Source organism: Streptopelia decaocto (genome assembly GCF_964273445.1).
Source record: "Streptopelia decaocto genome assembly, chromosome: 7".
Taxonomy (NCBI): Eukaryota; Metazoa; Chordata; class Aves; order Columbiformes; family Columbidae; genus Streptopelia; species Streptopelia decaocto.
This window is the reverse complement of record NC_138661.1, coordinates 65,630,607-65,702,155: the sequence shown is the minus strand read 5'-3', so window position 1 is coordinate 65,702,155 and position 71,549 is coordinate 65,630,607. Positions and strand designations below refer to the sequence as shown.

Sequence of the window (71,549 nt, the reverse complement as noted above, 5' to 3'; positions counted from 1 at the left end):
ACCTTCCCTTTCTCTCCTGCCTTTTCTACTCTTTCTCCTTCCTTGAGATCTCATGTTAGATTTTATTCTTGAGACCTTATTAATCACATTAAGCCTGAAGAGCTTTAATCAAGCACATACCTGGACCTGTTTGCTGCGGCTGGTGATGTAAACTCTGCCAACACGGGACCGACTCGTGTCTATATCTGACCCTGTGACTCAGGTTCGTTCCTGCAGACGTTAATATGTATGGACTATCTCTATGCTCCTGTCAGGGTGGGTTTATTTTCATAGAATCATGGAATGGTTGCGTTGGAAGGGACCTTTAGAGGTCATCTGGTCCAACCACCCTGCCATGAGCAGGGACATCTTCACCAGCTCAGGTTACTCAGAGCTCTATCCAGCCTGGCCTGGGATGTCTCCAGGGATGGGGCATCCACCACCTCTCTGGGCAACATGGACCAGTGTTTTACCACCCTCAGCATAAAAAATTTATTCCTTATATCTAGTCCGAATCTACCCTCTTTTAGTTTAAAACCCTTTCTTACTGCTCTTGTTGATATCTACCCTGCTTTTCATCTTCTGCATTAAGTTCAACTCCCTAGAACAGAACTTCTCACTTGCCTCCATTTCATTTTTACCCACATACCTCCATTCCATCAGTCCTTTGCAGTTTCTCTCCTGAATGTCTAAAGGTAGCAGAGGTAATTAAACCAGCTTTCAGCAAGTGACAGTGGTGAAGAGTTCAACACATGCGTCTGTCTGAAGAGCAAGGTGTGTTAACCACAAACCGTAATGGAAGCAGAATTAGACCATCAAGTGTCTGTTTACCAGCCAGAAGAGCATAAAAAACAGGTCCTTTGTGCTCCCTGATACGTTATCAGATGTGATTCACCGGATCATATCTGTTTTGGCAATCAAAGCGTGGGCAATTCAGCACGGGGTTTTTTAGCGTGCTTAGCATGGTCAGGGAAAAGCACTTACATATTTATAGAACTACCTAAGTTATAAATAGAACCATAACATTCTTATAACATGCAAAGAAGTTATGCCTTGATGGAATAACCAAAGCCAAATGTGTTTTAGGCAGAAAGATGTCTATATAGATGGCCATCTCTACACAGAGCTTCATGTTAAATTGTGATCGTGTTTCAAAGAATTTGAATACAGAAACGTGGCTGAAGTCAGATCTGGAAGCCTAAGAAATTACATAGTGAGATGAACTGAAAGTCTTTGACCTCAAAGTTCAGAAACTTAGAGTCTTCCACAAATCTTCATTCTAGTAATAAAAGTAACATCCAAGATAGTAACTTGCTTTAAATTAATTCTTGTTATTTAGTTTGCTTATTTAAATATATATACATATATCCAAAATTTAAATTACAGAATAGGTATGCTAGTCATAAAATAACATTTTATTTCATGCCTTGGCAAATAACTGCTAAAGTTATTTTTTTTAGGAGTAATGATTAGTAAATAGCAAAAAATGTGACTTCATGGAATGAGGGACTTCATATTGTTCCTCAGGCTATACCAGACTAGAGCTTGTTCAGTAGATGTTATAATTTTGAAATACATCTTAGACTAAAATATGGAATAAAAGAGTAAATACAACCACAAAGGTTAATGTGCTGAAAGTCTACCAAAATAATTCCTGAGTTTAAGAATGGAGACATTGCACTTCAGTTGGGGCCTTTTACAATTTTTATCATCAAATACATCTTGCAGTTGCAATGTTCACACCAGAAATCTGACTGTAATTACCATGTTTCTAAACAAAATCCTCCTATGCATATCTGGGTATCTTAGTAGAATAATTAGTGCATATCATTAGTGCTTTTTTGGACCCTTTAAGCCTCAGCTCACTGGTAGTCGCAGGTACCCAGCAAAATGCAGAACAGAGGAACAGATGACTTAAAATATTGTGTGAATAAAGGCTGAAAAATCAACGAACACCTCTTTGGGCTTTAGCTGTTGGGAAAAGGATTTCCTGATGGTTTCTGCTTGCAAGTCACATGAGTGTGAGTTAGTGACTTTGCTAAATGAGGGGATGCACGTTCTTGGAATCATATTCTACATTAACAGTTTAAAGCTCAATGTTTAAAGAATGTTTTTGCTCTTCTGCAGAACGGTCCCAGAAAACAAATAAGGCTACCAGTGCAGTCATCGAATGACCCATGCTGAGTTATAGATTAATAGTCACCAAAATATTCTGCTGTAATCACCTTGTTGTGACTCTTACAGAAAAGTGAACAGATGCAGAAACAAGGAATATATCTGCATTTAATAAAAGCTGTATCTATTCACGTGGGTACCATAGCTGCAGGTTGAAAATTATCATATTCACTTCTGCTGGCAGAAATCTGAGGTTTCTTTCCATTTGAGTTTTGGAAGATGATGCAGTATAAATCTGCATTTGTTCTTTGTTTACATTCTCCAAAGGTTAATTAAGAAAAATATGGAGGCAAATACGTATCTGCTTGCTAATTTGTTCTGATTCTATTCACAGGAGTGTCAAACAAAAAATTCTATTCATAGGAGAATCAAACAACAGCCACAGGTCTATGAATGTGTCTATAGAGATAAGCATAGACATCCATACTTAAAAATAACTGTGCTAGCTGTCAACATCTGGTTTTTACCTCTCATGGGGATCTATGAAATCTCACTGAAGTGTGCAGTTCACAGCTTTGTTCAAAATGGTGACACTAGGGGAGAATCCACTCAAATATTCTCTTAAATAAAGTAATAACAGTCAATGCTAATTCATTTTATTGTTGGTGTAAGCACCTAAAAAACTGAGCTACTCTAGAAGTCTGTTTAATGACACACAGTTTCAGGATATTTCTGTGGCTTTCCCATCTATTTTCTGTAAATAAAATCCACTTGTAATTTAATGAAAATAATCAGAAAAACTAATTTAGTTTTTAACAAATAGAGGGCCACAACAACGTTGGTAATAAAATGATGTGCAACAAAGAATAGCTTGTGGTAAGAATGTTCTCTCTTTTTTCCTGCTAAAGAGATTACAAGGTTATAATTTGTAAAATAAGCATATGCCTGTTAATTAAATTATAGACTTGGGCTGCATAAGCAAATATCAATCACAGGAGAGAAAGAGAGGGAGAGGGATGCTGAGCTTCACACATAATTTGTTTCTGGCTACTTAGCAGGGCTATGACAGACATTTGCTAAGTAGAAGGCAAACATTGAGTATTTAGTTCACCTCTCCAGTCAACACCTACTCTATTAGCAAAAGCTGCCTCCTTTGACATTGTGGATGGTTTGTTGTGAAAAACTTTTACTGTGATGGCTTTAAAAGAGCATTTGCTGCTAATTTAAAGATGCATAAGCACTAAGTAACAAAGATACAGTTATATACATTCAAGTTGCAGTACATTTTATATTGCAGCCCTGATTCAGGTCTACTGAAGTAAGTAGGGAAGTTTCTATTGACTTCAAGGAAGTCAAGCCCTAAATCAAATGCTGGAAAATAAATAAACTCAGTATGTCCCCCCCCAGATATGTATGCCAAAATTATCAGTCCAAAATAATCTACGCTCAGCCTCGTGCAGGTAAGTGATGAGTGTCTTTGTAGGGTTAGGAAAGTCTTTCCAACACTGCCTGCCCCCTGAAATGCCAAGGTAAATGGAATCCCCTGGAATCTCAGAGCTGAAACCCATGTCCAAGGTGAGCTCCATGGCAAAACAAGCCATAAACCCCCAAGGAAGAGGGAAACTCCCTTTTGGGATTCACATCTGCACACCCCGCTCATGCCTGTCCCTAAAACTTGCAACTTCAGCAGAACCGCTTTCAACAAGGAGTCTTGTCTTTGGGAGGCATTAATGCAGTTTTGCTAAATGTCAGCTCCAAATGGGAGCAGCCCAAACAAAGCGGGAGGAATGCTGTGTCATGGCATGGGCTGCAAACTGGCAGAGCCCGCGCAAAATAACAAAGCCATTTCAACTCAAGTTTTGCAGGAATGTGTTCCTAGGGAGGAGAAAGGGAGGAGGGAGGATGGATGGGCTTGGGAACTGGCTGTTTGAAAACCTGTCTTGTCTAAGACACAGCACTTTCTTGTTCTCCAGTTTCTTAGAAATTAGAGAATAAAATGGGAGAATTCTTAATTTCTGTGTTTATTTTTTAAAAAGTAATAATGTAAGGGGTGGGCACTGATGAAGTAAAAGTATTATTTACATTAAGGTTTTAGACCAAACTACCACAGAAAGATGAGCTGAGGAATTGCTGCTACACATTTTGCCAGTTTGGTCTAAAAGCTCTATATAAATAATGTTTTAATCATGTAAGTGCCCATCTATTGAATTTTCTTTCTCTTTCTGCCCTGGGATAAATACGACAGGGTAATTAACCACAGGATATTTCTCTCTGCTCTTCACCAAAGAGTATCAGAGTTTAAACAAGCTCAGATATGAACTCATTGAACTGCTAAATGGGTTATGAAACTTGCTGCTTGTGCCAGCCTCAGGATCAGAGGAAGGAAGGATTGCAAATGTGATGTCTGCTTTCAAAAGGGGTGAAGGGAAGACCAATATGCTAGAAATCAGTGAATAATTTGCACTAGGCACCTTGTTGGAAACAATAATGAAAAAATATTAGCAGCTGCGATGATAAAGGCAAAAGAGTGGGCAGGATACAAAGATTTTATAGAAGTTACACCTCAACTCTGTAGTTTTGGACAAGTCATGGGGTAAGAGGGAAGTCCTGGCACTCCTATTTCCTGCAAATACCAGAGCTGTAATCAGTAATAATAAATTAAATAAAATGTTACTTCCATTATAAGCTATTGAGTACAGTGGTCTAGATTTTAGCATTCATTTCATAAAGCCGCTCTGACAAATATTGCCAGAGGTGGAAGAATGACTCCATATGGTCTTTTTTATCTTGTTGTTCTGTAGGTATCTGTAGCCAACCACCACCAAATGGGCAGGATTCTGGACTAGACTAATCTTCAATCTGACTTGTTCCAGCCATGGTTATGTCCTTGCAAGCCTGTTCAGACATACTCATCCAGTTATAAGGGCGTATTTGCAGGATGTTAACACCATGGTTCTGGATTTATCCAGTCCCTGATTCTGACAGATCGATGTGAGACCCACCTGGGGAGCAAGGGAACTATGAATTTGGAAAATCCTTGGTCTTATGTCCTAAGTAGCAAACTCATGTTTAACATAGCAATCTTAAAGGCCCAAACCTGTTCATCCACCAGGCAGCATGACCAATATAGCACTTACCTGGGAAGACATGGCCAACTCTGTAAATCAAGCAGTGTCTCAAGTGCAATGGCATTTTTTGCCAAGTCTTTAAAAAAGTAATGGTGGTTACTTTCATTTCTGGGTGAGAACGTGCATCCTGCTTTTAAGCTGCGACACTAAAGTTTTTCCATAGTCATTGCTTCCACAAAGCCATTTTTTAATAATAATGACATTTTGTCACTCCTCATACGGACTGAAGTTGAACCTAGAAGTAAAAGGTAATTAAATATGAGGCTAGAGAGGCTGAAATTAATAAGACTTGTGTCCAAACTGACTCCATTACATCTCCTTTGATTGACAGGATCTGTCACAGAGGCCTGGGGGCACTTGGCACCACAGCAAAACCTTCACATACTCTTCAGTGGGTCTTGAATTGGCTTCTGAGAACAAATGCCGGTCCCCAGCCCCATCTATTCCTATGGTAACACAGCAAAGTCCATGGGGCCAAATTGCTTATTCTTTGAAGGTGAGTAAAAAGAAAATGAATAAAACAATCACCAAAGCAAGTCACAAGTTAACAACATACAATTTCAAGCAAGCTAAAGAAAAAGAAAGAGTGGGGCTTGTAAGTGATGTGCGTCCTGCTGATCTTTTGTAAAGCCAGCTGTGAAACGTCGCTGCGATGCCTGTTTATAGCAAGGTGTGCAGGCTTCCAGATGTGCCAGTGCAAAGCCTGCAGACATCAAAAGAACTAACATTCAGAACCACTACCTGAACACCACCTTCGTGTATTTCAAAGGGAAACCGGCTGAACTTTCCCTGTAATCACTGTCTTGCAACATCCCTTTAATGAATCAGCTAGTACAGAATTGTCATGTGAATGAAAGCTTTTTATTCTCTTCTGCTAATAGTTGCTCATGTCCCTGGGATCCCCCACAGCCCTGCTGTTCTTATGGGGGATCGAATAGGATTATATGGTAGCATCAAGTGGGAAAAGGCAGAGTCAGCAAAGCCATGAAGAGGTATGGTGAGCAAAATCTGCGGTCGTAAACTGGAAATGTTGGAAGAAGGCCAGCACTCAAATCTCGGGATAAGGGGAAACACGAGCTGATAAACCCCATGCAACTGCATTTGGTGGTTTGTAATTTTGCTACTTTGCTTTCTGGAGCTTAAGAAGTCATCTCTTAGCTCAGGGTGGTTGAATGTGCTATGACAATGACAAATGGGACTTTGTAAATTGTTCACAAAGAACAAATTATTTTTATTAATTAATGAACCCGTGACCTCTTATACAAACAGTGGCCAATGGACACTTTCTAATATGAATCTAGGATTGTGACTTGTACCCATTTGAAAGAGAAAAACTGTTGAAATGTCTGTACTTAGGATGTGCACACACATGGTAGTTTCTATCCTTTTGGGCGAGTGGCTCCTCAGTTCACATCTTGGCATTTCTACACCTTGGGTGAGCAACATATGTATTAAAAAATGACTCAGAGTCTGTTTCTAAAGCATTCCTGATCAACTATCCAAACAAACAACATTTTTCCTCTAGAATGTTCACAGAGGATTATTTGTCAATTACATTTGTAACATATTCAGTGGATAAAAAAATACAAATGGATACCTCTGTCACTTTATCCATCTTTTCCTTTATTACACTACTGTGGCAGAGAATCAAGAAGGGACATAGGTTTTCTACAAACAGGAGATTTAAGATCCATATAAGTCACATAGTTTAACAAAACCATTAAGGAAGTATCCTGTTCTGTGACCCCATGGATGAGAAATTAATCTCAGAATTAACTCCTGCTTCCTGTATTGCTTTCCAGTTCGGAGGTTCATTCTTTAAACTCTGATTCTACCTTCTGTAGTCCCAGAAAATCTCAAAACTGTAAGTCAGCTGTAAACAGGGGCATCTGCCCATAAGATTTCCGAGATGTGTGACCTGTCTCATTTCCCTATTATGATTTTGTACAATTTGCAAAAAAAAAAAGGCATTTTTCCAAGAGGAAATTCAGTTTTGTTTTGTTTGTTTGGTTGGGGTTTTTTGCCACATAAGTGATCCCTTTTGATTCAGATTTAGGGGTTTTATTTCTATCTAGCAGCCTGCTTTGCATAGCTACCTTGGTAGCTCTCCCACAAGTAAATAAGAAGTCCATGATAATCCCTTCCATAATTCCTTAGGCCTACACTTCAGAAAGCTGAGAACAAAGAGCTAGAAATCACCTTGTAAACAGAGCTCAGCTCACACCAAGAGCAGGGAGACTGATATAAAAGCTCAGGTGCAAGAATTCACCACAGTTTGGTTCACACTCTTCACTTCATTAGCCTAAGCTGGCAGGGCAGGGAGTTGGGATGTGACGGGTGAGTCAAAGCCTCTCACGTGCATAATAAAACATTACCAAGTTTTCCACTGAGAAAATAAATGAAAGCTATAGGAGAGTTTATCAGATGCCGTGTCAAGATTTGGAATTATTGGACCTGCTGTCTGTCACGCACAGGGAAAAAAAATATGTATTTATTTAAGAAACAAAGAAGATGATGTGAATATCATGAATTGTCCCAAAATTGCCCCAGCACGTCGGGTGATTTCAGTGAACACATACTCATACTCAGGTTTAGTTTAATCCAAAGTGAATTTGGTCCACATGCTCTGGTAGCACTGAGACCAAATAGCAAACCAAAGCTCAGCAAGGAGGGTAATCTGTTTTCCTTCAAATGATTTATCCTGACTTAAGCTGAACTGCTGACATAACCAGACACTTTTTCCACTACATACTGCACACTGAAAAAAAAATTAAATCTAGTGATTTGAATTAATTTTCTTCTAAATAACCACAGTTAATGGAAGGTGGTATATACAGATATGTACACCTGCAAGCAGAAAGTACACCTGCAAAGTACACATCAGATAAAATGCATTCAGCCATCTGCTTCTTTTCGCTACCATGAAGCCTCCCAGACCATTTGTTTCCCTCTTCAGGACACCTTAATTTTCCTTCTCACAACCAGCTGTGCTGCTGAAGGACTGAATATTATTTCCCATTGGCAGCCAGCAGATGTGAGACAGGATCACAAGGTCAATGGCCACACCGCAAGGGTCAGGGCATCGTCCCTCCGCCGGGTACCATCGCACCAGCATCGGCATCAGTGAGGATGCTCACAGGCACCAGCAGCTCTCCTCCCACCCCGGCCTCAAAGGAAAGGCCTGCAACACAAAATCATTGCCTGTCTCTTCATGATATTTCCAGTTTCTCTGCTTTACTCAGTTTGATTTATAATGTGGGTGCCACAGAGTCAATATGGTTTCATGGAGCTGCAGAGTAACATCCTGTACTTGTTTGTATGAGCAGCTAAGTGGAAGCAGTCAATTCACCCTTTCCTGTGAGGATCAGTCCTGAGAGACAAAAAGTTACTTATTTTCCATTTTTTGTTCAGTCCTTGTCTCTTATTTTTTAGCTAACACCATCAGTTTATTTTTTTACTTAAGTCTAACTTAATTTTTAGGGGCTAAGGAGGTGGCTAAAGACCATACATAGCTCAGCATTAGTATCAAAATGGTATAAATGCAGTCTGATAAAATATTTAAGTTCTAAGCACTCCTTAAAAATTATAAGATGAGGAAATGTTTAGCTCTATATGAGCAGCTGCTGGTTGGTTCATAAACAGGCCCATAGAAACCTATTTAAAGAACGTTGCAAACAGTTTGGACAATGTGCATCTTATTAGGAAAAGGAAGCATCGAGGAATCAACTATAATATACACAGCAGGGAAAAGTAAATGCATTAACTGGCTTTAATGCGGATAAAAATGGTGGCGCAGGGAGAAATTCTGTTTCAGAAAGGTCATTCATTTGCCTCTGCATTCCTTCCCCACATTTACATGCTGCCCGCTGGATTCATCAAAGCTCTTCATTATTCGCTCTTGGCACGCATAAAACAATCACTTTCAAATATAATGACCTAATTACTCAAACAAGGGAAATGAAAAAAAAAAAATCACAGTTATTTACTTCAGATGCTAACATTTAGCAGCTCTTCAGAAAAGAGATTTAAAGGAGTTGTAGGTATTTAAATGTGAGAGCCAGTATCACCTATCAGGGTGGGTTTTGTTGACTACAAGTGCTGGTGATGATTCCCTTTCAATGTAACTGCTGGGCTGCCCCAACTTCTCTGCAGGGACCAGGACCTCTGAGGAGCCATCAACAGCTGCAGAACCACAACATTTTCACCATGTTTTTCCCCTGGTTACCCAGTGGTCAACCCCAACTCATCCCACACACCCAGGGCCAGCCCAGGGGCTTTTGGTGACACTAGGACCTCTACACAACCAGGGAAGCCACAGCAACCAAAACTTAATTTTAAAGGCCATTTCTGCCCCCTCTATAACCTTTTTCTACTGCCTGAGCAGCACAAAGATCAGATGTAATAAGGGAAAATTTTAGACTGAGTGTTTGTAAATTAATGCAGAACTGGGGTGATTTATTGTTCAGACTTGCTATGTCAGAAAAAGAGATGTGGTTCAAAAGGTGGATCATTATGGTTCTTGTTTATTTTGTAATGTTCTGTAGGATGGCATAGTAGTAGTGATGTAATCACTACCAGTAAATGTCACAGTCAGGCAATGACTCATTTAGAGCTCACATGATTCCAGAAAAAAAAAAAAAAAAGAAAATAAAAAGATACTGGCGATATTATGATGCTTATCAGTGCTGTGTCATACACATAACCATATTAATTGTCTCAATTAAAAAGAGTTGACTCTGGGGACAAGAGTCAAAGCCTGAACTTTTGAGCCTCTCTGCACTTTCCCCTACAGAGATGGATTTTGTTTGCTATCCTGCTACCTCTGCAAACGCGAAATATGTGTCCCTGTGTTTTACCAGAATAGCCTGCCTGCCAGGCCACCTTACTGCTCTGGCAGTGTTAGTAAATGCTCACAAATCCTACATAGTGACTTGCTTGAGCCTGTTATATTCACATTAATATACACTGTTTTAGAAAGCTCTAGCTCATTTCCTAATTACTAAGCATTTCAGATTGGATGACAAATGAAAGGCTTAAGCCCCAGTGGGATCATATGTGTCTGACCCACAAATAATTGTTTGACATCAGAAGGTTTATTATCTCCTAGCAGGAATGAGAAGCATATTTCTTAATAGGTTCCCCACCCTGGGCAGCACAAGCCTTCCTTTGAAGAGTGTCTCTATGGTAATTGATGTTAATGAGCAGCAAGCCAAGGAGAAACACTGGGTCACCAGGTAGGAAGCCCCCCCAAGAGATAATCTAATTACTCTCCAAAACAAATTACTTTCAACCAAAACAAATTACTTTCAATCACTCTGCAACCGATAAGATCAGTGGAAGGAGCTCAAAGCTGATGACAGCTGGAGACTGAGGCTTCACGAGTTTATGGATTGATCGCTTTTCTCTTTGGTCCATTTTGTTGAATGACAATGGAGTGACAGAAAACTGGAGCCAAGAACTGGGCTCCCTTTCATTTCATTCAGATGAATGCGGGGGACCTGCCAACTCCATGCTCTTTGCTGTGGGGCTCATTGATCTAAAATTGGAAAAACTGTAGCCACGCATGTCCACATCTGTAACATGAGCAAAACTCTCTAGGAATAAATGTATCAGGCTGGGAGACTATGAAATCCACCCATTATCTGTGCATCATTGTGCTAGGAAGCAGAAGGGAAAGCATGACATAGTTGCCTACTTGTGCATGCACATAAAACGTGAGGCAAAATTGAGCCTTCATTCTTCTGAGGCCTTAAGAGGCCTGGACTATAAATATTAATTGATACTCTAATAATTTGCTACCAAGAATTGTTGCCAAATGTCTGACTGTTCCCACTGAAGTAAATGATTTTTTTTCATGGAAGGCAGAATTGGAGCTTTGCCTCTTTTCTTAACAAAGTATTAACAATATTGTTCTGAACATTAGCTGACGATTATGGTTGTTGCTGTTATTATTAGTATTATTCAGTATTATTCACATACAGTAAAGTCAGACTGAAATACAAACTACCAACAGCAAACAACCACAATAAACAAATGGTAAGATTTGTTGCAGTATGAAGTGGTGATGGGACATCATAACTGGAAAATCTCACCTAATGACAGTGCAGAGGGAACTTAGGTAGCTAGGGTTATAAATCACCAGAAAAGCTGTAGCTGATATGTCCATCGCTACTTTTCTCAGGAAATTCAGAGTTACAATGAAGCTGTAAAGGAAATGTAAGCCAGGCAGGTGAATGATTATTTAATGAGTTTTTATACCATTACTATTTGCCATGATGATGCAAAGTGTTGTCATTGCTGTGTTTGTGTATGTGTTGGAGGAAAAACTAAACTTGGGGATTACTGTATATTGAGAATGGGATACTGAGATTGCCACTGGAGCCGTGAATAGGAAGGGATTGTGTGGATCCATTTATAGTTTTGTTGCACTTTATCTCATTACTGTTGGCTTCTTCCTTCTACAATACTATTCAATGACCCATCTGCCTTACTGAATGGCAATATGTGATCTCTTAGTCAAGAAAATGGAAAAAACCCCAGCAATAGCAGAACTGCAGAGAGAGGCTACAGTAACAAGGATCAGTAGCTGTTGTTTTTCAGGCTTTGTCTGCTGGAGACCTCTGATAAAGAGTAATATACAGGTCTCAGGGAGCAAAACCTTGGTGTCCCATGTAGAGCTATGAGAGAGACTCTTGCCCCACTCTGGAATCTTCTGAAATCCCACTTCTGGAATCTTCTGGTTTAAATGCAGAATTCCTTGTGGGATGTATCTTTACAATTCCCTTTGCAAAATGAGTGCCTAAAACAATAGATCCATATTCAAAAGTAGATGAACTTGAGATGGATCCATATGAGAGGGACACTGTGAATCCACTTTTTCATCCTCAGCACTTCCACCTGCTTTATTCACTTCCAGAACTGGGGTGTCCCTGCCTCTTGTCATGGAAGGATCTTCCTTGCACCTCCAGCCATGAAAGAACCAGAGGTAATTTGGCTCTCACTTTTGGTCCATAGTGTTAAAGGAACTTTGTTTCCAGGAAAATGAAAAAATCTGAAGATGCATTTAACATAAAAACATTTGGGGTTTAAAGATGGTAAATCAGAATCCTTCTGACCACTATATGCGTGATCACAGCTGTGAATATACATAAAATAAATATTGAGTTTAATTCTGCTTCTTACATCAGGTCAAGGTATGTAACGCATGCAGTAGCCAGATAGTGGGGGATTTTACATTCCATTTGATATCTGCTGTCATCTTTAGACAGATGAATCCCTTGTTTTAATGCAAGTATTTCACTTCACTTTTCAGCGCTGCTTTAGATCTTATCTCATACTGAAACAAGTTATTTAATGAACCTGAATTACTTTTGGAGTAAGACATCCCTTACCTACTCATTTTCTCGCTAGTCAGATGTGTAAAACCTAAGTAAACTTGAATTACTTTCTAAAGACCATCCAGGCTTTTTCCATGATGATTTGTTCTGCTTCTCTTACTTTCAAATGGCCTTTTAATTGGCCATTAAACTAGGAAATTATGGCTGATTAGGATCAATCCGAATGCAATGCTTTGGACCGACTAGCAATTTGAATGCCCTTCTTTTAGACCCCATGTTACTTCTGCTTTGTCAAGTAAAGGTCACTTTTAGCTGCATTGGCAGGATGCTTCAGTAACCTTTGCCCTTCAATTCTTGACCCCAAATGTCCCACAGCCATGACTAGTTGCAGCAAACGGGACTAGTTAAGAAGCTGCAATAAGGAACATCAGAAAAACTCGCTTGGTTTCCCGATTCATGGCAAATCATGCAGTGCAGTGGTATAGGCTTCCTTTCAGCAGAAAATTACTTCCTATGACCCCAAGTGGAAGAACAGTTATTAATAATCTTCACCTCTTGCCCTTTGAGCTTTCTACGTGACTGTCACCTGTGTTAAGGTTTGAGTCTGGGTGTCTTGTGAAGAGGGAGGCAGGATAACATCACACTTTTTAAAATCCAGGTGAAGTAAGTCCATCTACCAAACTGATTTTGGAGGAGTTACGTAAGAATTGTATCTCTTTGAAGATATTTCTCCTTGGTTTTAGGCCCAGGTTATGAGCTGGGGTGAAAGGTAGACTTCTATGGGTTCAGCTGTATCACTTTGCTTTCTGGAAACTGAAGATGTGGCTGTGTGCAAAAATATTTTTAACAGCCTTAAATGATGCCATTAGGAAACTTTGTACGTTTTAAAGCTTACATTTGTTCAGAACTGTTTCATAAAGGCATTCACCTCTTCAGTAAAAGTCTTTCCTGCAATATCATAATCAAAATTACAACAGCAGGTGAATAAACACTCATGGACTGAACTGACACTTTGACACAACGTTCACCCGCATTCATTAATCATTTGCATCTCTCTAACAGTTTATCCAGTTCTGGTGGTAACTTGCAGTTCCTAGTAGTGATAAGCAGCAGAGCATGGCATGAAATAAGAGGCTGGAAGAAAATATTTTGCCACTGAAAATAAAAGAATAAAGGTAAATGCTCCATGGATACCACTTCTGACTGACAATCTGATGATCTAGAATTATTCTACCTACCGGCAAATAAACTTGCAATTATTAATTTCTGCTGTAGGATGCAGGCTTGCTAGAAAAAATAATCAACTATTGTTGATTTAGTGTAAATAAGGTGCTGGAGAGCTACTGTACCCAGAAAATCAATAGGGCTTCCTCTATACCAGAATTACAAATGATTTCATAGCACACAGAAAAGATAGGGTGGTTTAAGTATTCCCAAAGTATGAAATAATGGCCTACAGTGATGAAAAAATGCATCTAGGCTATTTGAAGCTGATGGGACTTCTGTGAGCTTTAGAGCAGACTTAATCAGAAGATATCATTTGACTGTGAAAGTTTTAAGTCAATGCCAGGCTAAGTATTGCTCTCAGGAATGCAATCGACTGATAGCAATAGTTAAGAAAGCATTAGATAACAGAATGGTGAGAGATATTTGAAATTAGTTGGAAAGAACCAGCAATAACACATGCAACTACCAATTACAGTAGCAACGATCTCTCCAGCACATTGACCTTCTTTAGCAGAGCCATTTTAGAAGCTGAACCCCTTCGGAAGTTGATAGTTTGAAAAATCTTTAAGTATCTGATGCATTTGGATCCTACTAATTCACTGGGGACTATTGTACTGTATTATTATCTGGGGGAAGCCTCTGTGAATGCTCGTCCCATCGTATGACATCCTGTCAGTGGGTGCACGCAACACGAGCTGTGGAATCTCAGTTCTGCGCTCATTCACAGCCCAGGGAGAAATATTGTCACCTTTATGCCTCTTGGGTTGCAGAAGCAGCTGGGAAGCAGAGCGGTCCTTGACATATGGTGGAGTAACCTCTCCTTCTTAGGCAGGTTTTTTAACTCGCGCTGTGCTGATAAGGCTCTTTATAGAACAACCCCGTGCTCGAATAACCGCATAACACAGTGTACTGTGTCCTCACTTCTGCCTTTCCTCATTTGCCTGACATACTCATCTCTATCAGAAGCAAGAGAAAGGACTGGAGTGTTCTAGTGTTCCTCTTCCATGGGGGAAACAAAGGAATTTTTTTGGCTGTCACTTCTGGGATGATGTGCAGGAACTACAGCAGAAATCACAACCCAAAGGAATTAACACCAACATCTGTAGCTTTGCTTGGGACCTTACTTCCCTCTATAATTCTCCCACTTGTGACTTCAGAGAAAAGGGGAAAAGACTTGCAAATTTCTTCTCAAGAGTAATACTGACTCACATTTGTGTATTACCTACTCCTAAATCTGTAGAAGATCCCAAAGATAGCCCAAAGGAAGCAAAACTTCCTTGAAGTTTCTGTACCATTTTCCTCTTTCTGTAATGACTTACATATCCGAAGTTCTCACCATGATGTTCTGTAGATATTCTGAAGCCATACTACTATTGAACTACTCTCTTCATCCTAGACACATCTAGTTCATCACATTTTGACCCTCACTCAACCTTGAGTGACTCACCTATGTAATTTTTACTTTGGTGTCTACCACAGGGTAGCTGCTACGACCACCTTCTACTCATGGGTGGCTTCATGCCCTACTTCTGATCATTGTGGCAAACTTCCTTGGTTTCATCTCAGTTGGTTCCAATTACGGTATTATCTAGTTAGGCACAAGCCCTCTGCTATCTTCTTGACATGACCCAAGATATTTGACTTTTAAATATAGGTAGTTACATTCTTCCAAAACACATTCAGTTCAGTTTTAGCGTTATGGAAAGCTGAAGTTCTTGTTCTGCAAAAATTACGTTGGGAAAAGTGCAGTGGAAATAAATGATTCATTACAACAGGTGAAAATGCTTTTGCAGTTGTGTACTATTTGGTCAGGAGGTATTTTTATTCTAGACTTTCCTCCTGGGTTTTATTTCCTAACCCCATAAATGCAAAACGTCCTACACACACTACCAGGTTTCCTTGTTGAAGGTGGGGAGTAGGACCAGCACTGGAAGTCATGGTGTGATTTACCCTATAATTTGTTCTGCAAATAAGTTTTTTCTGCAATACAATTGTAGAAACATGTAAAGACGTGTCTTTCTATTGAACTCCGGTAAAAAGATGGTAATAAATGATAAAGTTCAGTGACACAGATAGGACTGAATTTAAAATCTCTTGTTGGAGTTTTCGTATTTTGAAAACAGTGAGATTCATTAGCTTATTGGGCCCTAATTAAAACTAAGGTACTTAATCTGAGTTAATCACCTAGGCTTATTTTTTTCCAGAGCCAATAAAGAAATAGGCACTTCAAGAGATTATTTAACCCATATCTCTTAAACAGCTGTTTTGAGATAGGACTGGTACTATCCAGTCTAGATAAGTAGTTGGAGGCACTTACCTCTGTCACTGACTACAGAGAAACGTGAACAAATGGCTTAGATTGAAAGCTTTCTATAACTAGAGAGGCCATTCTGAAAAAAATAATTAAGTGCTTCAATTTTTTATTTTAATCTGATTTTATATGAGCCTTTAAGCATCAGTCCACATAACATCAGTAACAATGAAAAAAAGTTTGCAAAAGCTCTCCATCAATTGTCAGGAAATTCTCGCTTATATCCAGCTTTTGCACTGATTTGAAGTATCATTTGGTGCAAAAGGTTTGCCCTTTCTGCCTCAATTTTTGATCTTCACAAGGGAATAATAATAATGCTGTCAAAATGAATAAAGAAGTTGTAAGCATCAATTCTTTACCGCTGGAAAGAAGTTTGACTTCTTGAGAAGAAAACGTACAGTTATGATCACAAACATTATTAACACTATAGTATAGCAGAAATAGTAATCATAAAATAGCTTCTGTTCAGTGAGATGCACAACAAAATGAACTAAAAAAGCCTTTCAGATTCATTTCAGACCATAACCTCTGTGTGTGTGGTGGGTGCTCGATACCTTGAAGAATGCATATGTAGCTAGGATGAGTTACATGCACAACTGCTGTGGGGCCCAGGGTTGCAGGGCAGTGAACTGCCTTTGTAGCAGTCATGTAATAACATTGCAGAATTCTGTAGAGGAAAAAAAAAAAAAAAAGAAAAAAAAAAAACAACAAAAAACAGGGTCTGAGATGCCGTAGTATTATTTACTGGGTTTATAATATTGTGAACTTGTGTGATGTTTGAAAGGCCAGAGTTTTTCAAATCAGCTCATGATTTGGAGGATGTAGCGGGACGCACCTGAAAGTGACGTGGTCCAAATTTTTATTAGTTATTCATCAACCATGAAGAGAAAACTGGGCTCCTTCTTGGATGTCTCAAGCTGACCACCAAAATAAAACAAAACCTGAAGGTAGTCAAGATCAGTAGTTGCTTTTGAAATGGTTGGTGACATACAATCCCTGCTCCAGGGAGCTTGCAATTCAAGACCCTGATCATTCAAACACTCATTGATAGATGGATTAAATTCAGTACTATAAGCTACACATGATAGAAGTGTAAGCATTTACACAAGTGCAGTCCACCATCCTACAAGACGCTGTATTAATTTATGATGTTGTCTGTATGCACAGCCTCATTGAGCTAAGATTACACATAAAGACAAGTTATTTGTGTGAGTGTTTGCAGGAGGGAGAAGCAAGTGTACAAACAAAAAGGATGAAAGTAATCAGGTAGTAAAACATAAAAACAGGATTTGAAGCCGATGGGAAGTTTGTTGTTTCAGAGAAGTCGCCGGGGGTATGGGGTTATGTTTTGCTTAATTGTTATTTAATGTGTCCTGTGGATTAAGATTTTCTTTATGAAATCCCATCTGTACCCCTTTTCTCTCTTGAGATCTGAGAAAATTCCTTTAATGCTCAGTTTGGATGGGCAGCACAAAAGGCAGCAGCAATCCTCTAAAGTGCAAAAAGCACGGAACAAAACAAAATATGTGTCTGCTTCTTTCCATTTCTCCTGCTGCACCCACTGAGCAAGCTCCGGAGGAGGAGCACGAGTGGAAAAAGTCCATGCACGGACCAGGAAAAGAATCTGTTTGATGCTTAGGTCTGGCCGCTGGCTGGCAGCAATGCAATTTTACTACACACGCTCTTTTTAAATCTTTTTTCCCCCCCAATCTCTTTGTGCAAATGGGGACGAATAGGAGCTGAAGACCCCCCCTAGCTCCCAGGCAGCAGCTCCCCAAAGGCGAGGCCGGTCTCATCCCAGGTGCCAGGCTCCATCTAGTGACTCAGCCGGGGATGACCGAGCGGCAATAAAGCCCTGGAGAATCTCCGGCCCGCCCAGAGGCGCCGTGCCGGTCTGTACCGGGCTGTACCACGCTGTACCGGGCTGTACCGCGCTGCAACGGGCTCTGCCGGGCTGTACCGGGCCGCCCCGTCGCGGCGTGGGAAGTGTCCGTCTGCGCCCCGCCGGTTGCGGGTACCAGGGACCGGCGGCACCGGCTCACCCAGCGCTCCCTGGGAAGTGACCGGGGCTTGCGGGGTCCTGCTCTGCCCGAGGCTGATTTCTCTTTACCGAGGTGTAAAAAAGGTGTAAAAAGGGCGAATTATCCTTCTGAAAAGGGAAATAAAGGATGGGCAGGGGCTAAGGTGGGTTGGCTCCCACACCTCCGCATGGCGGCGGGATGGGTTTGGATTTACACCCGCCCACCCCCGGTCCCCTTCCCGGCGCTCACACCAGGGCAGGGGTGGCGGGAGCGGCGGTGCCGCCCGTCCCGTCCCCTTGGGGACCGCGGGGGGTCCGGTCCCGGCCCGACGGGGAGAGGCGCTGCTGGAGACTCGAAGGAGGGAGAACTCGGAGGTGCGGATGGGGAGGGAGCGACTTCAGGGTGTCCCCTGCGACATGATGTCATCCGATCAATATTTTCGGGGGGAGTGACCGATCCCGACCAATTCCCGCTATGAAATGGGCTCTATATTGGAGCTGGATGCAGCCGAATCGATCGGGCTGATAACGAGAGAGCTATAAAAGGCCGGGGGGCTGGCCCGACGTACAGTCCCGAGGTACAGCGCAGCCAGCGCACGCAGCGCACGGCCGTCTCTCCGCTCCCCTCCGCGCCCCTCCGCGCCCCTCCGCGCCATGGAGCCGCGCCCGGCCGCCCTGGCGCTGCTCAGTCTCGCCGCCGCCGCCGTCTCGCTGCCGCTGCCCGACGCCGGTCCTCACGTTAACTACGGGTGGGGGGAACCGATCCGGCTGCGGCACCTCTACACCGCCAGCAAACACGGGCTCTTCAGCTGCTTCCTCCGCATCGGCGGAGACGGCCGGGTGGATGCCGCCGGTAGCCAGAGCCCGCAAAGTGAGTACGGGAGGCGGCGGGACGAGAGCGGGGCGGGATGGGGATGGCGCCGCGGAGTTAACGCGGTTTTTCCCCCTCTGTTCCCGCAGGTTTGCTGGAGATCCGCGCCGTGGCCGTGCGCACCGTGGCCATCAAGGGCGTGCGGAGCTCCCGGTACCTCTGCATGGACGAGGCGGGACGGCTGCACGGGCAGGTGAGATGCGACACTCCGGTCCTGGTAACTCTGTCCCGAGGGAGTTTTCCAGCCCGGCTGCCGCGCTGAAGCGGCCGACGAGACCAAAGAGCTGCCTTTCTTTTAACTGCTGCGGTTGGCAAAGGGTTAACAAAGCTTTCAGGTCCCTATCACACCACCCCCACTCTCTTTTCTCTATAGGACCGGTGATTCTTGTCACTGTTCCCGCCTGAAAGGCCGTCAGAATTATTAGAATTCAGCAAGGGACATAATTTAGAACGCGAAACGTGTGTTGCGTGTCCCCCCTCAAAATATGTTGAAAATACAATGCAGGGCAAAATTGCATTTATGTTCAAAAAGTTGAATGACCTGCTGACACCGCTTTGCCTAGTCACACTTTTCCCCTAGGTATGTCAGGGTTAGCCGGTCCTTATCAGCGATATAAACTTGTTTTTTAAGCCACATGAATAAGCTGCCAACTCTAGGATTTGAAGGGTAAGATTTAGATTCAATCTATAACTGAGTTATGGGAGCCTGAGTTTCACAGACCGACAGCTTTTTATTATGCCATAGTAAAGATGCAGCTTGATTCTGCTTTGATTACTCCAGCAAAATTCCTGCTGATTGAAATTGGGCAAGGACTTAGCCCATTGTCAAAATTCCAAGTGTCTTTAGTAGGAGCAATACTGATATACTAATGTTTTTGAACGTGTATATAACATATAGCTTTTCTGAGCTAGAACCAGTCGATGCAGTGCTAACGTGCATAGGTTTAGATGATACGGCAGGTCAATTATTAGCTTGATGTTTTAATGTATATCCCTAGCAAAACGATCGATGAAAACAAAGCACAGCCTGGATCCAGCTCCCATCAGAGCTGCCGGCTGGACTTTAGCAATCACAGAATTTTAAAGTAGCTTTCATATAACACTGTTTTGAAGGCATATGCATATACCTTGGCTGAGATTGCATTTGTTTGTATATAGTATTAATTGCAGGGTTTTTTTTTTTCTGAAAATACAATGGCATGTAGCCATGCCATCGTGTCTGCATGTTGTGGGCACCTGCTGTCACCTCTCTTGTTAACAGCCCAGGCTGGCAGCTCCACAGGTAATTCTCTGTCTTATCAGCGCTGCACTGAGGAGTGGAGGAACAAAAGGGCAAATACGGCATCTGGGGACTTGAACTGGGCAACCACTTGCACTCCTGAAACGTGACCTTTTTAACACTGGAAAACTAGTGACTAGGGTTGATTTTTGAATGTGCAGCGTGCCACGTTCTGTAGTTTAAGGGAAATGGTGTGACTGCTTAATACATTGACGTACTATGAATTCCTCCTGTGAAAAAGATAATCTGGTGCATTTGGTACTTGTTTAAAAAATACATGAGAGGTAATCCCAATGAAATTAAGAGAGAATTATATACTTGAGGCATGGAGGTGAAATCAATAACTTACTCATAATGTGCTAAGAAGCTTTTTTACTTCATCATCCTTGCTAGTGAGACTGAGAACTCATAGAAATAAGCCCAGCTAAAATTCAGCCATACATTTGTATCATAGACACGTATTTTTCTGAGCTATAGTGTGTGTAGAAAGATAAATATTGTGTAATTTAATTTGGAGAAAATGCCTTTTTAAAAATTACTTGATTAGTTTAAAAAGTGCTTTTATAAGACAAGCAAATGCATGCACTTAATTGTACTCCATGTTATTAAGGTTGTTTGAGAAAGGACTGAAGAGTATCAAATATGTTCTCCATTCAGACAGGCAGAGCACTCGTATAAAGGCATTTTTATCACTGCAACCTGAGACATAATCAACAATTGTCTTTATTGACCGTGAGTTCAACCACCTGTAGTGGCTGAGCCTGAAATAGCACCGGAGTTGAAAGAAATACAATGCTTGTGTAAGGATCTGGAAAGCTCTGACCTGGCGATGCAAATTCTTAATATACTATCCGTACAGTATATCCCAACTGTAATTCTCCAAATTCATACTCATTTTGTATATACATTCTTATATACAAAATCTTAACATGCTGGTATCAATTTGACAATTCTAACTAATGTGTAATGAGCAAATAACATCGCATTAACTGGTCTTTTGTAATTTTAGTAAATGCTGAGTAAAAAAAAAGACAATTACCTTTTTAGTATTGTTTTACTGACTGGCCATATTTACATGAGCGCTTGCTTTGTGCATTCTCCAGACCTCATCCTGACGCCCTTACACAGGCAAAGCTCTAACAGAGCTGGAGTTTTATAGCTGAGGATGGTTGGGTTAGCTCTCGTGACTGCAGTTAAGGACTGTCAGCAATTAAAGACAGTTTATCTAAATGACCACTGGCAGCTGAGATACTTTTTCCCTGTGCTCAGGACCAGATAAGTGTCATAGCTGTGGAGAAGTACACATCCAGGATTCAAAGCTTATTTGATATGACGGATGTGAATTAACTTCAGGAGTTCTGGATTAGGTCTTTTAATGGCCTCGTGAACCCAAATGTATACGATACTCAATGTGGGGGCGTCTATTAGAACAGAACAAAACAGAATAGAATAGAATAGAATAGAATAGAATAGAATAGAATAGAATAGAATAGAATAGAATAGAATAGAATAGAATAGAATAGAATAGAATAGAATAGAATAGAATAGAAAGGAGAGGGACACCCCCACTGTCAGCAAAGGGAAAGGACTGGTCACATCACAGGTTTATGTTGTGAATACCATGAGTCTGGTGGGTGTATTTGTAATTCTTGTTCCTCACTGCTGTTCAGCTCAGGTATTCCACTGAGGATTGTTCCTTCGAAGAAGAGATTCGTCCAGACGGCTACAACGTATATAAATCAAAAAAGTATGGAATATCAGTGTCTTTGAGCAGCGCCAAGCAAAGACAACAATACAAAGGCAAAGATTTTCTTCCGCTATCTCACTTCTTACCAATGATCAACACAGTGCCTGTGGAGTCCACAGACTTTGGTGAATACAGTGATTACAGCCAGGCGTTGGAACCAGAGGTGTACTCCTCGCCCCTCGAAACAGACAGCATGGACCCCTTCGGCATCACCTCCAAACTATCGCCAGTGAAGAGCCCCAGCTTTCAGAAATGACTCTGATCACACGCACACACGTGTTTTTAAAGAAACACGTGTTGTTCATGTAGGGATATTTTTGAACTTTTTTGTATAGTTCAGTATGGAGCCAGCCCTTCCCTTGCAATGTGTTGGAAGAGGTGAGTGCCCAGAGGCTACTCTATAGTCTGAAGAATTGCCTACCCATAGTTTTATTTGGAAAAGAAGGATTAAATAAGAAAAAACTTAGCAGCTTCATCAGAGTTCCTCCATTACCATGGTGATGAGAAAATAATCACAATTTTTCTACATCAACTTCATTACCATGTATGTTCACCTGCCATTTCTGCTCATAGAAGCAAATGCAGAAAGACTTTTTCCCAGTCACAGGGAGGTTAATGATCTCTTCAGAAGCCTTAAAGACAAACATTTGGAACAAAACACAGTGAAGGAAAACCTAGCAGATGTGGTTACTCAAACTAGAGTTAACGCTGCTTCTTGAAAACCTGCTGACAACGTTCTGGGAAAACTTCCTATTGAAAGCATACCACTGAAAAAACAATTCTGCTTGTATATTGTGCTTTTTCCTCCCTTAGGAAATAAGGAAAGAAAGGGAAACATTTCTTCCTTCCCTTATTGCTAAAGGGTACTTTGGAAAACTGGATCTTGATTTCTTTTATAGGCTGATTTGTGTTCACTGTGGGATAAGCATCGTCCAGCAGGGAGTTCTCATTGACAGTGAGAACTCGGTGTGCGGTTGGAAGAGTGCACAGAACTAGCATTTAGCAGATCAAATTAATGTTGAAATTAAGGTTCTGTTGTATATAAGCATGCGTGTCATTAGCAAACAGAGAGAAAAACTGAAAATGGATCATGTATAGGTCAAATCAGTTGCAAAATAGGTTTTCTGTTTAACCTTCAACCATCAGCAATTCTTTCAGGTCCCTCCCAGGCTTGATTCTGCATCAATGGGAATCAGGGAAGAGACAGTTTAGTGACTTAAATGTCACAGAATTGGGCCAGTCACACTGTTCTTCTTGCAGGAAGGGATTACGAGCACCTCGTGGCCAAAAAGCGGATGTCTGATGTCTTCAGTTCTGTAAAAATTGGATGAAGGAATAACCAAGGTGAAACTAAAGGAAAAAAGGAGCAATTCAAGAAAAGGGTTCGGGGATTCTACTAGTTTCCAAAGATTCATTTATAATAGAGATTTCTATACCAAAAAAACTCTACTGGAAATACTGGTGTTCTTCTGACCTAGCACTTCATATTTATAATTAATTTATTAAATACATACATCTGTTTATTTTGTTACTGTTATTTATGCTCAAAATTCTATTTATATACTCCTGAAGGTGGGTTTTTTAGTTGTAACAAATTTTGTGAAGTTTTGTAATCATGAAATTTTAGCAAACAATAGCTTTTAAAAAATTCTGTGCATTATCAGTAGTGTAATGTGTACATTTGCAATAAAAAAAATCGTCTTCAACACCGAAATCTAGTTGACTCTTTTGTCACTCCTTTAGTCGAGAGACTTCAAGGAGCTTTGGCAAACTGGGGCACCATGTGAAGATGGTGGCTCTTGTGAAGGTGATGAAGCTGAGGTACCACAGGCAAAGACATGGAGACACAAAAGGGTTTTCCTAAAACTGGGCGGTGAATGCCAAGGCTGGAATTTGAGTGTCTCTGCTGACAGTTACTGATGAGCTCCAGGTGAAACAGCAAGTCTAAGAAAAGTATTTATGTTACGGAAGGGTTTTGGAAACAGCTCATTAAATGTTGACCTTGGGATGCATGAAGGTCACTCCATCTAGTCTTCAGTTATTATTCACTTGATAAAACAAATAATTGAATTCACTTTTAAGCAGTGTGAGTGTGCTCTGATGTTTTCCTCACATTCCTCATCATTCAACCATAGAATAGAATCATTGAGTCATCCTTAAGATGATCAACCTTAAGATCATGAAGTCCAACCATTAACCCAACACTGCCAAGTCCACCTTCAAACCATGTCCCTAAGTGCCACATTTACACATCTTTTAACTCCAGGGATGGTGACTCCACCACTGCCCTGGGCAGCCTGTTCCAATGCCTGACAGCCCTTTCAGCAAAGAAACTTTTTGTGATATCCAACCTAAACCTCCCCTGGCACAACTTGAGGCCATTTCCTCTCATCTTATCGCTTGTTCCTTGGGAGAAGAGACCAACCCCCTCCATGCTCCAACCTCCTTTCAGGTAGTTGCAGGTCTAGGACCACAAGTGCTGCCCGCAGGCATCATCAATTATACTTCACCTGTGATAAAGCAGTCATGGATTTGCATCTACTCTATAAAAAAAAACCCTGCCATCATTAAAAACTGCCATCCACAGTGCTCTGGCAGGAAAAGAAACTGAAGGTTTCTGCTTGGAAATGTCATGAGTCACAGAAATTGCAGGTTTCTGGGCTGGCAAACATCTCCCACAGTGTTTCCCATTCCCCTTGGTGCTGAGCCATTGCCACACATCCGGAGGGCTCCTGTGCCTCGGGTACTGGGAAACGTAGTCCTGATTGTCATGGTGTTCTAATCCAGAAGTTGTTCATTTCCACCCTTGATCAACCCCAATATTTTATTTGAACACTGGATATCTTTCATGACCCTTTTCTAAAAAAAAAAAAAAAAAAAAAAAAAAAAAAGTTTATAATTAAACAACAGCAACAACAACAAAAACCAAACCCAGAAAATGAAATAAAATAAATATGAGCTTTCAAAGTTCGGTCAAAAATCCACTTTAAGTTTTCTGCTAAAAAAAATGTGGAGTTTTGATGGGAAACATAGCAAATAACAGAGTCCAGAGGGTATGCTCTTTGTTTTAACCAATGAGGGTTTTTTTTTTAAGTAAATGTAGTGTTGTTGTTTGCGAATATTGCTCCAGAGCGCAAAGATGAGCAACCTTGCATTTGTGCACAGCATCTTGAGCTCTCCGGTGCCTTTATTTGCTGATGCCTTTGGGTTTGCCTCTTCCGCCAGCAGCACAGGGTTTCTTACTGCAACAGTGTGGTTAGAGATGGTTCAATATTTATTCAGATGGAGGGAAGAATGCCAGGAGAGAAATTACCCACACCGCTTCCTGCAGCGCTTCGATTTTCCTTGGAGATTTCCCATCCAAGCTCTGACCAGTTCTGGCTGTTTTGCTTATGAAAATCTGACAAAGCAACAGCTTAAGGTAGAAGGATTACTGGAAAATGCTTTTTCTTCTCTTTTTTTACCATCAGACACCTGACTCGGTCAGGAACTCGCTGTGCAAAACCTCAAAACACCATTGCCGATGGTTCTGTGGGAATGTAAACATCAGCACCACCAGTCACTATATACGTCCCAGTTGATTATCGTTTCTCAAAGACAGTAGAATTGCAGCGCTTTCATTTGAAGGAGAACATTTTACAGCCCTAGAAAGGTTTTTAAAGGTCAGGTGTCAAATGTCTCCTTGTGAAGTCTTGGTTAGAAGCTGTGATGTGCAAATACGAGTTGTTGGAGTAGTGGGAAGGCTGGAGGAAAGGAGATACTGGGTATCTCCATTTCCACTCTGGGGAAGTGTGAAAAGCTATAAATCTTTCATTCAAGAGCCATAGTATCAACTTAGCTCTGCTCAAAGCACCAAAACTATGTTAGCGAAAATTTTGGGTCCACTCTTTCTACTTTGTATATGAATGAAGACACAATAAATCAAATAAATGTGCTCTATTTTCTCAAAAAGGTATGGAAGCCAACCCTCCTTTTGGGCAGCTTCAGACGTGATGAGAGCAGAGATGTGTTTCACCTGGAAGCAAATGGGATTGCAAAAAAGACATCACTGTGACTCTGAATTTGGGGTGAATTTGTGACAGTCTAGGAACATAGAAAGTTTATTGTGAACCCTGTTGGATGAAACTGATGGTTGAAGGTATGTAAGAATGCCCCAAAATGAAACCAGTGTTTTGTAGTCTTCTTGCCAGGACATTATTACATTTTCAGCATTTTTCATCAATCCCACTATCTACTGAGATCAAAGAACTTGTTTTTTTATTAGCTTCCAAAGCAAGATGTAAATTGTAGAGGAAACCTTCAAAGACACCTTGAATTTCCATTGCCTTTAGTGAACAATATGTGTTTGCTTGTGATTGTGAGGTTGTAGAGCAGGTAGGTGTCCACACCTGGCAACCTTCAGTGATTTCATGTGAGATCCAGTGATACCGAAGCTTTAACTTAATGCAGAAAATGAACTGGCCAACTGACAACAGTCACTCTGTGTAAATCAGTAAAACCTGTTGCAATGGAGCATTTTTAATGAACTGTGATTGCTGCATCTGCTCGGCTAAACCTTCAGTAGCACAACTTCACTTCTGCTCTAATGCAGTTTTATTTTGTCTTTAGACCCATCTCTTGATTTTAAAGCCATCTTTTCGAGTCCTCTGCCCTCCTGTGTTTGATTCGGAGGATAACAGAGCCCCATAGCCCTGGATCAGCAGACTGCTTTGTTATGCCCACACCCACATTTTTATTGAGTGTAAGTCTCTGGAAAACATTAACATTAAAATGTATATTTATAAATGAGTGTAAATGCTTTATTTTAACAGTGTTGGTCTGTATACAAGAAATAAATATTGTAGAAAACAGTCTAGAATGGCACACTAAAGTTTGGTTTGGGTATTTACATGGAAAATATTTACATTTTGGGTATATACACCTAAAAAATACACTACTTGAAAGTCAGAAATGTTTCAGGTCGATGCAAAACTGGTTTGTACTGGAACCCAGGACTAGTGCGGCTGGAAACGAGCCCCCCAGCTCACTCCTTGTACTTTGTGTGCATGAACCACCTCCTGGGTTGCCCGTACAAGTTAAACCATCCAGAAAATCAAGAAATCAGACAAAATAATTCCTCGGTTATATATATATGTTTTCTCAGTACCATAACTCGCATTTTCATAGGAAAAAGACCAAAATCGATCCTTTCACTGCAGCTATTTTTTTTTTCCCGCTCCCGCTTTGGGAAAAGAACTGCAACACCTTTCTCATATTAAAGAAAATGTTGAAGATAAGTTGGAGCTGAGAAGAAAGCAGTTTCATATTCTCCTAAGCGCCATCCATGAACTTCAGCAAACCCTGGAAGACGATGAAAAACTTTCAGAAGCTGAAGAACCTCAAGAAGCTCAGATGGAAACAGAGACTAAACAGCAGATGTAATATGAAGACTACTGACTATACTATTGAAGAATATCCAAGTGTCTTCACTTTGTATTGAAGCCAACAGTAAAAGGAATGGAACCGAAAAATAGTTTTCTACTGCTTCCGTGCATTTTTACACAAGCACCGGGCTCGCTGCCGGAGCGGACGGGACTCGAACAGCGGTCCCCAGAGCACCGGCGGCGCTCGGGCGTCCCCTGATGGGCAAACGCCTCCTCGGCGAGGGGCGGGGCGAGACGGAAGGGGGCGTGGCCAAACCTCAACGAGCCACGCCCCCGATGCTCCCGTACAAGCGGGGTAGCGCATGCGCACTGGCCCCGCGCTCTCCGCGGCCCCTCCGGCTCGCCGTCCGTTCCCGGCATGCCGAGCGGCGGGGCTGTGAGGGCGCCATGGCGGCGGCCGCATCTGAAGGCTCTGATATGTTTGACGAGATCGTGATGGCAGACGAGAGGTGAGAGTGGTGGGGAAGCCTTGGTGGGGACCTCGGGGAGCGGGATTCCACCCGGGGAACGGTCGGTCTAGGTGGGCAGAGGGGCTTGGCCTGGGCTCCCACAGTCGGCGGTAGGAGCTGAGAGGAAAACCTGAGGGGCGAAGGGCAGGTAGTGAGCCTGAGGAATAGCGGGGGAATTCTCCCCTTTGTTCTTGCTGAGTGACCGGTTTGCTTGATCCAGCACAGCGTTGCCCGCCGGGCAGGGAGGGGATTGTCCCGCTCCACTGGGGCGGCCTCACCTGGAGCACCGAGTGCAGGGCTGGGCACCACAGGATAGAAAGGATGTAAAGCTACTAGAGAGCGTCCAGAAGAGGCTACGAAGTTGGTGAAGGGTTTGGAGGGGAAGCCGTATGAGGAGTGGCTAAAGTCACTTGGTTTGTTCAGCCTGTGGGCAGAGCTCATGGCGGCTACAGCTTCACCAGGGGAGCAGGAGGAGCAGGTGCTGCTCTTTTCACAGAATCACAGAATGTCAGGGGTTGGAAGGCCCTGGAAAGCTCATCCAGTGCAATCCCCCCATGGAGCAGGAACACCCAGATGAGGTTACACAGGAAGGTGTCCAGGCGGGTTGGAATGTCTGCAGAGAAGGAGACTCCACAGCCTCCCTGGGCAGCCTGGGCCAGGCTCTGGCACCATCACCGGGAAGAAGTTTTTTCTCATATTTAAGTGGAACCTCTTGTGTTCCAGTTTGTACTCATTACCCCTTGTCTTATCTTTGGTTGTCACCGAGAAGAGCCTGGCTCCATCCTCCTGACACTCAGTCTTTACATATTTATAAACATTAATGAGGTCACCCCTCATCTCCTGCAGGCTAAAGAGCCCCAGCTCCCTCAGCCTTTCCTCATAAGGGAGATGCTCCACTCCCTTTTCTGTAATGACCAGTGACAGAACCCGAGGGAATGGCAGAAAGATTTACTAGAGGAGGTTTAGGCTGGACATTAGGAAAAGGTTCTTCACCCAGAGGGTGCTGGACACTGGAACAGGCTCCCCAGGGAGGTATCATGGCCTCAAGCTTGACAGTGTTCAAGAAGCATTCGGACAAAGCCCTCAGACACACGCTGTGAATTTTGGGGTTGTCCTATGCAGGGATGGGAGTTGGACTTGATAATCCTTGTAGATCGCTTCCAACTCAGGACATTCTATAATTCTATGATCTTGGCTCTTCCACTGTGTGGGAACTTGACCCAGAGTTGGGAGCTTGCAGTTATTCTGATGGAAGTACTGCACTGGATTGTAGAGTGCGTAATTCTTGGCAAATTGTTGTAAACTGGTTTAAAAATATCATAGTGTAAATGCATCTTAATTTAAAACAATGTCATGTGATATTTCTAAATACCTACAGTTGTATTTTGGAGATGATGGAGCATGTTGGGTATTGGAACAGGCTGCCCAGGGCAGTGTTGGAGTCACCATCCCTGGAGGGGTTTAAAAATACCTGTAGACGATGTCTTTAGGACATGGTTTAGTGCCAGTGTTGGGTTAACAGTTGGAGTCAATGATCTTCAGAGTCTCTTCCAACCAAAATGATTCTATGGTTTTGTTTCTATGAGTTGCTTGTGTGCTGTGTGAGTGTGATATGAAATGAAAACAGGTGCTAAAATTGATCTTTCTGTCCTTACAGGTTCCATGGTGAGGGGTATCAGGAGGGGTACGCTGAGGGCAGTCACGTTGGAGTTGTTGAGGGAAGGAGGTATGGATTGCTGCACGGTGCCAAGATCGGCTCTGAGGTAAATGGGAAAATACTTCGGAATCGCAGTGGTTTTGCCATTGGAAAATAACTGTTAGGCAAAGCCCGATGTGTTGGTAGTCTGAGGCCTACTTATAGAATCATAGTTCTGTGTATTGCTGCACTCGCAAAAAGATGTCCCTGCATCAGTAAGGCTTTCTAGAAATGAAGGGCCTGAAGAGTGCTAGGGAGGCACCTTAATTTGTCTCATATGACCAGCTTGAGTTTATCACAACATGACGTGTGTTCAGTGATGTACAGTGTAGTTCCAGTGTTTTTGACATGAACTGTTTTTTTTCAGCTTTGATGGGAAGCTGTTCCACAGGATTCATGGCAGTCTTTAATTCAAGTATAGCACCACAAATATGAATCTGTTCCATCTATTGAAGACCTTTAGGTGATTTGGCAATTTGCCCTTTTGGTATTTTCAGGTTTCAGAAAGTTAATTGTCTACAAAAAGAACAGTAGCAATGGTATTAAGCCCCTTTGAAGTGAAAACGGTAACCTGTCAAATTCTGAAAGGATGGTTATTTTAAAATTTTGGTTTGCATTTGAGTGTGATACAGATATATACAGTGATGAAATATTTTCTTACTTATACTACATCTGTGTAGTTCTGAGATGAGTATATTAAACAGCAGCCTCCAAAGCTGGATAGTTATATACGAAATGGTCCTAGGCAGACCATAATAGAGAAGTGCTCTAATCTGCTTTTGTTGGGGAAGCTCCTGAGGACAGTAGGACTGTAGACAGTGAGTCATGTTAAATGAAAGAGCAACTTGGGTAATCTTAGACCTGTCAGCCTATTTGTGTCATGGGCAAAATGATGATGCTGATCTGATACTGGCCTTGCTTGACAGAGAATTAAAGCAAGATGTTATAATTAAAGGATATCTGTTTTCAGACACATCGCTCAGGCAGGAGTAGACACAGTGTCTGCTTGGGCTCAAGCATAAGATTAGCCCTGTGCCCTTGTGGCAGACCAGTACTAATTAAGCTGAGGAGTCTGTAACTAAGTGTCCAAGGGCCAGGTGTGTTTTACTGTTGTAGCTTGTTTTTAGTGCAGGGGTAACTGCTATATCTGTCAGTTGTCTCCATTTTCCTTGGGTCTCTAAGCAGTTTTGAGGCATGCAAGTTGAATTTTTGTCAAGAAAAAATTAAGTGGAAGCCTCACTTCAAATATGCTTGAGCACTTAATGGAATGTTAGGTTCCAAACCAATGTTTGGGCCTTAAAAAGAACCTCCACTGTGTACCTTAACAAAAATAACTAACAGCAAACTGGAGCTACCAAAGCATCTTAAATAAGTTAATTTTCAACTGTCTCCCTACTGCCAGACTTTAATGAAGTTTGGGGTTCAAAGCATGTATAGTATCGCTAGTGTCTTGCAAAATTGCTTTTTATGCTGCCTTTTAAATATTTTGTCCTCTAATGCTAAATAGATTCTTAGAAAAAGTTTTATGTCTCTTGTACTGTGTAGTCCAAGTAGCCCTCATCTATCCTACCCTTATTTACTAAACTTTCCAGCATAGAAACATCTTTGTATATCCAGTGATTTGTTTCCTGAAGAATGGGATACAGCACAGTGCATCATTTTTGTTTGACTATGTATACTATATATTTTGTTTTGTTTTTTTCCTCATGACGTTCTTATAAATTTGCAGATTGGCTGCTACCTTGGGTTTGCACTGACGTGGCAGTGTCTGCTCCAGAATTGCACAGATGAAAAGAACAGGTGAGGTTAAAAAAATGAAAATGCTTTTCCTTTAATACTGTTTCAAATTGTAGTGTCCACTTTTGTCTCTTCCCCAATAAAAAAGACATACTGAAAAACAGAAGAAAGGTGAGCAGAGGGCCACTAGAGTGGTATCAGATGCTGGACCATCTGATACTGAAAAGAGAAGGGAACTTGGTTTCTTCAGCTTGCAGAAGAGAAGACGGGGAGATACCGGGTTGTACCACATCAGGGGAGGTTCTAGACAAGGTGGATACACGTTCCTTGCAGAAGTGCAGAGTAAAAGAACAGTAGGCAACTTTCACAATTTGAAACAAGTGGTCCAGAGAGACTCTAGAAGCTCAATTTTTGTAGACTTTCAAAAACTGATTGGCCCTCAGCAACCTTATATACTGAAGGTGGACTAGGTGACCTTCAGCTGTCCCTTCCAACCTACATTTTTCCATGACTTCCATCCTCTTATACACGTTTTTTTGTTCTGTCAGTTTGGATTAATTTATCTGGCAAAATTGTGACCATACTGTCAGCTATTTCGATATGTGTTCTGGTGAGGTGTTTTTACTGCATTTCTTTATTTCCCTCAGTCATCTCATTAATAATTCTGAAGATTCTTGAATGTTTCTCAACTTTTGGCATTTAAAAGGGAAACCTTAATTTGACAGTTGTGCTACAGCATAATTTCTGATTATGGCTTAAATATGTATCAAAGACTCAGCGAGCTAAATGGGAGAAGGATGAAAGGCTGGGTTCTATGCTCTGAATTATTATATATTAATCTAAGTATTAGTATATTTTTCATACTAATGGATTGAAAAAAACTTCTGTAGTAGGCTCATTGTTTTTTCTGTTTTGATTTGATTTTTGTAGCAAAAAGATAAAGGCTCTGGATTCATTAATAGGGATGATTCAGAAATTCCCATATGAAGACCCCACTTATGATAAGCTGCAAGAAGATCTGGAAAAAATCAGAGGAAAATTTAAACAGGTTTGTAGGATTAACTTGTTACTTTAGCACAGAAAGAGTATTAATTGCTGAAAATATTTAGTCTCTAAAGCTGCTCAAAACCACTGCATTTGTGCAGAGGGATTATTGTTCTCCTTTTGAAATCACAGTAAAAATACTTGAAATGAAGTGAATTAAGTGAAAATACTTGAGAGTTGAAAATTCCTGAACAGGTAGCAAATGCAAAATAAAAGTACCTTTTAAAAGGAAAATTGAAAGTATTACTTGACAATTAATTAAGGAGAAAATAAATGAAGAAATCAGTTTTGTTGAACAATCTTATTGGAAAATAGATGCTTTGATACACTTCTGTGTATTCTTTTTTAGGTTTGTTCAATGCTAAATATTCAGTCTGATTTTAGAATGGGTACTGAAAGATCTTCATTAACATTTTGAATATAACAGATGAAGATAAACGTGGATGACCAAAGAAGAAACATTAAAAAAAAACTAGATAACTGGGAAAGTGTTTATCTACTCTTATTTAAAAAAAAAATAGTGAAGAGGTGCTAAGTATTAAAGGGGAAAGGGAAAAGCATTTACCTTGCATTACCTTGTTAAATGTCATTTAACATTTATTATATCCAGGTTCTATTTATAATCACTGAAACACCAGTGTGTAAACCTGATAAATAGAAATACGTGCTTTCATTCCTCACTACCCTTGCACTGACAGATTAATTCCTCAAAAGGAAAACAGATGCATTTGCAAAGTTTCCTTATTTAAAGGGTGTATGTTATTTAAAAATCTGTGTATGCAGATCATTCAGTTTACACGATGTGTAGATATTGTAGGTGAAGTAAAATATAAAAAATTGCTTGCAGACTTTGCAGGAGGGAACATTTTTGTGGATAAAGGGTAGAATGACAAATGAAGTCAGAATACGAAGGAGAAAGTAAGTAGCTGCATAAAGTAGCTGCAACTCACCAAAAGTGAGTGATGAGAGAAACGAGACTACCAAAAGAGTTCTGATACTGACATACTGTATTTATTAGTACCTTTTATGAAGGAATAGCTTTTTATGGCATAGTATGGCTTCATAAAGAGAGATTCGGCTACCATGAGAATCAGAAGCTGTACATGGGGTAAATTATCCTTAATAACTGGCTGCTGGGGTACTTTGTTTGTTTGTTTGATTGTCTTACATGTGCAACTGTTCAAAAGACTTTGTTCCACATAGTGAGTGTCAGAGCCACCTAGTGGAGATTGTTGTTGTGTTGTGTAAGAAATGAATTATAAGAGCTCACAAATATTTATATACCCTGTTTCCCCCCAAAATAAGACAGTGTCTTATACAATTTTTGCTCCAAAAGATGGTTGCTTTTTTACATGTATATCTGCCTAGACACTATTTAAATTGGCTTTTTAAATGAACTGTGACTAGGGCTTATTTTTGGACTAGGGCTTCTATTTTGAGCATACTCAAAAATCCTGGAAAATCATGCTAGGGCTTATTTTTGGGGAAACAGGGTAGATAAAAGTTGTTAAAATCATGAGTACAGAACATGTGAGCATCATATGGCTCTTCTAACTATATGGTGAATTTCTTTGAAATGAAGTAATATTGAGGTAGGATTTGTTTGTAGCTTGTTTTGTCACTTGAGACCTTGGAAGGGACATGACAACTTCGATGGTCCTTTCATTTAGGGCAGTTTGATTAGGCTGGCTTTTAATTGTTATGCAGCTAAGCCACCAGGAACCAGAACCAGCACCAAACTGCATGTACCTGAAAATAGAAGCAAAATAAAATAGCATATCCTGTAATCTCAATAAATAAGGTGGGCACAAAAGAAAAAAAAATACATACAAAAAAAAAAAGCTAATTTGACTTTATAATGACTTCAGAGAAATCCAAATTTGAAAAAGTTATCTCTGCATCCACAATGTGGTTTATTTTTCCACATCCAAGTATTTTACCTGTTTACTTAGAATCAATGAAAGATATGGGATATTCATCTGTGATTGACTCAAAATATTTTTTGTTGAAATCCGTGAATTGTGCTTTAAATAAACTCCCCCTGGATCTTGATCTAAAAAAGGCAGTTTTGTTGTTCTTCTGAATGATTGTACAAGGAGAAGGAAACACTGGAGGCCTAAGTATTCATGTTTTGAGTGTGACCTTTTTTGGAATCTTTGTACATGGTTTACAAAAATGCTTGTCAAAGCAAGGAAAGGGATGTGAGAGCTCCAAGTGTCTGAGAAACATTGGATTAATAGTAGTGTATGATACGTAAGTCATATGCAAAGTGCTACTGTAGAGATTGTATTGAAAACAAAGTTGTTTTTGTTTATGGAGAGAAAGGATCTTTGCAGGTCAAGCAATTCATGGCTGTTATTTTGAAAATTGGTCTATGGCTAATTTTCTTGTGTTGCTTTAATTTTATTTATAACAATTGAATTAATATTATTACAATAAACTATTATATAAATATATATGTATATGCATATCTTTAACTGTAAAGATTATAGCAACTAGGATTTCAAACTGGGATTTGCCAGGTTTAGAGTTGCCTGTTAGGTCTTTAATTTAGCTCCATGTGTGTGTACATACTGATGGAGTCTCTTATTCTACAAGTCTGTATTTTTCTGAATATTTTCTGTCTCATGTCTCGTATGGGCCTGATGGTGTTGATTAAATGAGGTATGGTTAAAAATGCTGTTGGATTATGTAGTCGTATATTTTCTTCAGTGCCAACTTTTTAAACTGTTTTCTTCAACAGAGTCATGGGGTTTTCTGTGATGTTCAGGGCTGTAACAGTGGAGTCCTCACAGCAAACTTTAGGGGTAATTTTTTTACTTGATTTACAGCTAAGGAGTTAAAGCCCAGGTTCCATCAAGAATATTGATTTGCCTTAACCAGTGTGAGACGCCTAACGTGACTTGTTCCAAGTAATTTTGCATGTTGAGTACTTGGATACTTTAGAATGTGTTTCTTGCCAACATCAAGAGTGGCTGTGAGTGCCTGGCTTTTTGCATGTTTGTATTTTTGCCTGTGTTTCTCAGATGAGTCACCTAGAAAATGAGGAACGTTAGCAAACACCATGTAAGGTATGCACTTAAGCCAACTGGAACACTACTGGGGGAAAAAAAATCCATCAAAATTTCAAAAACCAGTATTCAGCTTTTTGAAATACAAGTGTATGTTGTGTTTTGTTTTAGTTTTTTCTTTCAGTGCCTTTCCTGTTATGTTAACATCTTCCTAAATTCTGTAATAAATGAAAACAAATTCTTATAAATGGCTTCATTAGTTTCACACCCTATTTACTCCTCCTGTGTCTTGAGTGGTCAGGACTCTGGTGGAAGCACGTGTTATACTGTAATTAAAAACTATCAGAAGATCTGTGCACAGAGAGGATGAATAAAGCTTTTATGGACAATAGTCATTCAGATATTTCCTGGTTTCAATGCTTGACTCTGCAATCTAAGTGTTGCTTTAAAGACGGGGGGGGAAAAATGCAATCTTGTAAATGATAATATTGGCTATTAATTAGGTGGGACTTAGACATTGTGGCTCTGTGCTGTATCTTCAAACAGGTTTGAGATTTTGCAGGAGCATGTGATTTGTTAAGACCAGTTACGGTAGAAAATTTCTGCTAAATTTATTGAAGTTGTTAAGACTTAAAAACGTATCGCTGGATTCATCGCCTCTAGTTGTTGCTCAGTAGTCAGGGAGGAGTGTTCGAAACATTTCACTTACAAATGTCTGACTTGCCTGGGCTGCGTTGGAGCTTGTTTTGTTTCTTCATGATCATCTGCCAGCTGAAACTGTGGAATACAGCATTTTATTAAAAGGTGGATACAAAGCTAATTTACTGCTAGTGTGCTGAGATCATTGCAGTCCAGAAGACTTGTAATTTTTCTTCCTGTGGTATGTGATGAGTACAAGAAATAGTGAGTTTTGAGGCATCAGCAGAGAAAGGTAAACTCTGACCACAGTGAATTCATTCCCTGCAGAACTGCTGATTCAATGCCGTCTTATAGCCATGGGATCATCAGCTGCTAATACCAAATCACCCATCACTAGAACACATAAATCTGATTTTGTAGGTTATCTGTGTCATTGTAGTAAAAAAAAAAAAAAAAATAGGGTGGAGTTTGTTAAAGCTTCCTAGTAAAATACATGAATAAAACACTAGTTCTAGCTTCATTAAGCAGCATATTTTCTTTCCATTCTTTGTAAGCTGTAAGTGGAAGGGATCAGTTTCAGCTTTGAGTGAACATCTGTAATCAACAGCAATAGGTGAAATAAATCAGAAAAAAAATCAGGGTTGTTGACTTAAAAATCAACCCTGTAGGAGTAGTCTGGCTCAGTTACTTTTTTCTGCAACAAGATTGTGATAATTTACACGTGGATGTGTAAGCAAGGTCTGGCTTCCCAGTTTGGTGTACCTTGTTTGGTTATGCGACTTTTGATCCAATTGCTCTTGTGGTATGAAAAATATAAGCAATGATGTGTTCTAATATGCACACAGAACCTGTGCAAATCACATTGATAGCTTTCTGGATATACAGCGTTTAGAGGAAGGAAAGTAAAGATTGCTTTATACACACTGGTTTTGTAGGATTGTTTTTGGTGAGTAAAGTGCACATTTTGCTCTGTGTCTTTTGAGTTTCTCAAAAGGTAGCACATTTTTATTGATTATTTTTAAACATGCTGAGATAGGAGTTTTAATTTTTCAGTAGATTGGTTCCAAAGTTTATAAATATATATACACTTTGTTTTTTTGAAGAGATGCAAGAGAACGTTTGAGCTCTATGATGCATTTCTGAATACTTATTTACACGTTGGCTGTAAATACAACTTTCTTTATTGGGACAAAAGGAAAGGAGATACGTCTGTCACAAGTCTGCCTGTGCCTTAATACTCCTCAGTGCTTTAGAGCAAGAACTCATACCCTTTTAAGATATCTGACTTACCCCACAGAAAGAGATCAAATAATCCGCATTTTCGCGGTTTTAAATCCATAAATCATGTTGTGCTGACATATTTTTGTTCTGTATGCATCTCCATCTGTTCTTGAGCCCTTTTTGTATGTAAAGTTTTAATACCTATCTCCACATTCAGGTGTTACAAGAAAAGAGCATTAAAAATTGAGTCACTATTATCACATTATTATTACTATTTATAAAAATCATGCAGCTACAGGCCTGGATCGAATATTTATTTCTTTGCTCACAAACTGCTAAAGCTGTGTATTATTCAGTACAACCTTCTGTTGCAAGGTCTGGTTTAATAATCTTAGATTATTTTCTAGTTCTTTTGAGTTTAATCTCAAATAAAAGTGGGTGCCTTTTCCCTGTGTGACTTGTTTGAACATTTTTAGGGTTTTTTTAATAATGTCCTGTAATTACATGACAGCGTTGCATGCTTGAAAGGGAATGCTGATGATATTATAATAACTAATATTATTTTCTGGAGATAAAGCTGTAGGCAAGGAAGATGGGGATGAGTCTCCTTGTCAGGGTAATGGGTTTCTTAAACAATTTCTGCAGTGATAACAGCATGAAGCACTACATATTTTTGACAAAGTGCTGGTGATGGTGTGCCTGACCATCTTAAGAGTATAATTTGAAGTCTGCTGGAATATTAGGTTTATCTGAAAACCTTCTGGATTAGAATCTGTATTTCTGATGGGACTTTGTTCAGAGGAATGTGTGCATGATACTATACCTCATCCTGATCTTAATGAGAAAGGCTTTAGTTTGAAACAAAAGGTTTAATATTTCTACTAATGTTATAATTCTTTATATTCTTGGTGCTACTCAGTATGAACGTTACTCCCTTTTGGATACTGCCCTTTGCAGCTTCTTACGGCAATGGGTTCTGGTCTAATTACAGCCTAAAACTTCAGCTTTCATAGTTTGGCAAGTAACCATGAAGATTCTCATTTTACAGTCTGCCAGAGTTGTTGGGTTTGTTTTTAACGAATAAATTTATGACAGTACACATCACCCTTAAACGTATCTATCACTAGAAAAAATGGAGATTCGCTGGGTGTGAAATGAGCTCTGCGGCCAATTTCCAGTTGCGAGTTTTGGTGTCCAGGATCGATGTGCAAAGGCCAACTAGATCAGTCTGGTACCCAGGTGCTTCAGCACATCCCAGTGTCTGGAATTGCAGAACCAGCTCGGCCTCTGTTGGCGTGAAAAGTAATATGAAAAAAGCTTCATGCACTGTTTTGAAAACAGTCTTCTAAGTATAGAACCCCGTGCACTCAGACTTGAAAATATAGATATGTGCTGATGTACAATGCTGTTACAGATCCAAATAAGTTCTTTTTTAACACTGCTTGTACAGTTTGTTCATATGTAGCTAACTTGAATATCTCTTTGGCATTGCACTGTGAATATTCCTGCCTTAATCACAGAAGTGTTTATTCCCTGAGTATAATAATTACATACTTGCAGCATTTTTCACCCTAAGATTCTTCAAGTACTTTGCTTTACCAAGTGATGTAACACTATGTGGAAGGACACTTGGTCACTAAGCTTGTCTGAAATACAGCCAACGTAGGAGACTTTGGAAATCTTTATTAACATAAAATAGTACCTGTTCATTCTCATTAAATATATGAAAGGTAAAAAAAATCAGCTGTAAAAAGTGCAAGTTAATTCCGAAGTGGCTTGCTAGACAATGTTTTTAGTTGTTTATTTCGTGTACATGTGTAATTGACCAATAATGTGTAATTCTGTGTGTGTTTTTGGCTTGGCAAAATTGCCTACAGATTTCTGAATGGGTATAAGGAATAGCATGGAGCTTTTGTCTTGAAAAACTGGAAAGCTTGATGGTAGTTGTGCAGAATTTGTATGGATGGCGTGCAGGAGTGGGATGCTCACTGAAAGAATTGAACTGGTATTTGTTTGTTGTAAAATGACGAAGTTTATTTTAGCAAAATGTTTAGGCAGAAAGATGATTGTTCAGTGTCTCCAGAATCATCATCAGTATTTGTCACGATCTTTCATTTTTTGATTGTTCAGCAGTACATTTTGCTCCTCCTTTATCTCAATGTAGTAGTAATTACCATTTTTAACCTTAAGCATCTTCAGGATTCTGGGGAATAATCAACACCGCGTGGAATCTTTTCTTGATAGTAGGAACTGTGAGTCAGCAACCCTTTAATTTTTGTAGTTGCAGCTATTGTTCCAGCAGCAAGCTTTACTGCTATTGTCCACTGTTTGTCCAGCTCACGTTTACTGGACTGTGGGAACGGATTAGGGTTTCATGGCTTTTTTTTCCTTCTTGCATAAACTCTTGATCAAAGACATTCCTTGGATGACAAAACATTGTATACTGTGTCACACAGTCCTGACCAGACTGCACGAACAGTAGTTTAAAAACACATGCCTACATTGTTCTCTAAACTGGCTTTTTTTTTTCTGCAATGTATGTGCAGACATTGAATTTTTGAGACCCCATTTACCTCCTTTAAAAAAAAACCACACAGCAGTTATTGTTAATAAGCACTCGACAGTTTCTGAAATCCAAGTTAAAAACCAAATTACTATTCGAAACTAAGAATCGCTATAATAATCTATCACTTTTAAGCAAAGCTAGAGGTTATTTCTGCAGTGTATTTCCTTCTCGGGGAGACCTTGGCCGTGCTGTAGTTACATGCACTGTAGACCTAAACCCACTTGGATTTATGGCATCATTTTATGTGTCGCATGCAGAACACCCAAGTAAGACGGAGAATGATTAGAGCACAATTTGGGAATTCATAACCCTGCTTCACCACAGGTGCATTGTTAGAACCGCATGTCGAGAATCTGGCTTATTATAGTTGTATATCTTTTAAGTTCCCTTATGCAATAAGATGAGGACAAACTTCTTGGAAGTCCAGTAGCATCATGATGTCTCAAACCAATGGGAAAGAAACACATCGTGTTAGTGAAAAATGTGGAAAGACTATTTCAAGGAGCTTGTGATTGTGATTTGACTTGTGATTTGCCTGAAATTCTCCTTCAGGAGAAGCACAGGACAAATGGGAAGAGATCCCTGAAGACACCTTAAGCAGGTTTACAGAGGAATTTAAAAACATGGAGGGCTATTAATGTATTTAGGTAATTGGAAAGTTGTTTGAGGATGAGAGGACACTGGTGTTTCCACAAACATGTGAGGCTTTGCATGTATTTGTTTGACTCTGTTCAGCACTGTCATGCAGAAGTGAAGGCAGATGAAGTTTTTAATTTACATTGGAAAAATATTGTCCGAAAGGGAGGAACTTTTCTGATCCTTTGCAGTCCAAGGGTCTCCATGAAAACAGAAGCTGGGATTGATATGTGGCTGATAGGTATATTGTAAAAGGAACAAAATGCTCATAGTGAATGACTGAATCAGCTACACAAATACTGAGTCAAAAATGTGAAATAACGCTATCTTGTTTATAAGAAATAACATTTACTTTGGAGTAAATAATTGCTGATGCCTTCTGGAAATCTTGGGAAGATGTTATGTGTACATATAAAGAGAACATAGCTATATTTAACAGCATACATAACAGTATATCAGAGCTTCATATTTAAAGTGGCCAGCACCAAATGGAAAGAACTGTGGCCTGCGGGTGTTCAAGGAGCAAAAAAGCTGCTCAAAAATAATACCCTGTATTCAAACAATCTATAGCGATAACATCTAATAAAAGGAGGAATAAAACATCAAAAAGCTCAATTGACCGTTTCAGACAGTTTGCCATCAGAATAGTGACTTAGGACACTGGGTCACTCTTGTCGTAATGCTCTAGTGGGGGTTTAGTGGCCCTTGCTAAATGCTTTGCCCATCTCAGCCCTACTCCTTGAAAACTGGTGCTAATGTTACAAATAACATTCTTAGCGTGAGGAATGTGTAGCTGTCCTAGAGGAGCAGGGATTTAATGGAATATACATTGCGGGTGGATTAAGACAAGCATCACAGGGCAGTCAGGTGGGGTGGATGAAGTAACAAAACCGCACTACTCGGCCACATATAATCTGAAATGTACTTAGCGGGTTGGGAATGGTGAGTGGAGAGCAAGTGCCATTCTGCGATGCACACGCTGTGTGCACAAATCAAAGCCCTAGAGCTTCACCACATGGACCCAGGAGAAGAGTCCACGTGTCAGGTCCTGGCCTGGAGCTTGGCCTGTGCATGTAGCGATTCCTCCTTCGGTTCACTTTCCTGATGGTATAAGATACCTGTACCCGGAGCTCTCTCCAACCCCGCGGGGTTACCCTCTTAACCAGTTACTGCTTTATATACGTGTTTGTCAGCACAAGCACTTCCAGGCCATTCTCTCTGATTTTTCCATATCTGAAGCCAGTTACTGGTGGGGAAGAAGTTCCTGTCACCCTCTGGTCACCCACCCCAACTGTGTTACCAAGTGTGAATTTAGCAACAGTTGCTTAACAAAGTTCTTATTTTGCTTCTTTGTTTTCCAGCTCATGCCAGATTAGTCAGAGCTGAGCAGCTGTAGTCGAGGTCTCATTTGACTGGGCAGGTGGCTTTCAGGTAGGCTTCACCCCTTGACAGACACATTAGCAGGGAAGATTGCACTCTGACTGTCCGGTAGCATATATTTTGAATATGATAGGAAAATAATTTTCTGCTGTAGTCTTCAAGTGAGTGGACAGACTGTTATTCTGGTTTTGCTGGGGATTGCTATATGTTTGGGTTTTTTTAATCGGAAATAAACACTAATTGTTGTATTTCTGCAAGGATATTATCGTAAGTAAGACAAGTAGCATAAGCCATAAAAATCCACACAGGTGGATTTTCTTTTCTCCTTCTGCATAAGAAAGGAGACCTCTCGCAGCCACTAAACACAACCTCCTGTGTCCAGAGAGGTGACTTGAGACAAGTAAAAAGCTGTTGTCGGTCTATGTACGGTAGTGACTGCTCCCGAAAAGTTTGGGGCTATTCTTTGAAGGAATTGATGCTCTGAAGACCACATTAAAAATAGCTTCAGGAGCTCTGTGGTGTGGACCCAGGAGCAGATGTTGCCCACACACTGCGGGTGATGCTCCTGCATCAGCAGGGACCACGCGGAGCAGAGATGCCGCCTGTGAGCACAGAGTCTTTCTGCCAGTAGTTCCCTCTTCAGGTAAGAGCCCTCAGGAAAATGCTGGATGTGAATTCTTAGTGACTTCCCTGAAATAGGAGGCTTTTTAATACAAAGCCTTCGCACAGGCAAGAAGTAGGACACATTAAGTAGGGCTCTGCAGCTGCTAATAGGATCATCAGGTAACTATTTCCATTTTTCCTCTTAAATATCTATTGCATTAAAGAAACAAAGGGGTAACTTCTGCCTTGCTCCTAAATTTGTACACTTTGACCCTGAAGAACAAAATCCGAAGTCTAGCAAGTCTCATGTTATCGGTGCAAACCAGCTGACTAATTTGTAATCGCTTTCTCATCATTTGATTGGAATATTGTGTGGAACTCAAAAGGGGAATCTGTGTTTGCCATGCCAGTCCAGTTACTAGAATCAGTTTTATTTGTGGGATTGTAAAAATCCCATGTTTGTCTGAAGAGATATATTTCCCATAAAATGATGCTGGCAGGAATTTGTTAAAATGCCATCATTTATAGCTTTACTGCCTTTGTCCCATTGTAGCTTTTCAGTGACGTTGCCAGGAATCTTTATTAGGGTATCGAGCCTCCATGCCTGGGTCATTCCTATGACTCCTTCGAAATAATAGCTCCAAGCATCACTTTCTCCTCTATCTTCTGGAATTTTCTATCACTTAAAATCCCAGATGCACTTGAATGGAAGTGGATTCCAAGTTTTTACATTTAACAGATCTTGTTAATTCTTTAATAAAGAGTGTGAATTTAAGTGCTCATAAAAGATCCAAGCTTGTCAGTCAGTCTGAGTTCAGCAATGGAACTGAGGGGATTTTTTGAGGGATTTTGGAGGTTTTTCTGTGTACATCTCAATCTGATGTAGGAAAATAGAGTATTTTTCCCTTTAATAAGCTACAGCGTAGCCTAGCTGAACATGCATATTTTTTGCAGCCTATAGTAAATTGTTTTTCTTGCCACATTCTTGTCTTTCTGCCCTTCGCAGTGTGACTAATACTGGCATAGTTCACCCAACATTCAAATTTAGTGGTCTGCGTTTAGAGATGATGTTTGAGAGAAGGAAAATCTAAGTAACAGAGCCAATTATATGTGCTTAAATGGAATGAGGCGTTCTTGACTGAGTCCAGTTTAAGCTTTGTCTTGAGCTGTATTTCAAGTCACTGTGAATCTAGTTCCGATCTTTGGCTGCTATACGAATCTTCCTCAGCGGCCAACCAGCGTAACTTGACCATGTTGAGGAACTCCCCGTTTTAAATGGCATAAAATTATAGACCCCAGGATGTACTGATATTACTTTACCCACCTGATCTGTCGTTTTACGGTAGCCCACATGCTTCAGGTTTCCATCAGAAATGACTGAGAAAACACAAGGTGATAGAAGCGCGACTGGGATTCTTCTGATGCAAATGGTTTCCCCATCTATTAGTAACTGCACGTTTTGTGATGGACTATGTGTTAATCTCAGGAGATTCATTCTTTGTTTCCTTTACCGTACTTACTGCATTGAATCGGTTGTAATGCGAAGTTTAGTCAATGGGAAAACTCTTTGCAAAATCAGAGACAAGCACTGGACGTTTTACATGGATTTTTTTTTTTAATTAAAGCAGAAATATTTTCATAGGGTAAGTAGTCAAATTCATAGGTTAGAAGCTTGACCATCTCCACTAAGAATAAGCTGTTTCTGCTGTGTTCAGCTCTGGTAATAATTAATAATGAGCATCCCCAGTTTTCAGAGATACTTTGGAACGTGACCTGTAACACAGGTTATAGTTACTTCTCAATTTACTTTCTAGTCATATATATATAATATACATATAATTATATATATATGTAATATAATTTCTGTCCTTCTAGGTCTAGTTCTTTTTAATGTATTTTTAATAGGCTTTTACAGTTTTCAGGTTTATTCCTTATTATTTTAGTGATACAATACTAAGATACAAAAGCTGTGCATGAGGGGAAGGAACGGAAAAGCAAGCAGATGAACGTCACTGCTCTTAAACTATCTTCTGTCAAGGTATTCCAGGCCGCAAAACCTTACACTGATAAATAAATAGAAATAAGCATTCTGTAGCATCCAACTCCTACTTTATTATACCTTTTCTGAATGGTATTTTACTCTAATTACCTTCTTTAAAAATACACATCACTGTGACAGGCAGTCACTTACTCATTGCTAAAAACACCTACAGTTTCCTGAAATAACGACAGGAGAGTAAAAACCACAAAGTGCCACGTGGTTTACTCACAGCATCAGGTAGTTCCTACCATTCAGCATTTGTGAAAGCCATTAAAAAATAAATGACAAGAAGCAGACATTGGGTTTTACCAATTTTATTTCTAGACTTTAGTTTTTTTTGCTGGAAACTTCGTCTGTTACAGGTCTGTTGGTGAAAATGTGCATTTCAGACCAGTGATGCCAATAAGTACAATATAAAAATGTACAAATCTGAATTGCTTGCTTACTACAGATTGTTATAACAACGTGACAAATAAAGCATCTCTGTTGGCACTTGAACCCACTTATCTGGATTTGGCCTTTTAGTACATAACAATATTTTAAAGAAATCTGCAGCATGCACTGCCACTCAGTGTAACACATAATAAACCAACGAGCACTAACTTAATAATCATGTTTGGTTCAGAGACACAGAGATGCCACGAACAGAAGTGTTTTATGAGGTAAGCAGTAAAAAATGTTCCTGAAATTTGGACAGAATGTATCCAGTCCTCCTGGGTCCTGCGACTGCTAGTAGCATTGCAATGCTTTATTTACGCACTATGTAGGATCTTAACTGCATTTGCCTCAAAATGAGTTCTAATTCTGTTTTGGTTTAGCAGCATACAGGCAACAGCTAGATTATTCTTCAGCATACAACTCTGTTAGCTGGCTTATTTATGAGATTTACAGGCTTTTTAAATTAGCATTATGCTATAATTAAAAAAAAAAAAAAAAAAAAAAACAAAACACAAAACAAACAAAAAAAACCCCCTAGTATATCATAACAGATTAAACACACAAAGTACTGTACTTAGAGTTCCAGATAATAACCTATCATACCAAATGATGCGTCCCAACTGATGGGAAACCACATCAGGTGGCACACAAGAGTTATATTATAATGCACCTTTCATATATCAACGTGGCTAATAACACAGCTTAAAACTACTATGAGAATAAACCCCAGATCAGACAAAGAATCCAGCTTTATAAAATGTGGAACCACACACAAAAAAAAGGACATTACTTGATCTTCTGAAATGTCTGCTGTTTTTTAAATTAACGCAACCTAGTTGCAAATCGCGAGACCCATTCAGAAAAACGTTCGATGCATTTCCGTTTGCAGTAGAACTATGAGGCACTGTGTACGAACATTAAAACCTGGTCTAGACACGGGTAACTGAAGTATGAGGTATTGTGAAACAGGAACCTTTTTGGAATAGAGCAGTAATCACATTAAGTAAAAACTGATCACATAAAAAAATCTACAAAAAAAAAAATGATGTCAATAATATAATTTTCTATGAGAAAATTAAAACTATAACATGGCAGTATATGACATTGTATAACAAAACAAAAAAAAAAATGATCCACAAAATAGCAGCAAAACACAATGACAAAGATACAGAAAAGCAATGTTAATTTTTTTTTCAAACCATGCTGGGAATTTATCCATAGCAGCTCAATAAAAATGGAGCATCCACTCCTTTTCTTTTCTCTTTTTCTTTTTCTCTTTTTTTTTTTAATTTTAATTTTCTTTTTTCCTTTTTTTGTTGGTTTTTTTCCGTTGTTTTATTTTTACAATCAACACCTTAGCGGCATTTTTCTCACATACATTTCACCATCACATTCTCCTCGAGCATCAACTTCAACAGCTATGTCCACGTCTCTTCAGCTACTTTCTAAAATAATAATAAAAAGATACATAGCCAAGATGTGCAAATTTTCTATTTGTAGCTAAATAAAAAAAAAATGGGGCATATACTGGAATAAGAACTTCTTTCAAGTACTCCAATTTTCATATCTATTAACTATGGCGTTCTTTTCATGGTTAGACTGCTTTTGAAAATGTATAGGAAGGGGCCAAATCGCCGGCTTTGTTTTGGGTTTGTTCTTTGAAGCGTGTCCTTTATTTCTTTAATAAGCTGTGTTAAAACTGCGCCATCAAGGGTAGAAAGATCCTTGTTTTGAAAAAGGGGCGATTGCATTATTTTACAAATCATACTGGCCTTACGAACATCCTCTGCAATAAATATTCTTTTTAGCCTTAACTATAAATTATATATTTTAGTGTTTAAAAACCTTCAGTTGTAAAACATCTAGCGACAATCCTTAAACTATGTGTCCTATACGTGAACCTTTAAGGCCCCTAATTTATAAAGACGAGTTGGCACCAAAGGATTCTAAACTTCAGCTTTTCTATAGAAAAGGATAGGAAGATATCCTGGCAATTTGTGAATGCAATTTCTCTCGCTGGAACACAACCTTCGGCAAAAAGAAGTCACCTCTCCTCTAACACCATAGTTAAATGCACTTGCTTTGCAATTCCAACCTTGCGAACAAGCACTTATGTATTTCCAAACCATTCCATTAAAAAAAAAAAAAGAAAAATAAATCCCACACAATAAAAGAATGTATTTCCTATATCTAATGGACTGAAAGTGCTTTGAATGGAATGGTTTTAGAATATAACAAACAAACAAAGACTGAACTGTGGATTGAACCTGACCATAATTAGGCAGAATATCTGTGGGGTCAGACCAGCATTTTTACACAGGTAACTACAAAAATATGAAGATTACAAAAATATAATATATTATGTCACTATTTCGGTTTCTCTTTATATAATAGAGTATCGTATGAGTAGTACATTGGCCTTTCCCAACAATGCTAAGCTGGAACCCTACAAATGCCTTATGCCCAGGCAATCCACAGGCACAAAAAAGATTAACATATAATAATGCTGCATACTAACATACACTAACTTATGGGTTACGTTAACCATTTATAAGGTGAAGAGGATAAAAAAAAAACCCTAAGGAAATAAAATAAACATTTACAGATGAAATATAAAGTGACTAAATGCATAAGCAAGCAAGATACAGAAAAGCCTAGAACTGCGTTAAAGCTATGCTTTTTAAAGAAAAAAAAAAGAATATTTCATTTACTATCTAAAAACAAAACAAAACAAACCTCTTCTACTTTAAAAATGGTTGGTTGATTTGTTTTATATGTAAGAAATCAAATCTAATACCTCCCCTGGAGACATTTTGTGTGTTAATGCCTATTTTTACAACATACAGACAAGAACACTTTAATATAAAAACTAGTTGATTATTATTGTATAAAATCCTCTATTTTTGTAGCACAAACCCCTGGGGGTAATGCAAATACTATTTTTTTCTTTTTTTTTTTAAGACAGTTTTTGGGGTATTTTTTTGTTGTTTATTTGTTTGAAGTCACAGATGGAAGGGAGACAGAGCAAGAAAAAATAGAACAAGACTGGTTTTCCCTTCTGGTATAAAAATGTCCTGGAGAAAAGGGTTTCTGGCGGGGAGATCCTGCTGCTGATTCCTTCTCAGATGCCCTTTCTTCGTCTGGTTTTCTCGCCAAGCAAAGCCTTTAGCAGAAGTCCTCTTAAATGTTCACATCTCGCACATCGGTAGGTGTGCAGGAAAGGTCTGCTTCATCCTCTACAGTCTTTGTTTCTGAAGATACGTTGTGCTGCTGTGCCTGACGTAGACTGGATTCGAGGAGGGACTCAATCTGTTCTTGGCAGGCTCGTAAACAATCCTAGAGAAGATGAAACGGAAGGAGAAAAAGACCCAAGAGTCCTTTAGAAATAAGATCACAGACCGAATACCGTTTCTTGAAAAAGCAAGAGAAATATAATCAAGTTAATCTGGGAGGACGGCAGACTCAAAGGAGTCTGAGAAACATGGAACAGCGCATGGATTGGACAAGCTACCCCGTTTTCTGCAGGATGCCAACTAGCTCTTCGCATCTTCTATCTAATGGCCAAGGTGAGCATCTCCATAGATGGTCCTCTGGACAAACCGAGGCTGTTTTGGTGTTAGTCTCAGCCCACAGGTCTACAAGTGAATGTGATAGATGCTCCGCTGCAGCAACACACATAATAACTAACCCAGGCAGGACACTGACACACCAAGATGTTCTAGTTTGCGCTACTACTTTTCTGCCCGTGCTGTTAACACTTCAGTTCTGTGTATTTTTTCTACGTCATTGTCCTTTTATACCTTTTGGAACAGTCTGGACAGCAGCATGAATCAATCAAAATTAAGCGAGTGGAACTGCAAAGACATGAAACTGGGCTGGAATCAGTCACATTACAGTCTACTAGAAGTGATGGTCACCAACAGTGATGTTCCCAGGCTGAGTTCCAATAATATAAAGTTCTTAGATGGAAGTGCCATGTATATATTTAGATACACATGCCCAAAGTTGCCTGCAGCTCAAGTTAGCCAACTGATTTCTAACTCCAAAAGCATCTGGACAGAAAAATGTACGGGACTGTATGACTCCAAAATGGAGAGATCTTTCAGAAGCACCACTAAACATCTTTGCAAGCACGCGTTACAAAGGGCTGCCAAGCTTTCAGTTTGCTACCACATTCACCCTGAAATCTCAAGGTGAGATCTCTTTCCCTGCCTTCAAAAGTGTTATCTCGGAGCTGAATATTCAGGAGGGTGCACAGACTTTGGTGTGAATTCCAAGCGTAAAGCAGCCAGCAGATCACACCTCCCGTGGGGAAAGGCAACTTCCCCCAGGCATTATGCTGTAGCGTGAGCAGATATCTCCAATACTTATCGATCCACAGCAATTGGAGACACCCGTTAGCTCAACCTGTTCAACTTTCTGCATTCCTCAGAGCCATTGCAACGCCACAAATGGTGCCTTAAATAGGCAAAACAATCACGCTGCGTTTTGCCAAAATTCCTCCAGCGTGCTGTTTACTCGTATCTTTATAACAAACATCGTAAGCTTTTCCCCAACATATTTAACTCTGTGTATTAAGGACTTTGAAGTTGCCTTTCAGGATTGCCTTTTCTGATTTAACCTATGACATGTGTTAGCCCTTGCGGTGAACCCAGTCTTCCATGATAAATTGCCGTCAAAAGTGTTAGGATGTGCATGACTGAGAATGAATGTTGTTTTCCTGAGAGGGTGACCTGCCTGCTGTTTTCTTTTTTTCCCAGTTTCAATTCTGCCTTCATTCAGAGGCTTCTTGTGTGATCTACCAGCTTTTCACTGATTCCACTACCACAAGAATCTCCTCTGCCACCAATAAGGGCACATGGCATTTGGGGTAAAATAAGATTAGAAACCCAAGCAAACAATTCTCTGCGAGTCCTTTCTGAGAGAGAGGGAGGTTAATCCTACCTCTAAGCAGATCAGACCATCAGTTACAGCTCACTGAAAACACATAACCTATGACCTTTTCTGGTTTAAACCCTAGTGTAATATTTCCTCCTGACAGAGACACACAGCGTTTTAAATGACAAAAAGAAACGCCTCATATCCTGAAGTCATCATGCCTTGGGCTCCGACATACCTCTGCCCTTCACAATAAGGTCTCTGTGAAGTCCTTTCGCCCCTTCTCAACATATGACGGATCAATCCTGACTCTAAAGCTTCTACTTGCAGGTCCTGGGCCATGGACCTCAGTCACACTTGGAATTAGATGTATTAAAGAGCAGTACAGGAATACGGGTTTAGGTATTTTTTGTTTTAAGAATCCAGGCACTTTTGAGGATAATTGTGTTTTAAGAAGGTGGCGTGTTCGGTGTTCCGAACTGAACGCCAACCGATTTCCAAACAAACCCTCTTTTTTGCAGAAGGGGAGCTTGTTCGCTAATTCTTATTTTTTTTAATCCTAACCATTTGCATATAGTGTTTTGGAGCTCTGCAAACTAAAACCATTCGAAGGAATTTCTATAAATACCTATTCTCCCTCTGGAGTCCAGTCATGAATAATTACATAGGGCTATGTAATTTAAAGGTAATTTTTGACCACAGAGTTGTTTTTCCTGCGAGATTCTCAGCGTACAGCACGTTGTAACTGTATGTTTTTAAAACATAATCTTTACCATGTATTATGAACAGACTACATCTTAAACTACAGTTGGATGAACAATATTTTTTAATGCTTTAAGCATTTTTGTCATTTCTTATTCAGATGACTATTAGGTGAATAGTTTGTCTGCGGCACTGTATTAGTTAGCAAAAATAACTGCAAAATATAAAATTGACTGTGAAGAACCTCACCAAAGCTGTTTTCCTTCTCAGTACTTCGCAACGCTCAACAGCAAATCCAAAACTTGAGCGTTGCTCTGATAACTTCTCCCAACAACTTTTCTGCTTCACTACCCAAATTTTCAATGCCCACAGTTTGTTCAAGGTCATAAACCCTTCCTGGATTAATTAAGCTCCTCAGTGAGAGGAGAAAAGAAAGACTCGCTAGTTTAACTGATGTGGTCAAATACCTTTAACACACACAGGAGACATGATCGGACTCCGGGGTCAGATACTAAAGGAAACAAACAACAACAGCACAAAGAAACTGCCTGGAAATGCTTTGTTAGTGCCGGACCTGTCCGGATAACGAGCACATGGTTGAAGGTGCCTCTGAGTAAGGGCAGGCAGACGAATTCCAGTGTTCTAACAGACAGCGTGGAAACCCAATCTAATCTAGTTTAGCAAATTTCTGGCCTGGAAATGAATGTCAGGTAAAATTCAATCTGTTTGGATGATGGGGTCAAGAATAGAATGATGGAAGACAGCCCAAGACTTCTAATTGTGATTATCTGACTTCTAATTACCCCTGATCAAAGGCAAAATGGGAAATTGGACTCCTACCAACGTAAACATGAACCATAAAGGAATTCCAATCAGGTGATATTCATTTTACTTTAGATTCAGCTTTCTTTGAGACTAAAGGTAAAAAAGTGTAATTATGTAACCTGAAATCCGACAGCCCCGCTGCTCTAGCTAATAGATAATCAGGGAGAATGTGAGCCGGGTTCTAACGCACGCTCTTCGTATTTCAAGACCATCCAATATAAAGCGTGTTCACCTCTGTGGTTTGACAAGGGGAACCATCACTGTGGAGTAACAAGCTTCATATACACGGTAGTGAAATGAGATTGTGGGAGTAGCATTTGTAACCAGGGATGACATATCTTATGGGAAATTCTCTATGCAGGAGAATCATGCGGTGTATGAAACCGAGCAGTTTACTCCAAGCAACAGTAGTGAAAGATGCTGTTCCCTTATTCCATTAAAAACACAACATCATACATACACATAGATATAATTTTATGGTGCTTATTTTCTGTAGCAACCTATACAAAAACCTTACTTCTAACTCTAGCTGCTCTAACACATAAATATATTTAGTAATGAAAGCCAGAGGGGAGTTAGTTACTTTTAAAGCTACTAACTTTAAGTTCAGGTCATACAGATTGTGGCCTTGCAGTAACAACAGAAACAAGCAAGAATTCTCCTTCTTGCTAAAATGACTTTATTTTCTTTTAAAAGAGCTCTGTCATCCAACCAAGTCACATAAGGACGTGCTGCTGTTCTCCAAGATGTGAGGGAATCTACTTCAATGCTCTGTATCAGGAATGATTAAATAATGTTGTTTGAATCAGATACTATCAGAAGAGATACTTTTTCCTCAGTACCTGCTTCAAATACCTTGCATTGGATAGTGGCCACCCATACACTGAAATATCTACATTGTTCGCAAACGGACTAAAAGTATTACATTTGCGTGCCAGACCGAGCAGCATTTTATGTCAGCATTTGAAGTTCTTAGAGTATTTAACATTTCAGCACTGGATCTGTATTACTTTAGCTGCAGGAATATAAATGGCAAAAATAACGTGCCCAATAGTGAGGCATTGTTAAGGTGATCAAAATAATAAGCTGAGATACTTGTCAGCAATTGTTTCACATAGTCTATCAAAAGTAAAATATTCTTTTGTGAATAATTATGATGCATTCAGCTTTCCAGAAATCACTCAGTCCTGTCAACAAAGCCCAATTATACAAACCCACTTTTGCAGTGTCTGGACTAGCACAGCTCTCTATGTATTTAAATTACTAACATCTAAAATAATTTAACAGCATCTCCAAGATTCTGCCCGCTAACCACAGAGTTGTCTTTATTTGACTCATTGTCCAGCGCTTGGAGACCTCACAAGAACCTTTTTAAAGCATCTATTTATTGGTCTTCCACATTGTTACAAAACAAAGCTCAACTCTGCCCCAACTTCACACACCATTATGACATGGATCATTGACTTTAGGTCTTCCTTGTCGGCTCCCTTCCTGGCCCATTCACTCATGAAAGGTTTATTGCTCACTAGTTACTGATGTGCATCTCCTGGAAGCTGCGGGGCAAAAGGAGAGTCCTGTGAGGACCATCTACCTTGTCAGAAAGTCGTGGGACAAGCATTTGTTCCGAAAAGGAATTCAATACTGGCTACTGTGCAGGTCTAGCACGTAATAAACCAAATTAGATCATTAGAACTCTTTTAAGAAGGGCTTTTTCACACCACTTGGCACAATAAAAGGCCTCGAGAATGGTCAAAGATAAGGTCAGAGATACCGCGAGGTCTCAGTAACTATTTCCTCATCTTATTTTCAAAGGTTTGTTTTACATAGACCCCTGGTTTCATTACCTACAACCAAACACAGCCTGTGCAACGTCCTAAATAGATGCAGAGTTCCCTTTGCTTTGTCAGATACAAACATCAGCGCTGGATGTGGTAATCACTGATTATTAATGGATATAATGACAGCTAAATAACCAGGACGGACAAGACAACATTTTCAAAAATCCCACTCTGAGGTTTAACTTTATATGGAGATTTACCACCGGGTTAGCTACCGGGCAGCAAGCAGGCGTTCATTCTTAAAACTCTAAGGCAGGAGATGAACCGAGAGAAAAACAGTCACTTACCGGGTCACATTTGATAACTTGTGATAGGAAATGTGTGAGGCATTGATAGGAGAGGAAAGTGTTAGTGTTCCCCAGATGCAGGCCTTGCACAGCCGCTACCACACTGCCAGCCGCGATCATGGAGGGTGGGTTTGAAATAAATTTAATATCTGTATGAAGAAAGGAGAGAAAAAATAAAATAAAGTAAAAGACTGCAATTATTGCTTTAGGAGAAGCCTGCCCATACACATACACTCTTCTACCAGCCAACTACTGCATCCGAAAAGGCAGGGAAAATTGTGAGCAGAAAGGCGCCTCCTGCTCTAAAAGTGTTACAGGTCCAAACCTGTAAACGCTTCTCCACATGAGCAACTGTGCTCGAGTGAGTAGCCCTTCCTAGCACTAAGCCTGCGAGGCCATTCATCATTTTGAGGTATTTTTATCATAAGCAGGGCCCCCGTTCTTCAAATGTTAAATAATGTGAATAATGCCACTGGGGTCAATGGCACCATACATCTGAGAAAACCTGTCCGGATTCTTAAATGTTTCGCGTGATCACATCCAAGGTGCTCGCTAATAAGGAGTCCTTGCGGCCTTTAAAGCAGAAACCTTGGCACTGGCATTCAAAGGAATATAGCTTTAATGAACAACAACATCAACAAAAAGAAAAGACAGCTTAACCCTGTCAGGAGGCAGATAATCCATATTTAAATTAAGGTTTCATCTTAAAAATGCTTTGTCTCAACCTAGTCTCTTGTCAGTGGCTGCCATCCATCCTGGCAACAGGGATTTAATGTAAATGTGGCATAACTAAGTGACGGGGGTCCCAAGAATTGGCGGACAATCAGTTACATTCTGATGTGACACCATGCTGACAAGAGGCTGGGCCCCCTTCCAGACTGCATTGCTGTAGGTCTCTCCACAAAGCCACTCCCATGATTCCTTAAGGGGCTATCTCTGCCATTTAGCATGTTTTGGGATTTTGTTTTGTTTTGTTTTTAATAAGAATAATCCACATTTTAATGCTAAGGCTCTTTCTGCCGAACAGGAATGCGTTTGATCCGTGGCGGTGTACACCTTGGAGGAGAATCAGAAACAAAGGAAGTAAGTGGCACAAGTAAATGTCTAATTTGGTGAGGAAGAAAAGGGAAACGCCACATTATACACAAGAACCTGAGATACATTCCTTCAGCTTTTATCAGAATACGACTTCCTCCGGGTTGAAAAAATATAAACCATCTGTCAAACCCTTGAATGAAATCAAAGGAATGGACAGCTTAGAGGGCTCAGTGGAACAGTTTAAGTATTAAATCATGCATCTCCTTTATTATGATAAAATAACTTTTGTGTAAATGTTTTACCAGGGAAACTAAAGACTTCGGGACTCTATGAAAGTCCTCTCTCTGAATCCATTCATACACCTCTGACACTCCATTGTGGCCCTGACCAATACCCACCTTCAAAGGGGCATTTTGCCCAGTGTTCTATGAACCTTCAAAATTAAACCGATACGATGAACTGTGGCCAAACTTTTGTGATGCGCTGCCAGGAAAAAGGCAAGCTGGGTCTAAAGTCACCTCATTTATTTTACTACGCTTTAAATACTTTCAGTTTATCCCCGTTTCCTAATCTGCCCAGATAAATACACCCACCTTCTCGGAAGCTCCTGTCATTCCCAGAAATCAAAGTAGTCCAGACCGCTTGTGGACACAGCACACATTCCAAAGCCAGTCCCCTAACAGAAACACTGATAGACTTCAGAAATGAGGGATTTCGGTGGGCAAGCATGAATGCCACCAAGATTGGGTTGCCCAGAGGGGTACGGTGGCACCGCGTTCGCGACACTTATTTCCCGAGCTCCACAAACAGAACACGACCCAAAATGTGTCCGTTTAATGAGCCCGTCCTGCCAGGATCACGTTTGGGACGAATATTTGCGTTCTTCTTTTAAATGGAGCAGTAAACAAGAACATGAATTCATAGTCACACCCTCATTCTTTCCAAGGTGGAAAAGTGATAATGAAGTTTAAATGACCAGTTTGCGTCTGTCCCTATAACCACTCCAGACAAGCAGCATGGACTGCCTTTTTGTTGCAACTCAACAAGGAATTATTTGTGGCAGAGGCCACTAATTTCAGCATATTAATCAGGGGGCCCCTCTCGCCTGTAATTGGATGCCCCCAAGTGAAGAGTGTGGCATCATTGTCAGCCTCCATCGCCTCATCTTGCGCTATTGAGCGCTCAGGAACAAGGGGGCTTCGGTGAGATGAATTAGACCTGACACAGCCACAATGGGGTAGGGGGCCCCATCAATTGAAGCACACATCCCCAGTAGCCTATCTGAGACTTCATCCAAAAAGAATAAACAACTTCAGCGTTGTTAAAAAGAGAGAGAGGGAGAGAGAGAGGAGGGGGAGGAGAGAGAAGAATGCCAGCCACCCTGAAGGGAGGACAAAGCAGGCATATAGGCGCTGCAGCGCTTTAAAAAAAATTCCTAACAAGGCGAGTCACCCCTTTTCCTTTTTAAATGGAGCAGCAATTCCATCCGTCTGGAGAGCTGGGGGCTATGAATGAAAATCTTTTCATTGAGGCAAATCAAAACTGCGAACATAAATCACTTGCTGCAAGATGCAACAGGTTCCAACTGGTCGCATACCTTGAGACTTCCAATTTTATAAAGGCCGGAGAATAGGAGAATTGTAACACGCTTGTTTCAAAGGCGGATCGTGCTTTCTCCATCGGAGAGGAGGAAAGCCACAACAATAATAATTGCAATAATAATAATAATAATATAAAAGGAGCCTGGTATGTTTTGATAACCAGAGGAACATAATGAAATGCTGAAGCTCCAATATTTGTTGCTATTCATTGTTATGCTTGTATAGAGCTGCAGTTCTCCCTCAACACTGGTCTTAACTTGGGCCAAAAGAGGCCTGCTTCTTTTTGAGCTCTCCCTGCCTTGCTCGGCCATGCCAAAGCCCCATTCATTAAGCTCAATTATGTCTTAACTTCAAACAACCTCTGGTTTGGTTTTTTTTTTGGTGCTTTTTCTCCCGAACCCACCACAGCACAAAGACATCCTTTGGTGAAAATGGATTTTTCGAAAACTAAACCAAATCAAACAAATCCACTTCTACCAGCCACACAACTGAAGAGGGAGCTTAGGAGGAATTCCCCTCGACTTCACCTTGCGGCGTAACCTTCTCTTTCTGGAGCAACACGCGTAACACTCATCTACAAACACTTCCACAGCCTTCACCTTGGTAAGCCACGATTTCTAAGCAAGAATTATTTTGCTGTCTCTTTTTAGGAGAGCCTCCGTTACAGCAGAGTACGCGGGCTGTGCTTCAAGCAAAGGATAAAATGCACTTGCCCCCGAGGCCACTTGAGCGAGTGTCAGTGTTTCCAGCGGACTTTGGATTGCGCCCCCCAGCATCCAGGCAGCGCGACGCGTTCGCAGGTCCATCCCGGTTCATTTTGGCAACGGGAAAAACACAACGCAACCCAGCGACAGCAAAGCAAAGTCCAGATGCTACTTAAGCCACATGTGATCTTCACTAGCCAACAAAAGAAGTCACGAAGGAAAGCAAGAGGTAGGGAAAAATCCTGACATCCAGAAATAACAATGAAAACACAGAGAGCCTCGTGGCAGCCTTCCTGAGCGCTCCTTCCCCAGGCAATATTCCCAACTTCAGTAGGGAGCTGAAGAGGGCCCCAGTCCTGGTGAGCTCAGCACTGCTTTTTTTAAAACCTAAGTCAAACTCCCAGAACATGGTTCTCATTTACTGATCCATTCTCCAGCTGTGGCGTGTAGCAGCGTTAAATAAAGGCTCTGGATGTGCTTCCTAAAAGAAACATAACAACCCCGACAGTAGATCAAAGTACTGGACTCTTAGCAAGTCTCCAACCTTTGAACTACTCTTGTTTTTATCCCTGTCATTGCCAGCACAACAACCTAGGTTAAACATCCCCGTATCCAAAGGGGAGCACAGGTAGCTGCTCTTTTTAGCAAACAGCCGAGGAAGCTTCAAACTGAGCGAATCGCGCATTGGAGTCGTAGAAGCCTTATCTGGTAGAATCTGGCATGGAGAGTTATGTCTGATTTTCCCAAAATGTTGCTGCAGGTAGTTTGAAGGATGTCTGAAGGTTGTAGCGCTCCGAACACCGAGCATTATTCCAGGCAATCGAATTTACGAACTGCCCGTTATGCTGATGTTAGGCCCAAGATGAAGAGCAATGCCAGTGTTTATAAATTTCTCTTTTATGGCTTGGTCGTTCTATATATAGGCCTTGTAGTAGGGCTGATACTGTGAAATGATTTTTTTCTTCCGAGCGCCTGCAGTCTTCCTTCAATCTCTCTATACCAGATCCATCTCTGGAAAATAAACTACACACCATTAATTTCTGCCATTGGCCACACACATCCCACCGAGGTTTTCAGGTGTGAGTCCCTCAAGTCCAAAGGCAGCCTTGATCTCTTTTTTTAGCACAACTGCTACCGAATATTAACATTTACTAAAGCGCTGTATCTCCTTTACACTGCGTTTTTATCAGTGTCAACAGAGTGTCTGGCATTCCTCGTTACGTGCTACTGCAAAAGAACATTTGCTTTGGCTGCTTTTCCTTCCTTATTCTTTTGCCATTCCCGCATTGGTCTCGCCATACTAAAAGAAAACGTGCTGAACACGTTTGGGTTAAACAGAGGATCTTCCCTCTAGAACTTCTTTTGTCCCCGCTCCTCCACTCTGTCCTGTGGGAACCGCGAGATCTGGAGAACAGAGGGAATTCTTCTGCGCCTTTTTTCTCTTCCCCTCTTGCTGGGGTTCAGCCGGTACACGTACAAACGCACACACACACACGCCACAGTCAACACGGGGACTTCAAAGAAGCGGCGTGCACGCGCGGTGCCCTTGAAACCAAAGATCAGGCCTCTGCAAACCTGGCTTAGCGAACGGTCGGCGCTTTTGGAGGCCGGCCCCGCACATGGCTCCGGCGCAGCACGTGGTCGGGAGGGCGCAGATGGCAGCGCCTGGGTCCTGTGCCAGGAAAGCCGCGGTGCCGCGTGGCCCTCCTCCAACCCACCAGCCACCGGCCGAGGGGGGGAAGAGGCAACTGGAAGGGGTTTTTTTTTAAGAAAAATACCCCACGCAGAGCTATTCACCAAGCAAAATCTCCCTCCGCCTTTAAAAACTGAATGGATCCACGCGGGGAGGGATTCCCCGTAAGCCTTTTGCAGCCCCCACATAAAACGCGGTGTGCGGAGGTAAAGAAATCCTGCCTAAGCTACAAAAGAGGGGGGGACTTCTCCCTCCCTGACAGCAACACATACTTGACTCAGAAGCAAAGTATCTTCTGGAAAAATAAAAAACAAAACCAAACTTACCTCTGCAAAGTAATCCACCTTCTGCAAACAACAAGGGGCAATAATCGGGGCTTAAATTACCTCCCCGCAGCTCTGTGAATTCGCTTTTAGACCAAACAGCTACGGGAAGCTTTACAAGCCAGGGGGTGTGTAGGGGAGCGACGCGCTTTGCTTAACGTGCAGGGCTCATACCTGTAGCGCACAGAGCCACAAAAGTCTGAGCATGTTTACGGATGATCTGCTTGGTGTCCTCTGCCAGAGGCATTTTAGTAAGGAAATGTTCAATGAAATCGTGGGGGGTCATTGCAGCCAGATTCCATTTCAGCTTATTCACCAGAAGCAGCTCCATTTGCTGCAAAGACAAGAGAGGGAGGGAAGGGGGAAGGAGAAGAGGAAGGAGAAGAGGGGGAAATGTGGTTAGCTCCGCTCGCACACGGCCGGACCGGCAGCAGCCGCAGCCGGGACACTCAGCCCTCGGAGCGGTTTTGGGATGGGGACACACACACACACACACACACGAATCCTCCCCCGGCGGATCCCCGGTCGGACGGGGGGTGCAGGGGGGGACCCGCAGTGCGCCCGCGGGGCCGCCAGGGGGCGCCCGCGCCACGCCCAACCGCGTCCGGTCGGGGCCGCTCCGGTTATTTGGGGGGGTGCGGAATTTAGGGGGGGGGGGGGGGGGATGATGCGGCCACCCCCGGTACGGACCGACCCCCGGCCCATCCCGGGCCACCCCCGGTGGGGCCACAGCTGCTGCGGCCACGGGGAGCGGCTCCCACCCGCCGCCGACAGCGGGGCAGCCCCCCCCAGCGTCCAGGGGCTTCCTAATAGGCGCTTTTTGTGTTTTATTATTATTATTTTCCTGAGGTGTTTAAACATGAAATTACCAGTAATTCGTCGGGTCTAATGGAGTTATCTGTATAAATGCACAGTTTTTCTGCGGTCAGAGGAATAGTTTCCTTCATTTTTGAAGCCACAAACATGCAGGTAGCTCCCAGCAGTTGCAATCGGCTTTTCTTGAGGGGTTCGAACGACAAAAATCTGTCCAAATAATTCATAGCCAAGGGGAAAACTTCCTCTTCGCACTTCTGCTCCTCGCAAACCTGCAAGAAGGAGAGAGATCGTTGAAGAATAATTTAATATAGGCGAAAACTGGGCTTGTCCTGTCTTCCCTTCCCCCCCCCCCCCACCTCCCAGGCTTTGCAGGGCAAGGTTGAAAGAGACGAAGGGGGAAATGCAGTGGGGGGAAACGGATAAAAAATGGAAACAGAGAGACATCAAAGAAAATGAAAGAGAAAGTCACGAGTGACAAAGTGGGGAGAAATGTGGCGTTAGAAATCCGCAGGCGATTCATGGTAAAATGGGGGGGAGGGGGGGCATCGAAAAGGAGGTCTGTGCCCATCTTCCAGCCCCTAAGACAAATTTTTTAAAAAGGAAGAAAAAGGAAAACGGAGGAAAATGCGACCCCCCGTGCCTGGGAATGGGGTGCAGAGCCAGGCTTGGCCCCGCATTTATTTATTTCGCTTTTATTTTTTCATCCAATTTGCCGTTGTGCTGCCGATTCCCCTCTCTGGTCGAGACACAAAGGTGGCGTCCAGCCTCATTTCCCCAGACGTCATCTTTTCAAAAAATATTTAAAAATATTTAAAAAATCCGTGGAGCTTTCAAAAAAGGTTGAAAATGAAGCGGCGGGGGTCCTTTACCGAACCCCGTGGCCGTGGTCATCCTGGGGGGCTCCGGGGAAGCCCCCCGAAGTGAAATTCACCGCCTCCCTATTCGCCCTGCAGCACAACCGGGCGCGACATTTCCCAGAGCGAAGCAGGGCGCTGCGCTTTCAAAAATTAATTAAAAATAGATCGCGGGCGCGCAGGCCTTCCGAAAAAGCATGAAAATGTAGCCCAGTCCCTGGGGCTCCCGCTGGGAGCCCCCCGAGACTTGTCCCTCCAGGGGACGAGGCTCTTTCCAACTCGCTTTTCCCAGGCGACGTTGCAGATCGCCGCCGCGCACAAGCGTGCCTTTGAGGGGTGACCACAGCTCCAGCCTCTCTTCGCGCTGAACAAAGAAACTTTCACCCTGCAGCTCCCCCAAGAAACGCCGGAGCCCCTCGGGCCGGTCCCCCTGCCCGCAGCCCCAGCGGGGTCCCCCGGCCCCCGACCTTCTTCCCTCGGCCCTTTCCTCCGCTCTCCCCCCCGCCACACACACCCTTGGCTTGCTCCCCGGGACTTTCTTAATTTTTTCTCTCGATTAATAAACACTTTTTTTTTTTTTCTTTTGCTTTGCAAATAAAAAAGAACAAAGATGGCGCATAACACTGGCACGGGCAGCCACTTGCATACGTGTACAAGGATATTAATTTAAAATAAAATCCCCAGAAAAAATTAACTGGCATGGTTTCCCGGCGCGGCCGGGGGCTCGGGAACCGGGGCCGCTCCTCGGAGGGGGGTCCGGCCGAACCGGCTCTTCCCCGCGCTCCCCTCCGCCGGTACCGCTTTGCCCCGACGGCCGGAAAAGTCACCGGGGCACCCCCGGACCCCCCGACGCGGTGTTACCGGCGGTGAGGGGGAAGGGGGGTGCCCGCCGCTCTTCCGCGGCGGGACCCGAGGATAAAGAAGCGACAAGAACGGCGACAGCGATCGGAACCCCGGTTCCCATCCCCTCCGTACACCCGAAGCCGGAGCAACGTGTGCCGCGCCGGGGAACTGTATTTCGGGAAGGGGGGGGGCGCCGGGAGCCGCAGGAGATGGGGGGGCAACTCTCCGCCTTAATTCATTTCGGTGCCGAAGCTTGCAAAGGAAGAAGAAAAATGCCCCGAAAGATACAAACCTCCAGCATCCAAGTGGCAACTATTTTCCTCATATATGGCAAGATTTCTTTCTGCACGCACTTGAAGTAGGAGACGGAGGGCGAGCAGGTCTCCTCCGCCTTCAGCATGGTCTGCAGCACCCTGTCATTGAGGAGGTTGGCATCCAGGTAGGCTCGTCGGATGGTCTCCACCTCGCAGCACAGCAGCTGATGTTCCATGTCTGCCTCCGTGGTCTCCGCTCAGTTTTTTCTGCAGGAGGGACTGAGTCAGTCGCTCGCTCGCTCCCTCTCTCTTCCCCTTCCAGGAGTCCCTTGGATGCTGCTTCTGCTACTGCCGCTACAGCCCTCTGGAGGCTGCAAAACTTTCTAACTTCCAACAAAACTCTCCTGTATAGTCCCTGTGACGTTACTGTTGTTAAGCAGAGATCAAAGCACGAGAGAGAATGAGAAAGAGAGAGAGAGAGCCAAAAGCAAGGGGCAGAGCCCTAAAGCCATCCCATAGGCTTCAAGTCCTTCCCCTTTGCTTAGCTTATAGAGAGCAGAGGTTTAATGCAAATGCAAATGAGACAAGGGCTTGCTTTCAAGGGCAAGGGAGAGGTGGGGGAAACCCAAATTGTCTCTATCATGCATAATTTTAAAAATGGAGCGAGTTCTGCAATGGGAGCCAAATGATGAATGGGGCCAGGCCACACACAGACACGCGGGGGTATAAATACAAGGAGGCTTGGTCGGTATTATTTTACTGGGGGCGCCGGGGAGGGGGACCGGGGCACGACCAGTGCGTTGCTGTTCCTTATCAATTATTACTATTGCCGTCACTGGTGCATACCTGCCATATCTGTCGCTTAAAAGGCCGCGCTCCCAACCTGAACTCCTGCTCTTTGTAGTCGATCCCAAGGGAAGAAGCTTTCTCCCATTTCCTACTTTTTTCCCAGCCTAGATGGTTTTGCCGCACGCCAGAATTGTAAAGACATTGGGGTCTCCTCCCCATTTGCCAAGATTATGCTTTTTCTCCTCTTTTTTAACGTATTTCTTATAACTTTAAAGGTTTTGCCATCCCAAAGGGGCACAGGGGTGGCGGGGGACAGGGCGCCAGCTCATCCGAGCCGCAGCGGGCTCAGCACCCCACCCCCACTGCACAGCCACCCAGAAAAATATCCCAGCAGAGCAGCAAAATGGTGGCCAGAGCTTCCTCTTGCACCTAAAGGGAGATGAATCGGTGGGGGGGGAAGAGAGGGAGGTGCCGGCAGCCGCCTGCCGGGGCCTCATCCGCCACGCCACGCTGCCGGGACAGCCTGTCCACGCGTGACGCGCAGCCACGGGGCCCCGCCGTAAATAACTCCCGGGATGAACCGCCTGTACCTGAAAACGCTTTGCTTTGCGTCGTTTCTAATTAAAAAGGTCTTTTTTAACCCCCCTCGCTTTCTCGAGGGGATGATAACGGAGCTTGGGGCCTGCTGGAGAACACCGGAGGTGCCACCAATGCAGCGCTGCGCGGGAGAAACGACTCGTCCCGCGCCAAAGCGGCGTGGGGAGAAGCGGGAAGGCCATAAACGGGGGTTCACGCGGCCTTCTGCCCGCTCGCCCCTCAACCTGAGCGCTCGGATTGACCCCAGCCATGGTGTTTGAACATCACCCGGGCGCAGCGCCGTTAGCAGGAACTACCGGTGGTACGGCATCGCCAGCAAGGTCTCCTGGCCATGGAGAACATGCCGTGGAGGCCATGCCATGGTGGACACGCCGTGGAGTCACACAGCATCTCTCCCGCATGACCCGCGGGGAAAAGCAGTGCCAAAGATCACAGGGCATGTTGTTGCACAGTTGCGTGTTTAGGTAATCACTCCGCGTGAAATATCTGCCCATCTTTCCTAGTTCACCGCTTTGCTTGACCATTCGTCTCCATTTTGGCTTCGCCGGCACGTCGGAGGCGCGGGGATCTCGGTTCCCCTCGCACGCCGCAGCCCGTGGGGCGAATCTGGACGGTTCCTCGGTGAGGAAGCTGCCCCATGCCCATGTCCCTCCCTTGTGCTTCCACACACAATTCTGTTTTCACAACTTCAGGTTTTAATTTTTAAGGAAGAATCACGCCACGACGCTGCACTTCCAGACTGGATCGCAGCCTGCCCAGAATGCAAAATTAGGGGGGTCGTATTTAATTGACTTCCCTGCACCTTTCTAGCGAGCAGTGGCTCTGGGGGCGCAGGGACCCCGCTCCCCTGGGTCACACCAGCTCTTTGCCTCCAAACATTTGTCCCCGGCCACGTCGCCCGAGTCACCCGGGCTCCGTCACCCACGCCTCCGGCATCCTCGCCCTCCCGCTTGGGGTGGGCTTGGAGAGAGGGGTTCATCCCCCCCGTTTTAAACCCGAGGCCGGTGTTTCATTCACAGCCGCTGCCGGCGGGCGGGGAGCGGCGCTGGCCCCGGGCCCGGGGGAGCCCCCGGCGGGCGGCGCGGGGCGGCGCGGCCGCAGGAAGCGGCCATTAGCGGGAGCCAATGGGGGCGCCGGGCTGTTACCAGGCGGATCGGGCAGATCTCGGCGCGGGGCTCGCCCGGTCCCGCCGACACAAAAGGGGGACGGGTCACAAGCGCCGGAGCCGCGGCCACCGGGACGGCTCGCCCCGGTGACAGCTCCGCGCTCCGCACCGGGCGGCCCCGCACCTGCCCGAGCCGGGGAAGCGGCACCGCGGTCCCGCCCCCGTCGCTTGGCAGCGGGACGGAGCTGCGGCGGCGCCCGGCGTTACCGGCTCCCCCAGCCGCCCCCGGGGATGCCCGCTCGGCTCCCCGCCCCGGGGTGCGCGCTCAACGGGCGCGCCGCCTCCCGCCCCGCTGCCCAGCGCGCCCGGCCCGGGGGCGGGATCCGCGCTGCGGCCGCCGCCGCTCTACGCCCCGGGGCTTCCGACAGCGCTTCCGACGGCGCTTCCGACGGCGCTTCCTCCCCCGCCGCTCCCGCCCCGCCCCGCGGCGCCGCTGCCGGGGACGCCGCTCCCGCCGGCACTTTCTCATGACGTCACCCCGCCCCGCGCCGCCGCCCGGCGAGAAGGGAAGTTCGGGGGGCGCGCCTGCGCGCGGGGGCGCGCATTCCTTGCGTGCCGCCGGCAGCCGTAATCTTCCGAAGAGCCGCGCGGCGGCGGCGGGAGCGACACCGACACCCCGACCCGACATCCGCGGGGCGAAACGGCCCCGAGCGCGTTGAACCGGCACAAACGGACCCGCTTCCCTTCGCTGCGGCGTCTAATTATGTCTTGCTAATGAGGCGGGACGTGCCCCGGTGCGTGGTGGGTTCAGAGTTCTTGGTCTTAGGAGTTGGACTCGATGGTCCCCGGGGGTCCTATCGCACTCGGGACATCCTATGATTCCATGGTTCCCGTTCCCGGGGCTCTGGTGGGACCCTGGTGAGGAGCACAACCTGGGGACAGCCCAGCCCCTGGGTTGCACAGCCGCCCACCGTGTTTTCCCCTTGGGATGCACACACTGGACCTGCTGCAAAACCAAAAGTCTTGTAGATGCATCTGAGAGGTCCCCAGACTGTCCCCCTTAGGCAGGCACAAGTGTTTATGGATGAGATGCTCCTACAAGGCATCACTGAAGCTTCCCCTTGTTTGCATCTCATGCTGGCCGCGTCTGTAGCCACAATGCAGGGTCGTGATAGGGGATTTGAAGGAGCAAAGCTCGGGGAGGATTCCTATGGGAGATCCACCACCGAGCTGGGGAGAGGCACGAGTCTGGGTGGGAGGGAGGGGGAGCGGCTGGACAGGGTGTCAGGAGGCACCACTGGTGGGGCTGGACCCGCCACAGCCACCTTCTGGAGCTGGTGGAATTCAGCCCAAGTTGAGCCTTGGGTGGTGGAGGTAAGAAGGTGGAGGAGGGTGGCAAAAGGGCTGAGGGCAGGGGGAGAAAAAGGAAGGAACCAAGGGCTGGTTTTGCTTCTTTTCTTTATCAAGGGAAACCTCATGTCCAGCTGCGCCAGAATCGAGCGGGTGTGAGGAGAGGCAGCAAAGGAAGCCTGGCAGACAGCGTCGGGGTGCATAGACAATGTCTTTATGCACCAACATCGTCAAAGCGAAAACGTTTCAGTGGAAAATATTTTGATTTTAAAACCAGTTTCGCTGTGTGCTGTTAACCCAGAGGTCTCAGTTAACTGGGCGTTCTGGTAACACATCAGCATGAAATTAACCAACATAGGCTCTGGTGTGTGATATGGATTAGTGAGCTATGGAACGGCAGGTCTTAGCCACACAGAGCTTTGAAACTTGATTTACAAGGTAGAAAAGGAACATTTTCTCTGTTACCCAAACTGATGCTTCCTCTGTAGTGTTGCAAGGCAACTTAAAGGCAGGTTGTAAATACCGTTAGTAGTTTGTTGTTGAATTGGATATTGGCAGTAGTTTTTTGAAGCACGGTGTTGTTATTTCTCATGTCTCTTTTCACCAATATTGTGAAATAAAAAACACGGGGAGGTGTTTTGTGCTGATTATGGGTTCAGTTCTGCTCCCGCTGAGCTCAGGTCGCTGTAACGGGGCCATTTGCTGATGTGATGACTTGCCCAGGGTGGGGGACAGAGCGTTTACTGGAAACATTCCTACGCTGTGTTATTCATCAGCCCTAATCAAATTTTGCGGAGTACCTTGCATCATTCCCAACAAGTGCCAGTAAATCAGTGCGTATCACATATGCTGCAGAAAAGCTATTTCAGGAATGTCTTAGGTGTCGTCTTCCTATATTTTGTTTGTCTCCCTCTGCCAGAAAAGGTGCATTAGTGATTGCAATCCAGACTATCAGATAGGCTGGGCTGGGGGGGGGGTTGCTCCATCCAGGTGGATTTGCTTTGTAGTTAAACGTGTGAGCTCCATAGAGAGGTAGAGGTGTGATGATACAAGCTTATCTTGAGGCTCTGGTCTGAATACAAATGAGATTTGGCCTGTTCTCCAGCTCTGGGGACAGATTTTTGGGGATGCTTAGCACTTTTCAACTCCCGATTTAAGCTAGCAGCAGTTCTAGGGGTCAATTCTTCTGTACATCAGGCACTTGGCTTCCTTCTAATCTCCTCACCTTCTTTAATTACTGCCTGTGGCAGTTCCCCAGTCCTCTGGCAAGGTCCCAGTTCCTGGTGCATTAACTTGGGATGGAGGGAGAGGCTTTCAAAATCAAAGTCCTATCAACATCTGACACCCGCCTAATTCTTTCTGTATTCTCTCATCCTTTCTGTTGACTTAAAGTGAAGTCCTGCTTTTGGAAAGCTCATCTGCCTTATTTCTGAACCTCTTGAATATCCCTGTTGAACACATTTGGTTGAACAGCTGCAATGACCAGAAGAACCTGCCTCTTACTACTACACAACATTTCTCACGAGGATGAGGAGACAAACCTGTTTCACTTAGAAATGGTGGACTGGACAATGTGAGTGATTAGGATTTAGGTTATTTCACTGTGGTTCAGTAGCACGAGCAATCCAGAAGGTTTCCTTTGCTTCTGGTGTTCTGCAAATGACTTTCCCGACTCCTTTTAGGTAGGTGGGCGCCGTCGCGCCCCCAGCAAGAGGAAAGTCTTGTTGTGTTTTGGAGCAAGACCCATGGAAACTGAGATTGCTGAAGTCACCTGCAAGATGTTTGCATCCCTCAGAACACTTTGAAAACCTTGACCGTTTTACTCCTTGGTTGTGAAGTGGATTGGCACTTCTCTGAAGGACAAGAATGCATTCTTTGAACCTTTAGTAAAAATCGTTTGGCTCGAAACCAAGTCTAAAACACTGGATTATGATTTTGACCTGAAGCATAGATGACAAAATGATAAATTTGCAAAACTCAGGCATTTTTTTTGGAGCGCATGAATTCAATGGGAGTATTACCATCAACATCAAAGGGAGCAGGATTGAACCTGTAATGTACAGCACTAATGACTACAATCAAATAAACTTATATTACCTGGGTTTTCTACCACCTTTTGCCGTGTGTGTGTTTGCACTTTTATGTGTGTGCCAAAGGAGTGGGCAGTTATACTAGGTTGGTAAAAATATAAATAACGATGCAGAGTGACAAGCCTTGGGGATTCTGGTCTACTCGTTTCCATAAATCAGTAAAGGAAGTGAAGAACTGAAAACCTTGAGAGGTGAGATTATAGACTTAGTGAAGACTTCAGAAATATTTACACTTAATTTGATCTGCTTGTATTTTTTTTACTCATGGTGGAGCTCAATTTGATTAAAAATTAGTATGGAATAGCGTCTCTCTCTAGAAACACAGAATCCTAGAGTGACATCTTTGTATTCTATTTATATGTATTGTTTCCTTTTGCTGTGTTTGATTAGTGCACCTCAGCAGTAGCTGTTTTGTCCCCTCTGGTTAGTTCTTACCTGACTTGCTCTTCTCCGTGGAGCTGCAGCTTGTGACAGAAGAGAATGTCAGGTATGATAATAGCCTCCTATTTAACTCAATTGAATTTCTTTTGTTGGCTAATTTTCATTTGTGTTTACATCCTTTTCTAAATTGCTCAGATTTACAACTGTAAACTGGATGCTACTTCTTGAGGGGGTGGGAGAAAAGAGGAATCAGCTTTCTGAATGTGTATTACACTTCAGAGGAATTAAAGTAAAAGTCAAACATGAACGTCAGTTTTGATGAACAGCAGAGATGCTTTGTTTCCAAAGTATTACATTTTCTGTGGTCTTAGTATTATTAGCCTAGAGTTTGTGGCAGTTATCAGTGTCCACTTTTTAATTAAAAAATAATCAACATTAAAAGTATTCCATTAGAAATTCCCTATATTCTTTATGTTTTCTTGATTCCCAGCTTGGCACTTGAGTGGCTTTATTGAAGTGCTTAGTCTGCTGTTGCCCATTGATCAGATCCTCCGTCATTCAGAAAGTGCTGAGGCTCCATCAGCGCATGTAAAACCTCCATTCACTTGCTCATGGCAAGGAGATCTTTATTCATGTAGCTGAAAAATTTGGGGGATGCTCTTGTGGGATTCCCTTGTCATGGTTGCATCGGGCTAAGGAGACGTCTGGGTGAACACAGTGAAGTTAGACGAGATCATCTGATGGAGATGCTCAACTGGAAAATGGTACGGCACACAGGTGCAAGACTTCAGGCACATGAAGAAAAAGAAACAAGATAATATGTATTTCTGACCCAAAATACAGAGGTCTCTGCCAGGCACAAACTTGTGTCACATTGTGTATCGTGACATGAGTGCTAATTGCGACACGGCTTGAAACGCGGAGGTGATTTCCCAGGTATTGTGCAGGGAAAGGGAGGATCTAAAAAAGGGGGATGGCTGCGTTTTTTCTTGAAATGCACCATAAAGCTTATCTCTCCGCTTTCAAATCTGTGTATAGCTTGAGCATATTGTGTCCACAGCCAAAGCGACACGAACCCCACGGGAAGGTTGAGGCTTCCTGGACGTGCCCCAGGAACTCATGGCCTTGGGGAGATGATGCTTGCGGAGCTGTCAGCATTTTTAAGGGTGGTGACAGCAGGTCTTGGTCTCTCAGTGCAAACATTTAAAGGCAACGGAGGTCCTGGGGACATCAGGTATCCCTCTGGCGAGCTTTCTATAGGAGGAGGAAGGCTGAGGCGTGTGGGTTCTATCATGGCCGTTCCTGCTGCGGCTGAGCGCTTGGCTGCCTGCCTGTGCCGGCTTTTGTGATAAGGCCCTGTGCAAAGATCTAGCATATTTTTAATCAAATGTTTCCATTCGTTTTAATATGCTGTACCCATCAGATTACAGTCACTCAGCAAAAATCCAGCCTTTGACACACAGTCTCATTTATCCTTGTTCCTACCATGTGCCCGGCTCTGCTTTGCTGACGTCGGTTCTGGTTGTTCAGTCCTCTTGTAGGTTGTTTTCTTTTGTTTTGGGTTTTTTTTTTGGCTTTTTTAGAGGGGGATGGTGCAATTAGCCCAATTGGAGCAACTAGGCCAAGGAACACCAAGCAGTAAAATAAAGTCTTGATGACATATTTGAACTCTTGTAGACCATGGGTTATCTGATCTGCAAGGTCACTGCTATTCTCTGGGAAAGTTTAAAAGAATCTGCTCCTGTTTCAAGCTTAAAGGGCCCTTCTTGACAATTTTAGGATGCAAATTCAGGTTTTTCTTTGAGCATATTCAGTTCTGCACAGGTGAGTGTTTCAGAGTATTTACTACCTGTATTTTTTTAAATTCTGTTTGGATTTAACCGCTCATCAGAGGCAAAGAGAGTACAATTAGAATTAAACAGAAGGAAAAAGTGACTCCAATAAGGCTCCTTCTGCTACCAAAACGGAATGAAATGCAGAAAGGAAAATAATACTAATGTGAAAATGAGAAACCTGAAAAGAACTTTAAAATCCCTTTTAATAATTTAAGCTGTCGTCAGTAGCAGAGATAAGGAATTATATTTCAGCCATGACTTATACCAGGCATGTCTTAAAAAGAAAAAGACAAATTGATAATGCCTGAGCAGACTGTCCCAGGGAATAAAAAAGTGCAGAATTAGGCCCTGGGAAGCCAAATATCTTTTCCACTGTTCAGCCTGTAGAAAAAAAGAAATGGTGGCCCTTGATCTTTAGCAACTCTAACAGATGGATTCGGGGAAGCAATAGGAAAATATCATCATTGAAAGTTTTGTCTTTCTGTATTTATGAAAAGTCAAGCTGTGCCTTGCTCAAAATGTTCGAAGCTCTTATGTTACAAAGATTTGGTATTAGTCTGATTAGCTTAGCAGTATTCTTCTGTAATACACATCACAAAGCCCTGTCAGAATGAAACTGAACGCTAAAAACATCGCTTAATAACTTTCACAGACCATTAAGGTTTAGGGCTACAACGTGGGAGTTTATTACAAAGAGACCCTCTTACATCAGCATATACTTTAATTAGAGATATTCCCCCCGCATGCTTTATTTGCCGTGAAGTGGGATGTTCTGATTTTATGTTCCTATACACCCTGGCTCAGCTTTGCAGTGGGGCTGTTGCAGTAACACACGGAATCCTATCGGAAGGGATCCAGGAGGCTTTTCTTTTCCTTTCGCGGGGATCGGAATACGTCAGATCTTGGCCGTTTTACCCTTCCTGGCCGTGACAAACTCTCACCCCTCCGTTTCCCTCCCATTATAGCAGCAGCATTATCTGGCAGGATGAGGTACGACTTCCCTCGCCGGCGTCTTTCATGCCACTCCGCGTGCTGTTGGGAACAAGGATAATTCACGCCCTTGCCTCAGGGATTATAAATGTAATGCCCTGAAGTAACATGTAGTTCGTCTACAAAGCAAGGCACTACTTGTGCCATAAAAATTCCTTATCACCCAGTAGGAATATGCATTCGGAGCCATTTATTTGGCTCTGTGTAGGTGCTGGATTTTAAGGAAGGATCCCATTACCTTCTGATTATCTCTTTGGGCTGATTTCACCCCGGTATAATTCCATGGTCTCCCATGAAGCAATTTCAGACTCATTTTGGGCAACTGACGAGGGATTGGGTGCGTGTACTTGAAGTTTGAGTGACAGCAAAATATGTGCTGGAGTCTTTGGCGGGAAAAATCTATCAGTCTCCATTGATAAAAAGTTTATGATTAATCACCAGCTTGATTACATTAGCCTTTAATTAAGCTTGTAAGTGCCAAAGAACAGGGACTTTGGTGTGTTTTATCTTCGTTATCTCCTGACCGTGGCTCTGCTGGTGTGATTTTATGAAAGATCTTGCATTGATTTCTTAATACAACTGTTCCCAACCCCTAAAGGGAAATTAAGGTCGTGTCCTTCCTTGCTGATGCTTCCACAGTTGGAACCATTTCAGTGGAAAGCAAAAATACAGGTGAAAATATGTGTTGGTTTCCTTTATATTGCGGAGTTACCATCCTTTACCTTGCATTAAATTGCCGGCTTTTCCTGGAGCTCTTGGGAACCCACGCACACATCCATGGGGTTTTTCTCCCATGGAAAACTGATGCTAACCATGGGTCTACAGCTGGTTTTAGTGGTTTATAGTAACCTTCCTCAT

General features: G+C 42.5%; 3 protein-coding genes across 8 annotated transcripts; 2 read left to right on the top strand and 1 right to left on the bottom strand.

Annotated features, from left to right (window-relative positions):
- Positions 1–18,771: 18,771 nt before the first annotated feature.
- On the top strand, positions 18,772–22,270 carry FGF19 (fibroblast growth factor 19; the record flags this gene model as incomplete). Its single annotated transcript, XM_082057833.1, has 3 exons — positions 18,772–18,988; positions 19,078–19,181; positions 21,938–22,270. 3 exons carry the CDS (start codon positions 18,772–18,774, stop codon positions 22,268–22,270), a joined length of 654 nt encoding a protein of 217 aa, XP_081913959.1.
- A 5,497-nt stretch (positions 22,271–27,767) lies between these two features.
- LTO1 (LTO1 maturation factor of ABCE1) lies at positions 27,768–58,919 on the top strand. Of its 6 annotated transcripts, none has more exons than XM_082057416.1 (6): positions 27,768–27,886; positions 29,544–29,649; positions 31,312–31,382; positions 32,250–32,367; positions 54,456–54,506; positions 56,717–58,919. In XM_082057416.1, exons 1-5 carry the CDS (start codon positions 27,825–27,827, stop codon positions 54,465–54,467), a joined length of 369 nt encoding a protein of 122 aa, XP_081913542.1. In that variant the 5' UTR covers positions 27,768–27,824; the 3' UTR covers positions 54,468–54,506; positions 56,717–58,919. The 6 variants fall into 6 exon arrangements, with proteins under 6 accessions (XP_081913542.1, XP_081913540.1, XP_081913539.1 ...); XM_082057414.1 differs by having other exon boundaries at positions 54,456–54,511; positions 56,718–58,919; XM_082057413.1 differs by lacking the exon at positions 56,717–58,919 and having other exon boundaries at positions 54,456–55,713.
- On the bottom strand, positions 44,759–62,000 carry CCND1 (cyclin D1). The gene is made up of 5 exons (XM_082057410.1): positions 61,593–62,000; positions 59,657–59,872; positions 58,962–59,121; positions 53,429–53,577; positions 44,759–48,234 (listed from the first exon to the last, which is right to left on the bottom strand). Exons 1-5 carry the CDS (start codon positions 61,788–61,790, stop codon positions 48,079–48,081), a joined length of 879 nt encoding a protein of 292 aa, XP_081913536.1. The 5' UTR covers positions 61,791–62,000; the 3' UTR covers positions 44,759–48,078.
- Positions 62,001–71,549: the final 9,549 nt, after the last annotated feature.

What these genes read in the sequence shown, in the direction of transcription:
- LTO1 (XM_082057411.1), top strand. Translation starts at nt 27,825, where the DNA reads ATGGCGGCGGCCGCATCTGAAGGCTCTGATATGTTTGACGAGATCGTG. An exon ending in ATCGTGATGGCAGACGAGAG is followed by an intron (nt 27,887 to 29,543) that starts GTGAGAGTGGTG and finishes CTGTCCTTACAG; the next exon opens with GTTCCATGGTGAGGGGTATC. An exon ending in TCAGAGGAAAATTTAAACAG is followed by an intron (nt 32,368 to 32,712) that starts GTTTGTAGGATT and finishes ATTCTTTTTTAG; the next exon opens with GTTTGTTCAATGCTAAATAT.
- CCND1 (XM_082057410.1), bottom strand. Translation starts at nt 61,790, where the DNA reads ATGGAACATCAGCTGCTGTGCTGCGAGGTGGAGACCATCCGACGAGCC. An exon ending in TTAGACCCGACGAATTACTG is followed by an intron (nt 59,122 to 59,656) that starts GTAATTTCATGT and finishes TTGTCTTTGCAG; the next exon opens with CAAATGGAGCTGCTTCTGGT. An exon ending in AAGTTATCAAATGTGACCCG is followed by an intron (nt 48,235 to 53,428) that starts GTAAGTGACTGT and finishes CATCTTCTCTAG; the next exon opens with GATTGTTTACGAGCCTGCCA.